The following is a 72,089-nucleotide window of genomic DNA, read 5'->3' as shown; positions in this document are numbered from 1 at the left end:
AGTCATTATCATATGCATATTGCTCAATGTAACTTTCATGCAAAACAGAATTATGCTCGAGTATAATAGATGAATTTACAATAGGCCTTGAAAGCATATCCACTACCTTATTGTAGATTCCATTTTTTTACTTGATAACCAAATGAAATTGTTGTAGAAAACCCATCCATCTAAAGTGTTGTGACTGCTGCAACTTTGACTATGAATGTAAGTACTGCAATGGTTGATGGTTGGTATGTATAATGGTATCCTTTCCCATCAAATAGTGTTTCCATCTTTTGACACTTTGTACAAATGTGTAAAGTTCTTTGTCATAAGTGGGATAATTAGTTACAACTCCATTAAAAATTTCAGAATGAAATGAAATGGGCTTACCATGCTGCATAAGAATCGCTCCCATGGCGTAATCACTAGCATCCGTTTGAATCTCAAATGGTTGTCTAAGATCCGGAAGAGCCAATACCAGTGCTGAACTAATCTTTTGCTTCAAAGCATCAAATGCTTTCTGCTGTACATCTCCCCAATGGAAGACTTTCTTGACACTAGTCAATGCATGTAATGGTGTTGTAATAGAAGAAAAATTAGCAATAAATTTCCTCCAATAATGTGCTGCCCCTAAAAAGATTCTTACCTCTGTAACTATATTGGGCTTGGGCCAGTTAAGAATGACCTCAAATTTAGAGGGGTCTATCTTTAGCTCACCTCCTCCAACAATGTGCCCCAATTACACTAAATAAGTCTTGCCAAATTCACACTTTGACATGTTTAAAAACAATTGTTCTTTTCTCAAGACATCAAGTACTTTGTTTACATGCATGACATGTTCATCTCTGGATTTGCTAAATATGAGAATATTGTTGAAAATAGCAACAAGAAATGCTAAATATAGAAGTGCTAAAAATAGCATTTCGGGATACATTCCAATTTTAGTTAGTCCCTGAACTAAAATTGAGAATTAAAATTCGAATTTGATCTTAGCAGCTGTTTGAAAAATAATTAATTAATTCATCTTGAGTTAATTAGTTGGAGAAAATCAAACATGAAGTCTATGTGAAGACATGCAACAATTTTCCCTTTGATTGAGGAAATTATCCCTTTATCTTAGTTAACTGAGTTAAGTCTAGTTAGATTAGTTCCAACAGTTTGTGGAACTGATTGTGAGTTCAGTTAGCTAATGCATGCATGCATGTAACTACTGTACTTTAGATAACTGAATATTCTCTCATAAATAACTCATGCATGTTAGTTCAGTCAAAGACCCAGTTGAGATCAGATGATGGGACAGTGTACTATCAGTTGCAGGAATATTCCATTGAGGATATCTCTTGCATGCAGAAGGAATTCATTCCTTGGAGATTGCGCAGTGTTTGGTGAGTTGTGTGAGAGGTGAATTCACACAGGTGGCAGCCAAAGGACCCAGGAGAAACTATGCAAGGAAATAGGAGGCTTGGAGGATTGGAGGAAGGCACATGTTGTGTCTATTCAATCTATGAGAAGCATTGAGGGATTGCACTGAGAGCTGGATAGCTTGTGAGCTAAAGCTTTATGCAATCCGGAGATATTTCCACTTGTATGATAATACAAATAGCGGGGTTTTTATCTGAGGCTTTCCCTAGAGTATTCTTCTGTGTTCATGTGTGATTGGTTTCTCATTCTTGTTATATGTGTTCTATTTGATCTTGCTCAAAATCAATTAAGCTTCCGCAAGTTTGTTTGTAGAAGTAGATCAAGTATTTTGCTTTAGTATATTACATTATCAGGTGATCTACAGTGGGAATTTCTACATGGTATCAGAGCAAAGGTGATCAAAGTGGAGAACAATATACAAAGAAGAAATAAGTTCAAAGTTTGAAGTTCTTAATTATAGAAATCGAATTCTTATTACATATGAAATTTCACCAATGGCGTTCAACGGTTTGAGACTCGAGTATGCCCTGGATGGAAGCTCGAATTATATAGCCTGGAAGGATCGCATGGAAGCGGTATTAGAGGACAACGGTTTGAAAGACTTCATTGATCAATAAGTCCCCAAGCCAACAGCTGCTAATGCCCAAGAATTGGCGGAATGGAAGAAATGTGTGGCTAGAGCGAGGAGGATCCTTCTGGAGGGAGTTCAAGACCACATTGTTTTGAGTCTCCATGGGAAGGAGACACCATTTTCAATGTGGAAAACATTGAAGGATCTATTTTAGAACAACAGCGATTAGAGGAAGTTGGCGCTGAAAGACAAGCTTCAGAAAATCAAGTGTGAAAAGGGCGACATGATCTCTACATATCTGAACAAGCTCACCACCTGCAGGGATGAGCTTGGAAGTGTAGGAATCACAACAGCCGATGATGACATGGTGAGTCTTGCTCTCCTCGGTCTTCCTAAGAGCTGGCATAGCTACCAAGACTTGGTAAATGGAAGAGAGAAATTTCCAGATTGGGAACAACTGTGGTTGGATCTGATGCAGGAGGAGATAAGCAGAAGAACCAGGGATGGATCTTCATCAAAGCATGATGATGAAGAAAGTATAGCCTTAGTGTGTAAGGCGAGGAAAGGGAAAGGGAAGGCTTCCCATTCCAAATCGAGTTCTTCCCATGGTGGGAAGAATATTGACAAATCAAAAGTGCGATGCTTTCATTGTCATGAGGTGGGCCATTATGATACGAAATGTCCACAGAAGAAATCCAAGAAGGGATCCTTGAAAGGATTTGATGGTGAGGCACTGGCCTCACAATTCGAATTGGATTTCACCCTCATCGCATGCATGGTTTCATCGATGGTGGGTTGTGTTTAGTACCTGGACAGTGGAGCCTCATTCCACATGACCAGCGACAAGAGTCTATTCAGTACCTTGGAGGAGAAGGACCTCCAGATGCACATAGAAATGGGTGATGATGGAAAGTATCATGTTTCAGGTGAAGGCACGGTTGTGTTTCAGAGGGAGCATGGAGCTCCTCTCACCCTGACTGATGTAAAGTATGTGCCTGGTTTGAAGAAGAACTTGGTGTCCGTTGCAATGTTGGAAGACAAAGGCTATGATGTAGTCTTTAACAAAGGAAAGGCATTCCTAAGGCACATTGGCACTGGATAGACCAAGAGGATTGGGATTCGAGTAAAGAATCTCTACAAGCTGGAGGTAGATGACTATGTTGCATTGAGTTCCAAAGCAGAGTTGGTGCAAAGCCAAGATATTGGCGAGCTATGGCATAGAAGATTGGGCCACTTGCACCATGGGGCCTTGAAGATCATGCAACAGATTTCTATCGGACTTCCCAAGGGTAAACTAGAGCAAGTGGATACATGCAAAGGTTGTACCTTGGGTAAGTATGCAAAATCTTCCTTTCAGGATCGAGACAGTCGAGCTGGAGCAATCCTGGAGCGAGTTCATACAGATGTGTGTGGACCATTCTCGACAGCCTCCACTGCTAAACAAAGGTACTATGTTATTTTTATTGATGATTTTTCTCGTAGATGTTGGATCTACTTCATGCAGAAGAAGGATCAAACCTTCTCAAGGTTTTGTGAGTTCAAAGCCTTGGTTGAGAAAGAATCTGGAAAGAAAATAAGGGCCTTGCGAAGCGACAATGGTGGAGAGTATGTCTCCCAACAGTTTAAGGACTTCTGTGCAGCAGAAGGAATTAAATGGGAGTTGACGACACCCCATAACCCACAACAAAATGGGGTGGCCGAAAGGAAGAATAGAACGATTGTTGGAGCAACTCGAGCGATGTTGCATGAACAAGGCCTACCACTTCATTTGTGGGTTGAGGCATACAATACAATAGTATACTTGTAGAATAGAAGCCCGCATCGCATACTAGGAATGAAGACACTAGTGGAGGCCTTCTCCGGGAAGAGATCATATGTGAGTCACTTCAGGATCTTTGGATCATCGGTTTATTGCCATGTGACCAAAGATGCTCGGAAGAAGCTAGAGCCAACAACTGAGTTGGGGATACTTGTGGGGTACACTGATACACCCCACAACTATCGGGTGTTCTTGCCTACCAGTCAGAGGATAGTGGTATGCAGAGATCTGAAGTTCGATGAGCAGAAGGCCATGCGAGTTTCCCTTGAGAGGGAGCTCAAGTTGCATGTAGAGAAGGAACTTTTGGTTCCTAAGGAGGAGGAGCCTCAGACTAATGCGGAGTAGCCGCATGCAGATGATTTAGGAGTGGAGGCATCCACTCATGCAGAGTCTTCCAGAGATGGATGGAAACACTCAAGGGAAGTTGATAGATTAGTGATGGATGCGAGAGAGAAGTGGGACAACCATCTTCTCAATGCAGACAGAGGAGATCACCCGAGCGGTACACTGGTTACATGGCCCTGGTTGGGGAATGTATAGAGACCAAACCTTCTTCCTTTGAGGAAGCAGTGTAGCAGCCAGTCTAGGATGATGCTATGGTGGAGGAGTACGACTCCATAGTTCGGAACAGTGTTTGGGATGTTGTTCCAAGGCCAGAGAACAAGTCAGTGGTAAGTTCCTGATGGCTTTACAAGGTAAAGCAAGCAACTGATGGGAGTGTGGAGAAACATAAGGCAAGGTTCGTTGCCCGTGGTTTCTCACAGGTTGAGGGGATCGACTACGATGAGACTTTTGCTCTTGTAGCAAGGTTCTCATCTATCATATCGATGTTGGCACTATCAACACAGATGGGTTGGAAGATCCATCAGATGGATGTGAAGACTATGTTCCTCAATGGCAAGATTGAGGAAGAGGTGCACATAGAGCAGCTGGAAGGATTTGAAACCTTAGATCATGAGTCGCATTTGTGTCGACTCAAGAGAGCCTTGTACAGGCTGAAGCAAGCACCTCGTGCTTGGTACACCAAGATCGACATCTATTTCACTGGGTTGGTCTTCACAAAGAGTGAAGCGGATGCGAACCTTTACCACATCATGGTAGAAGGTAAGTCATTGATCATTGTTCTTTATGTTGATGATCTGATATTGATAGGTGATGAGCATTTGATCAAGTCTTGCAAGGAGGGCCTTGCAAGAGAGTTCGAGATGAAATACATGGGTCTTATGCACTACTTTCTAGGCATGGAAGTGTGGCAGAAGGATGGGGAAGTGTTTGTGTCTCAAGGCAAGTATGCCAATGAGATACTCAGGAGATTCCACATGGAGAAGTGTAAGCCCATGCAGACTCCTCTAGCAGGTAATTGGAGGAAGGAGGATGCTACTTCAGGTGAGGTAGTAGCTGCTACTGTTTATTGGTAGCTTGTGGGTTCATTGATGTATTTAGTGAACACATGCCCGGATTTGTGCTTTGCGGTGAACTAGCTGAGTCAAGCTATGGTTCAGCCTACCACGTTGTTTTGGAAGGCAACGAAGCATGTGCTAAGATACCTCAGAGGCACATCTCAGTATGGATTATGGTACAGACGGATAGAGGGAGTGAAGCTTCAAGGCTTCACAGATGCAGATTGGGCAGGGAGTCCATCATATTGGAAGAGCGCTTCAGGAGGAATTTTCAACCTTGGTTCAACTGCAGTTTCTTGGTACAACAGGAAACAGAGCTCAATTGCACTTAGCTTAGTAGAGGCTGAATACATGGCTACCAGTTAGGCAGCATGTGAGGCCATTTGGATGCAGACAATTCTAGTTGGATTGTTTGGTCAGAGGATGGACCCAACCGTGATCTATTGCGATAATCAAAGTTGTATCAAACTCTCTAAGAATCCAGTATTTCATGACAAGCACAAGCACATCGATATCCAGTATCATCATCTTCGAGACTGTGTGGTGAAGAGGATCATGTTGTTGCTGTATGTTTCGACTGAGGAGCAGGATGCAGATATTTTTGCTAAGGCATTGTCAAAATGCAAATTCGAGTTCCACAGAGACAGGATTGGGGCAATAGATAATCCCTTTCTTGTTGAGAGGGAGTGTTGAAAATAGCAACAAGAAATGCTAAATATAGAAGTGCTAAAAATAACATTGCTATAAATAGCATTTCGGGATACATTCCAATTTTAGTTAGTCCCTGAACTAAAATTGAGAATTAAAATTTGAATTTGACCTTAGCAGTTGTTTGAAAAATAATTAATTAATTCATCTTGAGTTAATTAGTTGGAGAAAATCAAACATGAAGTCTATGTGAAGACATGCAACAATTTTCCCTTTGATTGAGGAAGTTATCCCTTAATTAAGGAGATCAAGATGAGTTGTACTTTGAGTTGTAATTAGTTAGCTCAGTTAACTGAGTTAAGTCCAGTTAGATTAGTTCCAACAATTTGTGGAACTAATTGTGAGTTCAGTTAGTTAATGCATGCATGCATGTAACTACTGTACTTTAGATAACTAAATATTCTCTCATAAATAACTCATGCATGTCAGTTCAGTCAGAGACCCAGTTGAGATCAGATGATGGGACAATGTACTATCAGTTGCAGGAATATTCCATTGAGGATATCTCTTGCATGCAGAAGGAATTCATTCCTTGGAGATTACATAGTTACTTCTAAGTTTGGTGAGTTGTGTGAGAGGTGAATTCACACAGGTGGTAGCCAGAGGACCCAGGAGAAACTGCACAAGGAAATAGGAGGCTTGGAGGACTGAAGGAAGGCATATGTTGTGTCTATTCAATCTATGAGCAGCATTGAGGGATTGTACTGAGAGCTGGATAGCTTGTGAGCTAAAGCTTTGTGTAATCCAGAGATATTTCCACTTGTATGATAATACAGATAGTGGGGTTTTTAGCTGAGGCTTTCCCCAGAGTATTATTCTGTGTTCATGTGTGATTGATTTCTCATTCTCTGTTATATGTGTTCTATTTGATCTTGCTCAAAATCAATTAAGCTTCCGCAAGTTTGTTTGTAGAAGTAGATCAAGTATTTTGCTTTAGTATATTGCATTATCAGGTGATCTACAGTGGGAATTTCTACAAATATAATCTAAGTATACAATGACAAAGTCATCTAGAAATGGTCTCAATACATCATTCATAACTCTCATGAAAGTAGCTGGAGAATTTATAAGACCAAAAGGCATAACAAGCCACTCAAACAATCCTTGTTTAGTATTAAATGTGGTTTTACAAATGTCCTCTTTAGCTATTCTAACTTGGTGATAACCACTTCATAAATCTAACTTAGTGAAATAATTTTCATACCTCAACTTATCAATAAAATCATCAATTCTTGGGAGTGGATAATGATTCTTTACCATGATTTTGTTCAATGCACAGAAATCCACACACATGCGCCAAGTCCCGTCCTTCTTTAGCACCAAAACAATGGGCGAACCACATGGCGAAGTAGATGGGCATATGATACCTTTGTTAAGAAATTCTTGAATTTGCTTCTTGATTTCCATGCTCTCCATAATCGACATGCGATACATGCCAATGTTTGGAAGTGGAACATCCTATTGCAACTGTATCTCATGCTGAATTCCCCTCTTGGGAGGTAACCCCTTTGGTTCCTGAAACATCTCACCATGCTTGTTTACCACATCAAACAAATCAGATTTCAATTTGTCATCAGAACCTTCAAAATATTCATAATCAACATCATTATTTTTCTTGATCATGAGAAGCACAAAATTTTTACTTGCATTTACTAGTCTCTTCCTCTACCCTGCATTAACCAAAAAAATGTTTAGCTTTTTGTGATGGGCTCTCACAATGTACTCCAACTCATTCTTGAGCAATAAGTATTTGTTTTCATGGCGATAAAACACTGCTTTCCTATCATACAAATAAGAACTACACAAAATGATTTCTGAGATATCAAATGGAACTACATCTAACTCAACTTTATCAATGAACTTTTCAGTAATGGCGAACTTGAATAAACACTTCCTTGTAACCTGTAAATTTGGATTATTGACTATCCAACCAAATGGATATGGCTTATGATGAGGTACAGTTTTAAGGTTGACGTTTTTGACCAAGTCTTTGTTAGGTTGTGTTATATTCTTTCCATGACTAGCCAACCTAGTTAACTGGGGGGTTAGAGGGCAGGGGTGGGTAGCCCCCCTCTATGGAGTCTGGGGCAGCGCCCCAGGGAAATTTTTTTTGGACCCTATATTAGGTTTGGCGGACCTACCTATGGTTTTGTGCATGGTTTTCGCACATGGTTTTGGACATGATGGTTTTCAGTCCATGGTATTGGATGCTTTGACATGTATAAATATGTATTGTAACATTGAAAGGAACATAATGAAAAATCAATCTGGTAGTCTCGATTTTGGGATCTCGGGGAAAATCTCTGTGTATATGTGTTTTATGTGTTATGCTCTCGCATTGTTTATTTTCTATGTTTTAGAATTCATATGCAGGTAATTTCTGTATGGGGTTAAAACCTAGATTTGGTATCAGAGTTGTTTTGGCTTCAAGGGGACGCCTTTGTTGCTGAGGGGTTTCGCTCAGGCCTGTGGTAGACCCTCTTCAGTGGGAGATATGCAGGATCGATTGTGGTGGTGAAAGAAGATGGCAAGCAGTGGAAAGATAGAGATTGAGAAATTTAATGGTCATAGTTTTGAGTTATAGAAACTCAAGATGGATGATATGTTGGTAGATAAATATCGGTGGATAGTGGTAGATCCAAGTACTAAACCAACGGGAGTGTCCGATGAAGAATGGAAGAAGTTGGATCAGAAGGCAAAGAGCACAATACAATTGTGTGTCTCATATTCAGTATTTCTGAATGTATCAGGGGAAGCTACAGCTAAGGCTTTGTGGGTCAAATTAGGGACTTTGTACCAATCCAAGTCTCTGGTGAATAAACTATTCCTATGGAAAAAGTTGTATAACCTGAGGATGAAAGATGGAGACTCGATGATAGAGCATCTGAACGCATTTAATACTGTGGTAAGTCAGTTATTATATGTTCATATTAAAATTTCAAATGAAGATAAGTGCATCAGTTTGTTGTGTTCTCTACTAGATTCGTGGGATAGTCTAGTTATTGCAATAGGTAGTAATGCAACTGCCTTGCAGTTTGATGAAATAGTCTCATCCTTGCTGATGGAGGAGATGAGATGGAAAAATATGGAGAGATAGAATGGAGATGCCTTGTCTGTACGAGGACGGTCCCAGAATAGAAAAAAAATAAAAATAAGTCATCAAGTGGGAGATCTAAATCTAGAGGGAGATCTAAATCTCCAGGAAAACCTGTAAAGGTGGTGCGCTAGAAATGCAGAAAGGAAGGGAACTACAAAAGGGACTGTAAATCTAAAGCTCCTGACAAAGGACTGATGATGTTCCTTCTGCAGAGGCGAAAACCACCTCATATGAAGGTGGGGATGTGTACTTGGCTTCTGCAAGCACACATGTAGATCATGAGGCATGGTTGATTGACTCAGGTGCATCCTTTCACTTCACTCCCCATAGAGAGTGGTTCTGCGAGTATGAGAAATACGATGGTGGTGATGTCTTCTTAAGGGATGATAGGAAGGCTAGAATCGTTGGTCGCAGAAAATTAAAGTTTAAGTTGCAAGGTGGAAGGGTTAGAACACTTCTGGGTGTTTTGCATATTCCTACATTAGCCAGAAATCTAATTTCCGTAAGCAAGTTGGATGATGCAGGGGTAAAAACAGTGTTCGAGAAGGATACCTGTAAGATGGTTCAGGGAGCATTGGTATTGATGTGGGGATCTCGGATTGGAACTCTGTACAAGCTACAAGGTAGCACTGCTATTGATGGGTGGAACAGTTCTGTGGTTCTTGAAAGTGGAGTAGAAAATCTAGTGGTCTCTGGAGAAAATACCATGCTATGGCATCAAAGGCTTGGATATATTAGAGAGAAGGGCCTTCGAATACTTCATGGTAAAGGTATGGTGGAAAGTATGACTAATAGCTCTCTGGATTTTGATTTCTGTGAAAATTGTGTATATGGGAAGCAGAATTGGGTGAGTTTCCCCTCTGGTGGTAAGAGGGAAAAACAGATATTAGAGCTTGTGCACAATGATGTGTTTGGACCTGTGAAGGTTCCATCACTGGGTAAGTCTATGTCCTATGTATCATATATAGATGACTTCTCAAGGAATACATGGATATATTTCCTTAAGAAGAAATCTGAAGTCTTTGACAGGTTTAAAGAATTTAAGGCTCTGGTGGAAAACCAGACAAAGAAGAAGATAAAGGTGTTGAGGACAAATAACGGTGAACAGTTTTGCAGCAAGGAATTTGAAGAATTCTATCAGAATTGTGGTATAGCATGATAGAAGACTACTCCATACACACCTAAGAAAAATGGAGTTGCAGAAAGAATGAACAAGATGTTGATGGAAAGGGAAAGAATCATGCTCAGTGGTGCTGGGTTAGGACAGGAATTCTGGGCAGAGGCAGTGGAGACAACATGTTACCTGGTAGATCACCTTCATCAGCATTGGAGGATAAAACTCCAAAAGAGGTATGGACTAGTAAGAAACCCTCTCTTTCACATCTGAGGGTATTTGGATGTGATGCATATGTACATGTTCCAAAGGAGAAAAGAACAAAGTTGGATAGTAAATCTGAAAAGTGCATCTTTATTGGGTATAAGGATGGTTTAAAGGGTTATAATATTTGGAACCCAGTAACAAGGAAGGTTGTGTACAACTAAGATGTGGTGTTCAGAGAGGTGAATTTTTTTATTAAACATGAAGTCCCATCAAAGGAACCTAAGAAGATAGAGTTTGAGCTAAAGGAGGAAGCATCAGACTCTACAATAGAAGAGGAATTAGAAGATGAAGAGCCACAAACTTCGGTTGTGAGAAGATTAGTTCGAGAAAGAAGGCAACTAGAAAGGTATAGTCCATCTACTTTCTTTTCAAATTTTTCTTTATCTATTATTGATGATGATCCCATAATTGTGAAGGAAGTAGTAGATTCAGAGGATGGAAAACTTTGGAAAGAGGCCATGGTTGATGAAATGACATCTTTGCACAAAAAGGAGGCTTGGGATCTGGTGGAGTTGCCAGATCGAAGGACACCCATTAGTAGCAAATGGGTGTTCAAGAAGAAGACAAATGCAAAAGGAAAGGTGGAGAAATACAAAGCTTGATTGATAGCAAAAGGTTATTCCCAAGTGCCGAGAATTGATTTTGGTGATATTTTTTCTCCTATTTCCAAGATAGCTTCTATTAGATTACTTTTATCTGTTGCTGTTTCTTTTGGTTTTGAGGTAGAACAGATGGATGTGAAGACAACATTTTTCCATGGGGATCTGGAAGAGGAGATCTACATGAATTAACTTGAAGGATTTGCGGTGAAGGGTAAGAAAGAACTGGTATGCAAGTTAAATAAGTCTCTGTATGGGCTAAAACAGTCACCAAGGATGTGGTATCAAAAATTTGATACATTTATACAGGGACTTGGCTTCACCAGAAACAAAGCAGATCACTGTGTGTATTTTAAATTAATTGGTGATCGTGTTATTTATCTGGTCTTGTATGTGGATGACATGTTGCTGGTTCGAAATGATAAAGAAATTATCTAGGATTTGAGGACCCAATTGTCCTGCAAATTCGACATGAAAGATCTTGGTGCTGCAAACTATATTTTGGGCATGGAAATTAAAAGAGATCGGGCAAATAGGAAGCTTTAGTTAAACCAGAGGAAGTATGTCAAGATTTTAGAGGTTTAATATGCAGGATAGTAAAGCGGTGAAGGTTCCTATTCCTATAGGTGTAAATTTATCTACTGAACAATGTCCCAAGACACAAGAAGAGGAAGAGGAAATGTCCCGTGTTCCATATGAAAGTGCAGTTGGTAGCGTGATGTATGCGATGGTATGTACTAGACCAAACATTGCACATGCAGTGGGAGTATTGAGCAGGTTTATGTCAAAACCAGGGAAGGAGCATTGGACAAGAGTGAAGCAGGTTTTCAGGTATTTGCGTGGCACTAGTGATTATGGTTTGTGCTACCAAGGAAGACCATCATTGGACAGATTTTTGGATATTCGTGGCTTTGTTGATGTAGACTGGGCAGGATATCTGGATCAGAGAAGATCTACAAGTGGGTATGTGTTTAACCTATTTGGAGTTTCAGTTAGTTGGATGAGTAAGAAACAATCTATAGTGGCACTATCAACTATAGAGGCAGAATACATGGCAACCACTCATGCAAGCAAGGAAGCAGTTTGGTTGCAGAGATTGTGTTCAAGTATGGGTTAGTACAGGGAGCTATAAGGATAGACTGCGACAGCCAAAGTGCAATTTTATTCACAAAGAACCCTGCTTACCATTCAAAGACAAAGCACATTGATGTTAAGTATCACTTTGTGAGGGATATGATAGAAGACAAAAAGGTGTTGCTGGTAAAGGTGGACACTTTGAAGAATACTGCAGATGCATTGACAAAATATGTGAGGTATGAGAAGTTCTGTTGGTGTAGAGAAACAATGGGCATTGCAGGGTTGGATAAATGACTAAGCTCTCCTGTGGTCCCTTGTGGAAAGAAAACAACAAGTGGGAGAATGTTGGGTTGTGTTGTATTATTTCCACGAATAGACAACCTAGTTAACTGGGGATTAGAAGGGGGGGGGGGGGGGGGTGTGGGGGGCAAAGCCGCCCCTGTCCAGGGGTTTGAGGGGGGTAGACCCCCTCTATGGGCTCCAGGGCAGCTCTGCGGGGAATTTTTTTTAGACCCTATATTAGGTTGGGCAGACCTACCTATGGTTTTGTGCATGGTTTTCACACATGGTTTTGGACACGATGGTTTTCAGTCCATGTTATTGGATGCTTCGACATGTATAAATATGTATTGTAACATTGAAAGGAACATAATGAAAAATCAATCTGGTAGTCCCGGTTTTGGGATCCAGGGGAAAATCTCTGTGTATATGTGTTTTATGTGTTATGCTCTCACATTGTTTATTTTCTGTGTTTTAGAATTCATATGCAGGTAATTTCTGTATGGGTTTAAAACCTACAGTCTTCTGAAATTAAGTTTGATTGTGACCCACTATCAAATAATGCGTCAATATTTGTATGATTTGAAATTACCCTTACATGGAACAATTCTATTAATGATTCTTCATTTGGAGTGTTGTTCTAACTGTGTGAGGAACAAGTGTTTGCAACCGTTTCTTTTCCTTTTGTGAGCATGGATGAAATCTTGACCTCATCACCAGAATCTAATCCAAGGTCATGTTGTGTGGTAGCGGTCGTCTTTTGTTTTACCTTGTTGTTTTATTTCTTAGGCCTTAGTTCAGGATGTAATTTCCAACAATGGGCCTCATCATGCCCAGCTTTGGAATAGTGTTGGCATATGGTTTTCTCCCCTTCTTTCTTCACCCTTGCATTCTTCTTTTCCTTCCATTTTCGTCCCTTCTCTTTCTCCTTACCATTGAATGGCTTCTTCTTACTACCCTCTTCCTGAATGTTCTTTCCCCTTGCTTCAAGGTGCATGGCTTGCACACATACCTCATCCAAATTGCTTGGATTGAACATAAGGATAGTATGTTTCAAATAGGAATGTAAACCCCCAATATATTTCAACAGTGTATCTTGGGAATTTAAATTTACTCCTAACAAAAAATCCCTCTTTCTAAACTCCTGGGTATAGTCTTGGACTGTTTGGCCTTTGAGCCGCTTAAAATTCCGCCAACTCATAATGGATTTTTGCAAATAGGCTAAATGGTAAAACTATCATTTAATTGCAGAAACAAATTCAACCCAAGAAATGGATATCTTACCATGAATTCACATTTCCTCTTAAGTCTTTTCTTCCCACCAGACTAATGTTGCTCCTTCTAGCCTCAATGAATCCAACTGGATCTTTATGTCATCTTCTTGAAGGTTCTGAATTCTGCAGTATACCTCCAATTGTCGAATCCAATTGTCTAACTTTTCTGCATTCACCTCTCCATTGTACATGGGAAGTTCAAACTTAATGTCCAATTTGAGTAAGGGAGTTTTTCCTTTTGGGGTTTGGGAATGAGTATGGACAGTTTTTGTGGTGGAAGTGGAAGATGTTGCTATTTGAGATGTTGAGGATGATGAAGATGATGAGGAAGATGAAGATGGTGGAGATGGAGGGGGATTTCCTCCATTACCCTTTGATTCCTTCTTATCATCCTTTTTACCCCCTGAACTTCCTTCTCCATGTGGAGGCTTAAAACTCTCTCCAGCCATTCTAGTGCTCCTCTTTTCATAGAGGATTCTAACCATATCAATCAAGTCATAAAAAAAATTCTTGAATGCTTCCTCTTCTAAAAGACCTTCAGGCTCTCTTGCTCCTGACATGATGGCTATGGATTCAGGCTCTATTTTTGGTACGGCTTGTACCTCTTCAATCTCAATTGAAGGCAAAACTTGAGGTGTTTCAAGTGCAGCTGGAATTGGAACTTTGGGTGGAGATTGTGGCCTTGTGGCTCTCCTTCTTCTGGGAATTACCTTAGGAGTTGCAACCAACAATTTCCCTTCTCCTCTCTGCAACTTTAACCTTGTAAGCATCACAATTTTACAACCATTAAAACCCTACTTGCACAAAACTCAAGCAATCAAGCAAATAAACCTTTGCTTTGATACCAACTTGATCTATTATTGAATGTTAGTTTTGTTGTGCTAATTTCAATTATAGATTTATAAGCAAATGCTTGTCCATTGCTTCATGTGCATGGTTTTCTAATGGTGTTTGTGATTGGAAACAAGTAAATTTATCAAGTTTTTAAGTGAAAGACATGGACAAATAGCATCAAAAACAAGTGTTGAACAACAACAATTCAAAGTACAACAAACCATCAATTTGAACACTTAACATAGTGTTTTGATTAAGGAGTTCACCCATCTTGGGCTACATCTCCTTGGCCTAGCTTCCATGGCTTGGGCCTCTATATTAGCTCAATATGGCAAAAATCTTGTTTACAAAGCTCTACTACTCCTGATACCTATTTCAATGTGTTCAAAATGTCAAAATTATCTAGGAACACCTTTTCCTAAGCTCAATTTGGTCGAAATTTGCTCCAGTTATGACTCAAACTATTTTTCCCTAGAAAAGCTCCTCCAAAACTGGAGGAACTCCAGTTAAGCCCGCTATTTTTGGAGTTAAGGCCGAATTTGGTGGTACCGCCAAAAGTGTTACCAAATTAAACTGAATTTTAATTAGTGTTAACCACAGATTTGTTGGAGGTTAATGGTGGATTAGCGCTAATTGCGCGGTTAGTCTAACCGTTACCTTGATGGTCTTGGAGGAGGTGGACACATGGCAGATTAACCGTTAACAGTCATGGTTATGGAGCATCATTATTGTTTTCCATTGTTTGGATAAACCATGACCGCTACATTTTATGGTTTGTTCACATATATGCGGTGAATGTTAGCGGTTGTGGGTATTGCACTGTCCGCCAGATATAACATTAACCATTGGTTGACCGTCGTGGTTTGGTGTGTTCACATGGAGGGTTGTCCTGCAGGCTGGCCCTCCTAACTGCCAACCTGTACCATTATCAAATTCAAAAAGATGTGGAGCACTATGAGTGTTAAGTAACATAGTATGGTGTAGTGGTATGGCACGAAGTTTGTGCAGTGGAGGTCATGGGGTTGAACCTCGACGCCTCCATAAAATTTTGGTCCACTACTCCCCAAGCCCGGTCCTTTGGGGAGGGACACATGGCAGCCTCCGGGCTTGCCACTTGTCCCCTTCTCATTGGTCCTCCTTCAACCACTAAAACCTGCCACATCACCACCTCTGACAACCAACCAAATCTTGACACTTGGCGAGCTCTGATTGGATGTTGACCAAACGTTGATCTTGCACAATTACCTGTCGCGTCAACAGTACAAACTGCTGACTGTGCATTTTTTTTTAAAATTTCTCCTGTTTGGCAAAACGGACATAACTCAATAACTTTCTCATACAAACTCGATTTTCGATGAAACAAGTTGCGTTAGGATCGTTTTGCCGAGATAGACACGGTCGTTCAGGTTTTGAGCCATTATGAGAACTTTGATTTTTGAGCTAAATACTGAATGCTTGATCAAGTGTGCAGTTCCAAAAGAATATTTTGTTTGAGTTGGGAATTCTTAGATAGATATAAGCAATCTTTGTACCATAATGAATCATTTTTCCAAATAAAGGTATTAGATGTACTAGGATCTTGCTGCAACTTTTGAATGATTCTCCACACCTCCATGTCATTCTTCCATTCATCTCTTGCTTTAGTTATCCAATTAGGTTGGATAATATAAATGACACAAATCAATGCTTCCACATCCTCATCCTTTCTTGAGAGTACATATGCAACAACATTTTGCTTCCCTTTTTTGTAGATGATTTCAAAGTCATAACCCAACAAATTTGTGACCCATTTTTGCTGCTCTTCCAGAGATGATCTTTGTTTCAAAAAGTATTTAAGACTATCATGATCTATTTTTACCTTGAAGTGTCTTCCCATTAGGTAAGGTAACCATTTCTTTAATGCCTATAGTATTTCCAACATTTCCTTCTCATAAATAGGTTTGTGTAAATACTTTCCCTTGATTGGATTACTTTCAAAAGTAATGGGTCTTCCTTATTGCATTAGAACATCACCAATTCCATTTCCTGAGGCATAACATTCCATAATAAATGTTTTTGTGAAGTCTGGTGTAGCTAAGATTGATGCTTGGCACATTGACTCTTTAATATATTCAAATGCCTTAGCTTCTTTTGGAGTCCAAGAAAATGCATCTGCCTTCAGTAATGTTGTTAGAGGCGCTACCACATTCCCATAATTATTAACAAACTTGCAATAATACCCTGTCAACTTGAGAAATCCTTGAAGATGCTTTAGGATTGTGAGGATTTTCCATTCCTTAATGGATTTAATTTTGTTAGGGTCTACATTAACACCCTCATGAGATACAATATGACCAAAATATTCCACCTCTTGTACTCCAAATAAACATTTGTAGGTTTTTACATATAATTGTTTCTCCTCCAATAGTATGAGCACCATGTCAACATGTTGAACATGACCCTTCCAAGACTTGTTGTAGATTAGTATATCATCAAAAAATACTAACACAAATTTTCTAAGGGTGGATTTGAAAATGGAATTCATCAAACCTTGAAATGTGGAAGGTGCATTAGTAAGGCCAAAAGGCATGACCAAAAATTCATAATGACTTTCATGAGTTCTGAATGTTGTTTTCAAAATATCTCCAGTACTTATTCCAATTTGATGATATCCTAAATGAATATCTAACTTGGTGAAGTAAATTTCTCCATGTAATTCATCAATGACATGAATAGGAAATTTATCTTTAATAGTGAGCTTGTTGAGCTTGCTATAATCTGGACACATATGCCATGACCCAACATTATTTTGCATGAATATTACTGGAGAAAAAAAAGAACTTTGGCTAGGTTGAATTATACTAGCCTCTAGCATTTCTGCAACCATACCTTCAATTTCACGCTTTTGGGCATAAGGATATCTATAAGACTTGATGTTTGGAGGAATATTTCCTAGAATCAAGTGAATAGCATGATCATACTCACAAATATGTGGGAGGCCTTTGGGAGTCCTAAATACCTTAGAATGATTGTCCAAGACTTTTTGGAGATCTAGAGAAATGCATGATTTCGATTTTTGAACCTCTAATGAGCATAATTATGCAATTATGCCTCTTTGTTCTTTCTTCAAAATATTTTTCATGCTAATAGAGCTTATTATCTTCCTTGGTTTCCCTGTGATACCTCTTAATTCAATTTCCTTTCCTTCCTAGAAAAATTTCAAAAAAAATTCTTGAAAATTAAATGTTTTCGTCCCCAAAGACTGTAACCATTGAAGTCCTAGTGCAACATCAACACCACCCATTGGAATGGAAAGCATTAGACTATTCAATACATATTCCTCCATCTTTAGCTTGTGGCACTTTTCAGAACAATTTATAGTTCCTCAATTTGCAACCATCACTTGATACTTTGTTGTTGGATATAGAAAGCAATTCAATTCCTTGGCTATCTTACAATGAATAAAATTGTGGGTACTACTCGAATCAATCAACACTATTACATTTTTCTTCTTGATATATCCTTCTATCTTGAGATTTTGAGGAGTGGTGATTCATGCCAATGCATTACAATATATGATCAGATTCATTTCTTCTTTCTCTAGGGTTTGTTCCTAGTGTATATCTTATTCTTTTGATGTTTCTTGTTCCTTTTCTTCCTCCTCTTCACAATCAGTGTAAAATAATTTATTCTCAACACATTTATGACATTTAGTGTATTTTCTATCACAACTATAACAAAGCCCTTTTGCTCTTTTTTCCTCCAGTTGTTGTGGTGTCAATCTTGTAGGTTATGGGAGGCTAGGAGAAATAATACTTCCATATTTATAGTTGTGAGTGGTAGACTTCCTTGTTGCCATAATTTTGCTTTCAACTTTTCTTCCCACCTTGAATGCCTTCTCTAATGAATCAAGTTCCCAAAGGCGAACCTCATGTTGGATGTTATCCTTTAAAGTCCCTATGATGAAATCAATCCTATGTTCCTCTGGGATATTAGTTACCGTGATATTCAATTTTTGGAAGTCCTCAATGTGCTCAGTCATTGAACCCTTTTGTTTGAGATTTATTAATTGGATAAAGACGTGTTGCTCTTTGTATCCTCATAATGTGCTATCATTACCTTTGAAAAAATTGACCAAGTGACAAGTGATTTGTGAGAACAAAGCCATTGATACCATACAAACTGATTGCGTTCTAAAAATAAAGATACAATGTGTACCTTTTGTGCGTGTTTCACATCATGTAGATTAAAATATTGCTCCATTTGTAGTATCCATGTTACCGGATCCTTGCTATCAAACTTCCTTATATCGATATTTGGAATGTGGTTGGTCTTCAACCCAAAGTTAGAGTCGCTAACTTTCATTTTATTCTCATCACGAATTTCATGGAATACCTTGTTTCCATTAGGAAGCATTTGTAGCAACTTTGTCAAACCTTCCTTCAAACCTTCCATGTCTACCTTCAAACCTTCCATCTTAACAATCATGCCATCCTTCAAATCTTTCATGTCTTATTTTAAACCATTCTTTAAGCCATCCATCTTAGCTTCCATTTCATTTTTGCTTACTCTTTGTGAGAGTGAAATTTGTTGCACTTGGTCTCATAATTTTGATATATCATGTTTCATTTCTTCCTTTTCTTCATGCGTCATAGTAGAGCTTTCTAGTTGCTTACTAGGTGTGTCTGCTTTTTTTTCTTCAAGGAATTTTGGAATAAAAAATTATATATATGCTTCACTATTCCCTTTGAATCACTTCAAACTGATTTTTCAAATAAAAGTTATGCAAAAAAAAAAATACACACATTTTTCTTACTTTTTTGGAGCTAGATATTGAAACTGTTGTATCTCTTTTTTTTTTTACCTCCTTTACATCACATAAATGAACAATTCTTGGATGATACAAATTGATGATCCTCATCATTGGGTAATTATACGGGCCTTAATTCACATCCTAGCTTAGTCAAATTAACTATTCTCATAACTTATTGCATACTTTTGATTATATTTTGTTTATGAGATGAGTTAGAGTTGGATATTTTGCTTTGTGGTCTAATGTGCATTTAATGCAGGATTAAAGGAGAAAAGCAAGGAATTTTGGCAAAGACCAAGGTCAAAACTCGAATGGGACAAGGGAGAGCTATTATAGGAGGTAAATCCTCCTCATTTACTAACCCTCCATTCGAATATTCCTCCATCAGTTCGGAGTGCAAATAGCCAAATCATGAGGACTAGAAGGTAGCCGAGCAAGTGAAAGACAAAGCACCAGTTTATCTCAAGTTTGGGAGCTGAGCCTCCCTAATTTTAAGGAAGTTGGAGACTTCAGATGTATAAGTAGAGAGGCCTAGGACCTCAGTAGGATTCGTATTTTTATTGTAAAACTCTACTCTATTTTTGAGTTGCAAGACTTGTGACATTTCTTTTGATGTAATCTATTGTCTTGGTAATAAGAATGAGTTTTGTTTTGAGCTAGCACTGAGTTAACTCAGAGGGTTGAATCTCTTGGGTTAGGTCCCAACCCTAGCAGCCAAGGATCCTCTTTATTGCACATGTATGCTTAGTGTAGATTCATAGCTTAGTTGTTAGTTTGCTTATTAGATGCTTCTCCATTACAAGTAGTGTAGATTAGATTGGTTGTGTGATAGTTTGCTTCCATTTGTGCCTTCTTTCGATAGCATGTTAGCAAGGAAAAAAAGGATCACCATAAGGTTTTCAGAAGGTGTCTTGGCCTCACTTCCTCCCTCTAGGACCATGACTTGAGGAAGAGACCCTTCAGTGGCCCCCAAAGCACAAATTTCTAGTTCTTTTATGAGCTTTGGAGTTTGTTGTCCGTAATTCAGTATTTGGTTAATGTTGCAAGGAAAATTTCATTATAATCTTTTTCCATCTCCATTTCTACAATAAGATCTCACTCGTGCTTTCATTCCCTTTAGCAACTTTCTTTATGCATAATATAGGCAATTGATTCATGCTTTTCTAGTTTATGAAAATGTATCTTGTTGCATAGTTTTTGGAAGACACACATGTTTTAAGAAGAGTAGGTGCTTCAGGAGGAGACCAAGACTTCATAACTAGAAGCCACCTTCCGCTTGATCCACCTTATCCATCCCTTGTTTCACCATCACCCTCACTAGTTTTTGATCATTTTTCATTGAAATCCTCCTAAACACATTGAGCGAATCTAGCCATCTCTTATCTTGGATATTGACTCCTGAGTGTTCCTAGACCTTCTAACACTCCATTCCACCCATCACACACCTTTCCTAAGCTTCCCAACACCTCCAACACCTCACAATTAGCTCTCAGTTGTATCCTATAGGTTTCCTATAATTCCTACAGGATCATCCTATAGGTTTCTAGTACATCCTGTAGGTTTTCTTGAAACGACCTGTTTTGAGGCTGAATTGATGGGAAACCTCTAGGAAGTCACAAAAAGCCTCCTAGGACCCCTCCACACCATCCAACCACTCCATAAACCTTCTATCCATCCTCAAACACCTTCAATCCACTTGCCACATCCACAAGAACAATTAGTTTGCATGCTTGATTTTGCCTAAAAAGACCAAAAAGGTGAAAACAAAGTTAGTTTAGTTTTTTTACTTGCACATTAGTATTGTTTGATGCTTTTTACTTCTGAAGCTTAGCTAGTAGCATTTTTTTATTGTTGATTTAACATCTCTGCTTAGCATAGCTTCTTAAATGGTTAATTAGGGTATGGTGTGGTTTAGCATTACATGTTGGATTTTTCCGTTACTACAGTAGAGTAACTCTTTCAGAGTAGATTTGCCTTTCTTCCATCAAAAAATCAATCTTCTTCTAACTCTATAGAAGTCTAGCTTGGAACCCCAGTGGTCTCTCACCAGTTGAATAGTGAAAAAAGGCGGAACCATCACTTTTACTTGTGCATACATCACTGTCACCTCCAAGTTCGTACGAACCCCGGGTTGATAAGTAAAGTTGGTAGCCCAGGAGTTGCAACATCCTTGTTGCAATACTGGTTCTCATCACTTTTTTTGGCGCTGTTGTAGGTGGGCGAGAAGGACAGTTAAGGAGCAAAAGAGGATCCCAAGGAGACCCCTGTCACTCACATATTGATATTTTCACTCCTTACCATGCATCCATCCATCATTTTTGTCATTTTTCCACTCCATTGCTTCAATTTATACAAAGACTGTGTTTTCTATAGGATCCCCTGTATTCCTACAGGATCCCCTGAAAACCTACAGGATGATCCTATAGGAATTACAGTGACCCAGAAATCCTACAGGAAGCAATCCGAAGGCAAATGATGGACTTTTTAGGTCCCTAAAATTCACCCTCTTCATGATCTAGCACCTCACCTCGTCCACCATCATCATCCCTGCACTCACCATTCAAAAAAAATATCAGTTTCAACAGTTTTTTTCTAGTCTTCAAAGAAAAAAAAGAGGAAACAAAGAGGAGTAAAGAGCATCACTTGAGTATCCTTTTCTCTCCACACTCCCACTCCTTCTTTCCATCCATGTCACCATCCTCACAGCCCCAGCAAGAAAAATGATTAAAGAATTCTGAGGGAGAAGCAGCTACAAGACATCCTGTAGGAAATCCTGTAGCAGCCTATCCCACAGAATACCAATCACACCAGCAAAGTCTTCACCATGATGATCTATGAGATCCAAAGAAGCAGCATCAGATCTTCAACCACAAATACTTGCAAAAACAGAGAAGCCATTAGCAGACAACAAGAGAAGGAAGAAGAATGGCATGTAGCAAATATACACAACAACACCTCTGGTCTTCGACAACTGCAGCATAACATTGAAACCATAGGTAAGTATCCTGCTTGCTCTCTCATCTACGTCATGTAGTTAAAAATTGTAAGGGTTACGAGATAGTTGGTTTATAAGTGGAAAGGTGGCCAGTTAACTTGGCCACCTTCATTTAGTCAGCACATGCACAACTGGGTGTCCTCTCACACGTGGTTGCAGTTAACTCAAAGACAGAGAAGGAGTAGGACAAAAAGCGGTTAAACTACAGATCTACAAGGTGGGAGCTGATTACGAGGAGTGGGAAATGATGAGGTGGTAGTGGGGACCAACGGTCCAAAAATGGCAATGTACCTTTGTTGTCAGCACACCACCTCACCCTAAATCACCATAAGAGGAAATAAAACATCTTTGCCATGCATTCATGAATTTCACCTCCTCGAAACTTTTTCACTCAAGTCGCTCTCATAACTCAGGAAACCCACCGGAAGCAAAGATCCATCGTTCACTGCACAGGAATTCCTATAGGAGCATGCACAGGAATTCCTACAGGATACACAGAACTGTCTACAGGATACACAGAGATTGTCTACAGGATTGGCAGAGAAGAGTTCAGAAGGGATATCACGGGAGTTAGCCACTACAACCAGTCTAAAGAGGTAGGCTCTAAAATTACATTCCCCTTTGCAAGTAAATGAACCAAGGATACTCTAAATTTGAGTGAATTTAGCAACTGTGTGAAGGGAATTAAATACACAGTCAACTCTGTTTTGCTCCTGCATTTGAAAAATTGTTTCAACCTTCTCATTTTCTCCTCAAGCTTCACCAGCAAGATGACAGGAGGGTTTAATAGGAGAGAGCCCACAAACACCATGAGAATCAAACAACACCCCCAAGTGCTTGAAATCTTCACAAGACATAATTGGATGGGGTTTTTCAAAAAATTCAGAGGGTATGACGATGAGGTGGCTCAAGAATTTTCTCTCTCCCTCACTCCACACACCAGAATCCATTCCACTGTTGTAATAAGGGGCCTCACTATAGATCTCACCCATGAGCTCATCAGCAGAGTCACCACACTTCCCCTAGGAATACCATGGAGAAAAGAAGACAAAGGAGATAGCCAGGTTGCCAAAAGAAAATTCTTTTAGAAGGCAAGGAACCCACTGAGGAAAAAAATGGAGTAAGGAGGGAAAGTTTGCAACATCCATGGAGTGAGGTAGGCTGCCAACTAATCAAATACATCTCATGTGAGGGTAGATATGGTGTTGTCTATGGCTATCATTTCAGGATCCTTGAAGAATTAAGATTTGGAGCAGAAACACCCCCGCACCAAAGGCTCAGCATACCATATTTCTTGCTTCAATCACTCATAGATTTAAGCATCAAAATGAGGGAGGGTAATTCCTAACGATTATCTCACCATGGGTTGATTAGGATCCTCATTGAAGATTCCCTCCAAAACCTCAAAACCCATATAACATGGTCAATGTTCAGAGGCATGCCAGTAGAGGATGACATCAAATCTCTCACTTCTGATGTTAGTCCTATTGTCAGTGAAGAGGAAGTAAAACAGGAAGAGGAAGATACAAAAGGAGATGAGGATGAGATGGATGAAGAAGGAGCTGACACAGAGGAACATGATGAAGATGAAGAAGAAGAGGGAGAAGAGAAGGAGGATGATGAAGAAACGGAGGAGGAAATTAAAGAGGAAACTGATAGAGATAATGAAGATCTACCAGAAAAAGAGGATAGGAAAGATAGAGAGGAAGAAGGCAATAGGACAGAGGGGAAAAAACACAAGGAGGAGTCACCTAGGGTTTCTCCAGAGGCCACTAAGAGAGAGGCAACAACTACCCTCACTGCTCTCAGCACCCTAATCAAACAAAAAGGAAAAAGGCAAAGGCAGACCCCACTATATTTCAGGACAAGAAAGAGCACAAGAATAAGATAGGGGAAGCCACAAACATCAACCAAAATTCCTATTGAGATTGAAGATTCCCCTACAAAAAAAGACAAAATTCCTTCCCCTAAGTCCCCTATCACCTATGTAAGGAGGCCTACTACTAGATCAACTTCCTCAAAGGGTAAGGCAATCCTACAGGATCCACAACAAAATATACAGGAAGTAAAAACTGTCCTACAGGATGCTCTGTTGAATCTACAGGAGGCAAAAAAATTGGAAAGAAAGGTAGGAGAACAGTAAGAAGCTAAGGAGGAGGACCCAAAGAGCAAACTGAACCTCTTTTGATCAGAGCTGAACAATCAAATCCCATGGCCTTCATCAGTACCCATAATTTGATTGCAAATGATCCTTAGCTAGCACCTAGATATCTTGCTACCCAAGAGCAAGAAATTTCACATTTTGAGGACATGTTTAGGCTACTAGGAGATGATAGTATACATGCTTGCCTAAGGAGATGGAACACACTTACATACAACTTAAAGATAAGAGAATATCACTCCACTCAAAGGTTGAGAGAGGCACTCAACAAGACACCTATGTATAAGCAATCTATGCAAAGGTTGAAGGCAATTGGATAGGCCTAAAACTCAGTTCACCACTACTCTTAGGGGTGCTAGAAGGGAGAAAAGAAGAAGAAGAAAAGAGGCAGTGGGAAGAGGTAGAAAAGAAATTAGGCTTCTATGAACAAGAAGAGGAGACCAAAGCAGAGGCATGGGATGTCAAGAAAGCTACCAGAGTCATGAATGATATGGATATTGACTAAGTTGCTCAGAGGATGAGCAACACTTTCAGTACGGGGGTGATGATGAGCCTCATCATTGGGCAATTATACAGGCCTTAATTCACCTCCTAGCTTAGTCAAACCAACTATTCTCATAACTTATTGCATACTTTTGATTATATTTTGTTTATGAGATGAGTTAGAGTTGGATATTTTGCTTTGTGGTCTAATGTGCATTTAATATAGGATTAAAGGAGAAAAGCAAGGAATTTTGGCAAAGACCAAGCTCAAAACTTGAATGGAACAAGGGAGAGGGATTATAGGAGATAAATCCTCCTCATTTACTTCCCGTCCATTCAAAGATTCCTCCATTAGATCGGAGTGTAAACAACCAAATCATGAGGACTAGAAGGCAGCCGAGCAAGTGAAAGACAAAGCACCAGTTTATCTTGAGTTTAGGAGCCAAGCCTCCCTAATTTTAAGGAAGTCGTTGGAGACTTCAGATGTATAAGTAGAGAGGCCTAGGACCTTAGTAGGATTCAGATTTTTATTGTAAAACTCTACTCTATTTTCAAGTTGCAAGACTTGTGACAGTTCTTTTGATGTAATCTATTGTTTTGGTAATAAGAATGAGTTTTGTTTTGAGCTAGCACTGAGTTAAATCAGAGGGTTGAAGCTCTTGGGTTAGGGCCCAACCCTAGCAGCAAAGGCTCCTCTTTATTGTACATGTATGCTTAGTGTAGATTCATAGCTTAGTTGTTAGTTTTCTTATTAGATTCTTCTCCATTACAAATAGTGTAGATTAGATTGGTTGTGTGATAGTTTGCTTCCATTTGTGCCTTCTTTCGGTAGCAGGTTAGCAAGGAGAAAAAGGATCACCACAAGGTTGTCAATAGGTTTCTCGGCCTCACTTCCTCCCTCTGGGACCATGACTTGAGGAACGGACCCTTCAGCAACCTCAAAAACACAGATTTCTAGTTCTTTTATGAGCTTTGGAGTTTGTTGTCTGTAATTCAGTATTTGGTTAATGTTGCAAGGCAGATTTCATTGTCATATTTTTCCATCTCCATTTCTGCAATAAGATCTCACTCATGCTTTCATTCCCTTCAGAAACTTTCTTCATGCATAATATAGGCAATTGATTCATGCTTTTCTAGTTTATGAAAATGTATCTTGTTGCATAGTTTTTGGAAGACACACATGTTTTAAGTAGAGCAGGTGCTTCAGGAGGAGACCAAGACTTCATAACCAGCAGCCACCTTCTACTTCATCCACATTAGCCATCCCTTGTTTCACCATCGCCCTCACTAGTTTTTCATCATTTTTCATTGAAATCCTCCTAAACACATTGAGCGAACCTAGCCATCCCTTATCTTGGATATTGACTCCTCAGTGCTCCTAGACCTTCTAACACTCCATTCCACCCATGACACACCTTTCTTAATCTTACCAACACCTCCAACACCTCATAATTAGCTCTCGGTTGTATCCTGTAGGTTTCCTGTAATTCCTATAGGATCATCCTGTATATTTCTAGTACATCCTGTAGGTTTTCCTGAAACGGCCTGTTTTGAGGCCGAATTGATGGGAAACCTCTAGGAAGTCACAAAAAGCCTCCTAGGACCCCTCCACACCATCCAACCACTCCATAAACCTTCTAGCCATCCTCAAACACCTTCAATCCACCTGTCACATCCACAAGAACAATTAGTTTGCATGCTTGATTTTGCCTAAAAAGACAAAAAAAGTGAAGACAGAGTTAGTTTAGTTTCGTTACTTGCACATTAGTATTGTTTTATGCTTTTTACTTCTGTAGCTTAGATAGTAGCATTTGTTTATTGTTGATTTAACATCTCTACTTAACATAGCTTCTTAAATGGTTAATTAGGGTATGGTGTGGTTTAGCATTACATGTTGGCTTTTTCCATTACTACAATAGAGTAACTCTTTTAGAGTAGATTTGCCTTTCTTCCATCAAAGAATCAAGCTTCTTCTAACTCTATAGAATTCTGGCTTGGAACCCCAGTGGTCTCTCACCAGCTGAACAGTGACAATAGGCAGAACCATCACTTTTACTTGTGCATACAACACTGTCACCTCCAAGTTTGTACGAACCCCGGGTTGATAAGTAAAGCTGGTAGCCCAAGAGTTGCAGCATCCTTGCTGCAATACTGACACTCATCACAAATGACAAGACCTACTTGGTATATATGGGAGTCTAAGGGGTCACAATATAATCAGAGCCTACATAACAATAATAATGCGAGGGCACAACAATAACAATAGTGGGCTTCTATGAGGCACAACAACAAAAATAGGGGATTGCATGGGCACAACAATAATAATAAGGGGGATAATCTAATAATAACAATAAGGGGGCTACATTATTATTATAGCGACCTAACAACCTTCTTATATTGAATACATGACCACTATAAAGTTTACAGAAAGACCCAAGAATATAGCAAAATTTAAATAATATCATAATGGAATAAGGAAATGAGAAACATCAAACATCACCCAGGAAAACACCACCCAATAACTCAAACAATGAACCTCAACAATGACCTTGACCAATAGCTTCAGACCCTCTCGATTGATGGTTTCTCTTCCTTTCCATAACGACACTAGAAATAAGCCCTCCCAAATCCTACCACATAATGTCATTCCTAGAGACCTCCAATGCAAGCACGTGAGAACAAAGGGAATGGACCTCATCCCACAATATTTTAAGAGAATTCTCCATATTTGTATGATGTATTAACAATTTTACCTCCAAAAAGAGCTGAAAGGAGCACCTCTTCCTTTCTACCATATCCTCCAATTTTTGTAAAGAAACAAACAATGCTTGAGTTGCATCCAAAATATTGTCAAGCACTATGTTGACATAGACATTCTCTGGGAAGCCGAATTATGTACCATCTTAAAACAAGGACCCAACACCCAACTATTTAACACCTCGTTGACAACTTTTCTCACTTATGGACCTGTATGGAAAGGGGACATTTGAATAAATTGATAGGATGATAGATTCAATATATAGACAGGGTCGAGACCTTGCCACAAACCAAATTGCAACAAAAAATACAGAGCCATCTCCAAAACCTCATTAGGATAGAGAATCGACTTCGAAGGGATATCATAGGACAACTGAATTAAATCCATTGCGCTGCACAATAAACTACAATTAGTGGATGAGGATATCCACAACAAATCCCATTGAGAGAAACCAAAATAAACAATATGCCTAGCCAAGAAGACAATTAATATCACATGCCACTTGTAAATTGCTTTAGGACACCATGGAGGAGTCTTGTGGATCTGTGGTTAGAAAAGGAAGGGCTTCCAAATCTCGATGCCCTTCCACTTCTAAAGATGAGCTGAGAAAAGGAAAATGCTAAAGGGGGCCAACTACATCCCATATTGATAGAAATTATCTTTGATGAACAATTTAATTAAGAAATGATTACTCCTAGGGATTACAAACATGTTTAAAGAGTGGTGAGAAATGATAGGATCCACTCCCCATCTGACTTGATTTCATCATAGAATACCCAACATAGCTAAGGGATTGGGAACTTGCTAATTTTATGGTCCAATTCTATTCTGCCTTGGCCCAAGGTGGCACCTTTTTTAACCAACACATAGGAAATTGAGTTCAATTTCCTGTACACATGGAAGAAGTCCAATTGTTAAAATTAGGAGGTGGAGATTAGTAAATTTTTATTTAGGGGAGAGGACTCAAAACAAATTTCCTTCTTCGCCTTGGTCAATTGACATATGACTAGCATTGAATCTCCAATGACTAGTAGTTTGGAAATTTCCTTATCAATAGCTATTTCCAATCCTTTCCATAAATCTAGATACTTAACTTGATTACTAGTCCTGGGTCAAGTCCCCAAGAAAATTGAGATGCAATTTTTCCATTGGGGATAAATAAAAGCCCTCCCATTTCTACCTCCCCCATAAAGGAAAATAGTTTTGGGGGAAAGAAAGAAAAGTATTTTCCCATACTTTTGACTTATCTCCTTATATGTTTTACTCAAATTTCAAGTGTAGAGATTCATTGGATGTATAGTTAAATTTTGCATCCAACAAGTATCCACTCTACCTACTTTTGATAGACTCATAGTGAGATATACTAAAAATACATGAAAACATGTGTATTGTAGTATATCTCAATGTAGGTTTATCAAAAGTAGATAATTGGGTAATCTTTGGATGTGAAATTTAAATATGCATCCAATGAGCCCTTAGACATGAAATTTGAGTAAACCTATAAGAAGATAAGTAAAAAATACAAGACAAAGAAAGTAGCTTTCTTTCTTTCCCTTGAAAAATTCATGTCTCTTATTTTATTGTTTTAACTACTATTTTATTATTTTCCTTAGGAGACCCATTTTCAACTTCAAGGCTCCCCTAATGAGTGTTTCATGTTAAAATTTCAAAAGTATATTAAAAAATTTAATATGTCACATGTCGAACAAGTCCACTCTTTGTAAAGGACCCAAAATGAACATGTTTTGGGAAATTTAATATAAATTTCACTTGACACATCAAAATTTGGTCAAATATATGACTTTGTAGAGAAAAGATATTAACATACTATAGAATAAACTTAATGATTTGGAGGTGTTTAAATTCCAAAGATACATCATGAGAAGGGTTGAGAAATTGGTGTGCCTCAAAATAATCCAAGGTTTTCTCCTTCATGCATAGGGATTTAGATATGGTTTTTTCCTATAGAAATTTACACTCTGTAGCAATATGGTTTAGATTCTTACAATAATGGCATCAATGTGTGCGACAAGAAGAGAGGGGGGTCTAGATTGTTGGGGTCAATAGGATACATTGTTTAAGGGAATGAGGATTTGGAGAAGGTGTAGAGTTAGGATTAGGATTACTAAATAGAATGAAGTGAGGGTTCTTATCTAATTTTCATTTCATAACAAGGGAGAAGATAAAGGCTTGGTCTATGGAGACATTCTCAAACAATGCTACTTCATTACAAAATTTTACCCTTAAACCAAAATTAAATTTAAGGATAAGTACCTCTTTGGAGTCCTTATTTTGTAGTTGATATCTACACTTAGTGAAGAGCTTGATCTTCTATTGTATACTCTAACCTAGAACTTAGCACAACTACAACACATGCGCATTAAATTTGACAAAATAACCTAGATGATAAAAATTCCTTCTTAAGGTTTAGTGTACATCATCTCTATCGGTGATGCATCCTGAAGTGCCATTGGTGGCTTGTTCCTTCTGAGTTCAATGCCATATTTTTGAAGAAGGAGATTGAGATTTCCACTATGCTTAGGTAAGTCCTTTTGAGTTGTTGTTAGCAATAAGTAAGTTGTTATGTAGTCATGTCAAATCTAGTTTGACAATATCTAGTTAGAGTGTGGATCCAATAGTCCAAGATATCACCATGCATTAGGGGAATTTTGAGGTCTAAAATGGGCCTCCTAAGAAAATTGTTAAACCAAAATAAACTTTATAAGAACCAATAGGATTCAAGATGATGATGTCATCCATGGGGGATGATTCACCATTTTTGGAGTAAAAAAGTGAAAAGATTAAAAAATAATAAAACGATAAAACAATTTTTCAACTCATCTCCCTAATGTTTTACTCAAATTTCAAGCGGGAGTACTCATTGGATGCAAAATTTAATTCCTCATCCAAAGATTACCCATGTTGCATACTTTTAATGGACTTTGCTACATGGAAAATGAGAAAGACATGAAAAAATGTAATTGCAATCACATTTTTCATGTATTTCTAATTTTCGTATAGTAGGGTCCATTGAAAATATGAAACATGGATACTCCTTGGATGAGGAATCAAATTCTGCATCCAACGAGTGTTCCTGCTCGAAATTTGAGTAAACACATTAGGAGATAAGTTGGAAATACGAGTTGAAAAAGTAGTTTTTTTTATTTTTTCCTCTCTAAATTTTGATGATGTAATCTAATCTTATTTTATTATTTCCTTAGAAGGCCCATTTTAGACCTCAGAATTCCCCTAATGCAAAATTTTAATGTATTTGTGGCAAAAAAATTATAGTACCCCATTGGATGACAAGTGGGGGATCCCTAGGTTGTCAACACAATGCTTCTATGACAACATTAGCCAATTTCTAGGCCATGGTAAATAGAGAGGGATCTCTACCAAGGGCCATTATGTGAGAGAGATGTTGGTGTGTCAATTTGTTGTAGTGAAGAAATGAATTTTAAAAAATAAGGAAAACACTAGGCTAAGGAGACAACTAGGGAGAATGCTAAAGACATTGTCTGTCAAGAAAGTGTTTAGGGTGGGAGGTTGTCCCAAAAAAAAACCTAACATTTTGTTGTAGATGAGTATTAGAAGATAACCTAAAAGTAAATCTGCAAGGGACAATTGCTAGGGTGAGGGAATGGCTACCAAAAATAACCTAGTCGTATATAAAGATGAGAAAATAGGGATGATTTACAGCTAAAAGAGTTCAATTTGCAAGTTTTTGTATGTGGGTTGGGATGATAGCCTCCAAGAAAACCCAAACATTGCTTAATTGAGTAGGTTGAGTGGGCATTGGGCCAAGAGAACCAAAACTACTAAATGCTACTAAAAAGAATAATGTTTTGTTGGAATTGAGCCACAATAAGAAGATTAATGCAAGAATTGTTGGATGGGGGAATGAACCTTAATGAAGCCAAATCTTGTGTAAAGGGAGAAAGCCCAAGTTCCAACTCTAATACCAAATGATAAGGTGGATTGTGCTTGAGATCTGAATAAGAGAGAAAGAGAGAGAAGTTCCCTAATTAATCTAATAATAAACCTAGAAATAAATAGTAAATACCCATAAATAGAAGAGATCAAAACAAATTGCCTAACTTTATTCATGTGGCCAAATATGTTATTTATAACAAAGGGTCCACTAAAACTTAAATTCTCTAAAAGAAATAATAAACTAAGTGCACATAACTTAAATGATGGAAGAATTTACAAATAATGTAAATACATGTAGCTCAAAGGATGAAAGAAAAGATAAATAATGCAACACACTTAGTTTAAGGGCTAAAAGGTGCAACCATTGTAACAAACTTTAATAGATTTTTGGGGATTACACTATCATAAGGTGGTGCACTTTCTTTGAGGGGCATGCTTAGTGAGAGTGTGCCCATGTTCCCTACCGAATGATTATAATGAATTCCGCATATTTTCAATTATAGGTCATTATAATTCAACACACCTGGCTAGACTTTGGACACATGATTCACCTCATTATAAATAATGCATTATTAGTACATGATAATTTAGTGGTCAAAACAAGGATATTATACCTATTCTATTTACTCTTGCAAATTTAGAGTTGAAGTGGTAGATAACATCTTCTTAAAATGGCCAACATCCTCCATAAAAATATTATCTACTATCGATATGTCAATCTCCATCGTCATGAATTTTATTTTCTGTACATTATTATTGCCAACTTTACATAATATTTAAGGCATGTTAAACCACTCGTTATTTGCCTTGGCTTAGCATCAAAGTTCTCTTTCAACAAAAGAACATTACAATTAATTTTCTCTTTGAAAGGGTTTCTAGCACCAAATGAGCTTGGTCCATGTGAAATAAATGTATCATGAAAAACAAAGAGCACAATTCCTTGAAATTCTTCTTAAAATTAAGTATAGTTTTTTTTAAATTATTTACAAAAAATTAATCAGTGATAAAATAAATAGTGTTCATATTAATATTGATATAACCCAATGTTATCAACCTTTTTCCATTGTTCTAAGTATGTTAAAATGTTGACATAGAGAACTAGGTTAGCCTTATACTTCTAAAAACTTATCAAGATTATTTTTAACTTTAATCAATGGATCAAATAAAAGTACCTACAATGACAATTATGGAATTAGGCATGCACACTATCCATGATCATATTAAATGGCATCTAACACCAAGATACATACTAATCTTAAGCTGTGAAAAATATATAAAAATGATTTTTAGCAAATGTACTTTATGATGCCTTATACTTCTAAAAACTTATCTAGATTGTTTTTAACTTTAATCAATGCCAAATCAAATAAAAGTACCTACAATGACAATTATGGAATTAGGCATGTACACTATCTATGATCATATTAAATGGCATCTAACACCAAGATACACACTAACCTTAAGCTGTAGAAAATATATAAAAATGATTTTTAGCAAATATACTTTATAATGCAATGAAGCAAAGCACCAAAATGGTTATAATAGATAAATGTGACTAGATACCTGCTAACTTTTCACTATGAAAAATATGTAAACATGATTTTTAGCTAGTGTACCTTCTGGTGCAATGAAGCAAACCATAAAGTGATCATAATGGATCAATGTGATTAACAAATTATTATAATTAAAACATTGTAATAGTGAATAGAGCTGAGCACCAAAATGACCCTAATGCATCAATGTGATTAAAAGATTATTATACCTAAAAGCATTGTAATAGTGAATGAAAGTAAAATCAATCGATAAAATGTGAAAACTTCCAAAACTTTAGTACAAATATAATGAAGTAGAATGAAGTGTAGACAAAATTAACACATAAAATGCAAAATGTATTATGTATCCTGTGATTAATCATAACAATTTGAAAATTACAACGTAAGATGCAAATCCATCAGAAACACAGAACCATTGGTTAACTATGGAATCTATTGCTGATATAAAGCTCTTGCAAAATTATCATGTTTGTGAGAAGCAAGTACGCATCATATTTCTCGAGCAGTGTGAAGGAAGCCATTCTGAAACTAGATTTCTCAGAGAATAAAAACAAACTTTCACTTACTGACAGACGATATCTTTGCTGGTCATGAATGGCGGCTCTCCATGGGCCGCCTAGTGCAGGTACCCACAGGTCTTGGTGGTCTTGCTGGACGCCCATAGTTACTGGTGGGCATGGTACCTTTCTTTATGTTATCATTGGTAGCAGACGAATCTGATCCTCTCCTGAGTGGCCTGACTCATATGTAGAATGTATCCTGTGATTAATCATAACAATTTGAAAATTACAACGTAAGATGCAAATCCATCAGAAACACAGAACCATTGGTTAACTATGGAATCTATGGCTGATATAAAGCTCTTGCAAAATTATCATGTTGTGAGAAGCAAGTACGCATCATATTTCTCGAGCAGTGTGAAGGAAGCCATTATGAAACTAGATTTCTCAGAGAATAAAAACAAACTTTCACTTACTGACAGACGATATCTTTGCAGGTCATGAATGGCGGCTCTCCATGGGCCGCCTAGTGCAGGTACCCACAGGTCTTGATGGTCTTGCTGGACGCCCATAGTTACTGGTGGGCATGGTACCTTTCTTTATGTTATCATTGGTAGCAGACGAATCTGATCCTCTCCTCAGTGGCCTGACTCATGGGCAGCTTTGCTCCCTTCTTCAGATTCAGATTTTCACTATTCATAACAACCCACTTTGGGTCACTTTACACAAGTTGCCTTTTGTTTCTCTCTCATTATCTTGGAATCCAGCCACTTGATTGTGATGGTTCAGCGTTAAAATCTCTAAAATCCTGATCATATGTCAATGATTTCCCAAAATTCTCAGTATTTATCTAGACATGACAAACCCACTTGCCAATTGGAGCAACGTCCGATATATTTACTTTCTCTGCATATATATACACTCTATATGTGTTCTCTCAAACTCGTACTTTAGTTCTGCAAATCAAGAATGGGATCGTCGGCCTCCCCTTTTATGGTGTTGTTACTCCTTTCCGCTCTGATTCTTGAAATATTGCCAATGTATGTTGCAACAAATAGAAGCGAAGCTGATCTCCAAGGTCTCATAGCATTCAAGGCATCAATCACCAGTGACCACTTGAATGCTTTAGCAGATTGGACTGCTTCTGCTCATCACTGTAATTGGTCCGGTGTGGCCTGCGATGCCCTCCACAACGTTATCTCCATTAGCTTACCAGAGACACAAATCCAAGGCGTCATCTCTCCGTTTCTTGCAAATATATCTTATTTGGCTTCACTAGACCTCAGGTCCAACTTCTTCCATGGCGCTATTCCTCCGCAGCTCGCTCTGTGCTCCCAACTTATCGATCTGGAGCTCTTTAACAATTCTTTGACGGGTACCATTCCTCACACTCTGGGTGGACTTCCCCTCCAGTCTCTGGATCTCGCCAACAATTTCTTGGTGGGAAGCATTCCCGACAGCATCTGCAACTGCACCAGTCTGACAGCTGTAAGTTTTTCATTCAACAATCTTACAGGTAGAATCCCTGTGAATATTGGGAATTTGGTAAAATTACAGCTTTTTGTTGCTTATGTTAATGAGCTCACGGGAGGCATACCTCCTTCCTTTGGAAAATGTACCGACTTAGAAGCCTTGGATCTGTCTGTAAATCGCCTTGAAGGCTCCATCCCTCCCGAGCTAGGAAATGTCACAAGTCTACAGTATCTGGATTTATTTGACAATGCCTTAACGGGCACCATTCCTTCCACTCTCAGCTCATGCAGAAACCTTGTACAGATTGCTTTGCATAAAAACAAGATGACCGGTACCATTCCGGAAGACATTGGGGCTCTTTCTAAACTAGAAGTCTTGTTGCTTTATACAAATGGTTTATCTGGGGGTATTCCCCCTGCTTTATCACACTGTAAATCTCTGGTTAGACTCGATCTTTCAGACAACCAACTAACTGGTTACATACCAGCTGAGCTTGGATCTCTCCCATCCTTGAAAATTCTACACTTGCACGTTAACAAATTAACGGGAAGGATTCCTCCCAGTTTAGGCCGCTGTTCTAATGTTACGACTCTGGCTCTCTACAATAATCAGCTGGCGGGACCTATTCCCCAGAGTCTAGGGTTGCTCTCTAGATTAGAAAAGCTTACCATTTTTTCCAATCAACTTTCTGGTTCCATTCCTCCTAGCCTTTTCAATTGTTCCAGCCTTGTTAACATTTCAGTAACTAACAATCAATTGACAGGACAAATTCCCACAGAAATTGGCAAGTTGAGCATGCTTAATTTTCTGTCACTCGGTAATAATCTCTTGTCTGGAGAGGTTCCAGCTACGTTGTATAACTGTTCACTCCTTCGAAAGCTTGACATTTCCAGAAATAACTTCAGCGGCTCCATGAAAGGAATCAGCGAGCTCAAAAAATTGGAGCTGCTTTCACTATATCATAATTCTTATACAGGGACAGTTCCAATCGAGCTTGGCAGTCTTAGAAATTTGTATTCTCTGGACCTCGGAAGCAATCGTTTCAGTGGCCCCTTTCCTCCTTCACTGGGTGTCCTCACTCACCTTCAACGACTGTTCTTGGACAGAAATTACTTGACTGGAAGAATTCCAAACGAGATAACTGGATGCAGAGAGCTTGCAGAGCTCAAACTTGACTGGAATCAATTCTCAGGTACCATTCCAGAGGCAATATCAAATCTTGAATGGCTGAATTTGCTCAGCTTGTCTGGCAATTTGTTCAGTGGTCCTATCCCGGAGAGCCTCAGAAAGTGCATTAGACTCCAGAATCTGGACATTTCTTATAACAAGCTTACAGGTTCCATACCCAGATCTGTGGCTAGTTTAAGGGGATTGCAGATAAATTTCAATTTATCTAATAATCTATTAAGTGGTTCAATACCATCTGAGCTGGGAGGAATGCAAATGGTGCAGTTCGTGGATTTGTCTAACAATAATCTCTCGGGAGCAATCCCCTCTTCTATTGCCGGATGCGTTGGTCTTCAGGGACTCGATCTGTCGGGAAATACTCTGCAAGGTCAGATCCCTGTGGCTCTGTCGCGTCTGCAGAACTTGGAGCAATTTCTAAATCTGTCAAATAATCACTTACAAGGAGAGATACCCGCGGAATTAGGCGAACTTAAGTTATTAAGAAGTCTGGATTTATCTTCAAATATGCTCTCTGGAAAAATACCGGTGGAGTTGGGGAATTTAACAAGCCTCATAACCCTCAATCTTTCTGGCAATGAACTCGAAGGCCCTGTTCCTCCAGTTGGCATCTTGAAAAGTTTCAATTCCTCCAGTTTCGGAGTGCTGCATTCCCAGCATCGTCGACGGCATACCATCACAGTTGTGGTTATTTCAGTTATTGTCAGTGCAATAATCTCTTTACTGTTTTGCATTGCATTTATTCTTTGTTACAGGGGCAGAAGAAAAAATAATATCAATTCTGAGGGACTGTCGATCAGCATGCCTGGAGAGCCATTGATCCAGAGATTTACAAAAAGGGATTTGGAGATGGCCACCGAGTCATTCAGTGCTGGTAATATAATCGGAAGCAGCACTATCAGCACTGTGTACCGAGGTGTACTGAGAAATGGCAAAGTGGTGGCTGTGAAAACATTGAAAATGGAAAATTCCAAGGAACTGGATCAGTGTTTTAAGAGAGAGCTGTATACCATGGCTCGTATCAGGCATCGAAATCTGGTAAAAGTGGTCGGGTATGCGTGGGATAACAGGTTAAAGGCTTTAGTAATGGAGTTAATGCCAAATGGAAATCTAGATGCAGTTCTGCATAGCGTGGATGCAGGGGAGGGGCATTCAGCTCAGTTGGATTTATCAAAGCGTCTAAGTATCAGCATATCAATAGCTCAGGCATTGGTTTACTTACACGAGAATTACGATTTCCCCATCGTCCACTGTGATCTGAAGCCTGCAAACATTCTCCTGGACGAAGATTTTGAAGCTCACGTGAGCGACTTTGGTACTGCTAGAATGCTTGGGATCCATCTCCAGCAGGAAGCAAGCCAAGGGACGTTGTCTGCTTTTCAACTTGGGACCATCGGCTACGTCGCACCTGGCAAGATTAACCTATCATTTAACTTTAGCATCATATGTTTTTCGTTTACTCTGAACTTATGTGGATTTTTGAAATATTCTGGAATGGATCTCGGTTTCGAAATATTTCTACAATTCACAATCCAGTTAAATGCCCAAATAGAACTTACTTATTTCTATTTTGAAATATTCCAAAAATCCACCATCAAATTAAAAATACTCATTGGTTTATATCATAAACATGTAAATATTTAAATTACGCAACAATCAATGTGAACAAGATGCATTGTGTGCAATTGCAGAGTTTGCATATATGGCGAGAGTGACTCCCAGCGCAGATGTGTTCAGCTTTGGCATAATCCTCATGGAATTATTGACGAGGAAAAGGCCCACCAGTTTTCCTAGCTCGTATTCTGCTTCTGACCAAAAAGGCAACAGTTTGCCAGAATGGATAGAAAATGTTTTCAAGGACTGCAAGAGCTTAATTAGTGTAATTGATCCTCTCCTGTTACAGAATGTGTCTGAAGAGCAAGAGGAGAAGATGACAAGTTTATTGAAGATATCGTTGCTGTGTACCAAATCAACACCAGAGAATCGTCCAAGCATGAACCAAGTGCTGCCCTGGCTGTTGAAGATCAAAGAAAATCGCATTCATGACGAAGATATTTATTAAGATTTCTGGATGTGAGTTGTTCTTAATCTTGCTTTGAATTTAGAAATAATGGATGGACCAGTTGTAATATTATTTTTTCCTTTCGAGGATAGATGTCAACTCTTGATCACTGTTGCTAAAATGTCAAAGAATTACGGCGTGCTTGGCAATGTAATGTCAACTCTTGATAACTCTGGTTCAAATGTCAAAGAATTACAGCCTGCTTGGCAATGTAAGGTGATTGACTCGTCTGACAGATGAAATGAAAGTACATGGACTGGACTGTAGTTTATAATAATGACAATACACTTTTATGGATTAAAATCTTGCATTGGAAGGATTGTACTCGAAGCTTGATTGAGGTATGTCATTTTTAAATATGGAAGTGATGGTTTCTATTTTCAGAACCCTAAAAATGTGTGAAGTTTTTTATTCCGTAACTTTGTAAAGGTGTAAAGTTGTGAGAAAGAACCCTATCACTTCAAAGATAGAATGTTGACTAGATCATGAGGGCGAGAGGTAAACATATGGGCTGAGTAGATCATTAGGGCGACAACCTTGTAGATTTTTAGCTGAGTGACTACACATTGATGATGGTGCATTTGAGCTGTTTACAGGTTTATGGGTTATTGTTCATATGCATTGGTACCAGTTAGGGATTTGATTTTCTATTAATTAAAAAATATATATTAAAATATTATAACACCATTATGAAAATGAACTTGAAACCATATTTTATGGATTAAAAAATGAATATTCATTTAATAAAGTCAAATTGGGATATATTGATATTGTCATTTTTTGAATGTAATGTTTAAAAATTTATTAAAATTAAATCAAGATATATATAATGTAATGTGTTAAGGTTTTTGGATTTAACAATTTTAAAATAACTATTTATCTTTTCAATACATTAAAATAAGTGAAAGTAATGATTATTTATATTTTTGATATTACAAATGATATGGCAGTGTTTGTAGTAATTTATTAAAAAATCTAAGTTCCATTCCAATAGTTTTACCACTTCTTTTTATTATGTTAACTCAATTTCCTTCGTTTTTTTTTTTCAATTTAACAATTTGCTTAAATAATCGTTTGAGCATTTGCATTATTGTGAATCCTTTGTAAAAGATTAATCAAAATATGTATTACATATATTGAAAAATTTGTTGGCATTTAAAAAGTTACTATAAATGTTTTTTAATTATTTTTAAAGTATATTATTTTATATTTAATCCAAAATCATTATTTTAAAGTATATTATTTTATATTTAATCCAAAATTATTAAATATTAAATTGTAAACTATTTCAAACATAAAAATATATTATTTTTATTTTTTATAATTATAATATATTTATATTTTTTTTAAGCTTGGTAGGATCTTTTCATTAATTTTCTTCAAAAAAAGATAGGTTATAACCAGAAATCAAGTGGTTAGATGGCCTCAACCTACCCAATGGGAAATTAGATTTGTTGGCCACCTAACTACATTATAAGTCATCCAAAAACAGAGAAGTTTAAGACTGTCTAAAGAAGCTATATATGTTTCAGTATCTTTAAACCTTTTACATTCTAAATAACTAAAATCGGATAGCATAATATGCAAATACTTCATATGACAAAATTAAAAAGCCAAAATTGATCCAAACAAGCTACTAGTCATCAGATGAATCCACTAGAGTTAGATCCTTCGCACTAGAACCAGGTAATTTTGTTTGAGGGAGACACATAGTATGTTTCTCAATGTGACTGAGGTGGGCATTCTGTTGCCAGATCCGGAATTGAATCAAAAGGAGTCCATGATCAATCTTGGAAGAATCAAAAGGAGGGTTAGCCAAAGCTTTGGCTACTATATTCTTCATTAACCAATAAAGATAGATTATCTGTTTATATTGGGAGGACCTTCCTCTAGAGTGACTCGGGTCTAGCACCAAGTCCTGTCATTCTTCCAAATCAATTTTTGTGTCTGCTGCCTGATGGTTTAACTCTGCTTCCCACCTCGAAATTAAATAATGAACATGCATTGGAGTACCCGTCTGAAATGCTTGAGCTACATCTCGGATGAGTCGCGAAGTGGCTTTGCAGCCCCTACCCCTTGCTTGGCAAGGCAGGGGTTGGCTACCTCCGCAGCTCGGCCCCGATTTTCTACCACACCCACAACCTTGACCAACCGGGGAGCCTTTGACAAAGGAGGGGTGAGCCATATTACTACTTAAACTGGCACCGCGAAGATAACGGACCTTGGAACAGGACGCTAAAACTTCGATCTCGTGGCATGTTACAAACTTAAGGTCCCGATACTCACACTGTATAAATAAACTTGTAAGGATACCATGACATAAATTCAAATAACAGTGAGTACAAGGGATATATACCCAACATTTTCCTTGGTAAATGATTTGGTTTTGTCCCAGGAGTCTGGAGACAACAACCCAAGGCTCCCCAAGTCATCTCAGGGAAGGATATAGAAACAAATTAGGAGGAAACATACCCAGGAAATCCTGATTCTTATCAACTAGCAAAAACATTGAACAGTCAAGGCAATAAACAAAGTCATCCATGCATGAGATATATATTGAATTTCATACTAGAAAACTCAAATACATCCCCATGCGAGATAGAAATATTCCAAAATAAACAGAAACAATAGTGTAGTATTTAGAAAATCCATCATGAAAACCAACTTTTTCCTTCTAGTATTCGAGGATGAGTTTCCACTTGACTCTAGGCATCGAATTATAAGCACTCTCCTGATGATAAAACAAAGAAATTGAGCGTGCATGGGAAGGGATATAAGGGATACCTAGAAAAGTAACATACCCACTGATGTAAACCATTGAAGGAAGGGAGTCGTCTACACCAGGGTGGCAGACCACTTGGAGCTCCTTCACATTCAGTCATCAGTTTTCCGAGAACCCTGTAACCATATCCTCTCTCAGAACAAGAAAACTGTGGTTTGATACTGGAGAATTACCTTCATAAAACCGAATGCAGAGGTGACCCTTCCACCTTCCCCTATGCCATAAATGAGTTGCATGTGCAATGCCACCTTGCTATACAAATCGAGTGTGTGAGGGTTGGAATGAGGCCAACCTCCATCCTTTCCTTTCATCGCATTAATCATGGCATCGATCCCAATGAGGTCACCTCGCACCCCGATCAAGGGAATTATGATATAATTCTATTGAGATTAAGTGAATAATTTTATATTTCTATTAATCCATTAACAATTTTGAAATATTATAAAAAATTATGTAATTGTTAAAAGATTAATCATTTTCTATATGAAAGTCTTACATCTTGGAATTTTATAAATTATGTGTGTTTGTTTTTTTTCCTTTTCTTTTTTATTTTATTTAATTTTATTTAGAAATTATTCAAATGAATGTTAATGTGTATTGGTGTTTATTTGTTTTATTATTCATTTGTAATATAGTTGCATGTTAAAAATAATTTATAACATTTAGATTTTGTAGATAAATGATATGAATGTGGTTATATTAATGTTTATATATTTCTTTTTTTCAATAGTAATATAGTTACACAATTTTAAATTTAATTTTGTTTTTTTTATGTTTTTTTTAAGCTAGTTATTTGTAATTTACAAGACTGGTTTTTAATCTAAAAAAAAGTTATGATTGAAAAACATCTAAATCATCAAACCCTCAGAATCATCCAATCCATAATAAAAGTAGATTTTTATTAATGTCTACTACAATTATCATAAATTTTGAACTTTAAATGACCTTACAAAATGAAACCATCTAAACAACATTGTTATACAATTAATTGTAACATTACTATATATTTCATAACATTGTAGTTTTGTTATTAAAGATTTTTGAAGTTTGAAATATAATAAATCATGGTAGGTGATTTTCCAATAAATACGATAACAATTTAATATTTTTTAAGTTGATTATATATATATATATATATATATATATATATATATATATATATATATTTTTTTTTTGTAAAAAATCAATTTAATAAATTTTCATAATTACAAATTTATTTTAAAAAACAAGTTAACTTTAAAATATTTTAATCCCAAGTTATCTATCTAATTTATCTTTGTTGAGAACTTGGTAAGGCTAGGTACGAACTGGTTTATCCATGTAACACAATGACATGAAAATATTACACAAACACGAGAGTGAAATTTTAGTTCTTAGTGTAAATTTTAAGCTCTGCAACTCCTCTAGGGCTCGTATCAGGTAACAGTGGCGGTGATTAACCTATTCCGCGCGGCGCTGGTTGGCAGTGGCCTGCGGATCTGCTGAAAGCTGCAGCGCCCTCGCATGGGGGCTCCGTTTACGGCCTAACACGGGCTGTTTTCCTCCTTGAGGGCGACCTCATTCGACATGGAACATGGCGATGGCTCCGAAGACTCCCCACCACCACCTCCTGAACTGGAAGCATTCAGGTCTCTTGTTGCAGCCTCAGGAAAACGTCAGCCTTCCGGACCTCAGCTCAAGTTCGTCAAAAAACTGGGAAGTATTCCAACGGTGTCTTTGCCGGTGGAAGACACTTGCAGATCAACACTGAATCTCGCCGAAAGAGGACTAATTGGTCAGTTTACAGGGTTATGGCCCTCCCCGAAAGCTGTTGAAGATTGGGTAAAGCGCAACTGGATCCCCCTGGTCAAAGAAGGAATAAAAAGTTATTTCGTGGGCAAGGGTTTTTTTGTGTTCGTGTTCGAAAATGCAGAAGATAGAAGCCTGATTTTCAGAAATGGGCCATATTTTATGGGCCCTCAAGGACTGTATTTGAATAAATGGTCCCCCGACTTTGACCCAACTCAAGATGTGCCCACGGCAGTGCCAGTCTGGGTGCGCCTTCCTCACCTCCCCCTCCACTGCTGGAGCCAGAACTCGCTGCAATCCATCGGAAATGCTCTCAGCAAATATATTGTTGGGTCCCTATAATACTAGTGATTACCCCATTACTATTGTAGTTATACCCCTTATTTATATTGTTGTGCCCCTATTACCCCCATGTTGTTATTTCTGTGCCCCATAGAATCCCTCTATTGTTATTTTTGTGGCTTTATATTATTATTGTTAGGTCGGCTGGATTATATTGTGACTCCTTAGACTCCTATATATAGAAAGGAGGTTTTGTCATTTGAATCATCCAAGAATTGTTCATTTATGTAATGTAAAGGAGGTTGCCCCCTCGAAGAGGCTGAATTCTAAGGCGTTGATCTATCTTTTCTATCTTTTCTTGAGCTGGTTTCATAACATTTGGTATCAGAGCTTTGGATTCTAGGGTTTCGCTGCTCCAAACAGGTCATCGTGGCATTTTCGCTATAACTTTTTTCTGTGACGTTTCAGAAGTCGCAAAAAAAACCCATTTGAGAAGAAATCGCGCTGAACCTTGGGTGCGAATTTCAGAGCTTTTTGCGCGATATTTGCGGAGATATGATCTGAGGAAGTTGGTCTTTTTGCAGACTCCTGAATTACATTCAAAACAGGTGACCTGGGGAAAATCGTCATAACTTTTTCTCTGGGGATCGGATTGAAATTTCGTAAGAAGGTACAGAAAGAGGACGGACTGTAGTTTCTTGTATGCATGTTTCAGATCCAAAGGTCAAAACAGTGACTCGTGGCACGTCGTACAAGTTCGCTCTACTGAACTAGTCTATAAGCAAGTCACTGTGGGAGATTTCACATAACTCTTCCTTGGAGAATCCAATTTGGGTCAGACTTGTGGCATTGGAAAGAGGACATAGAGGGCTACTACAGCTCACAAATTCAGAACTAGATGATTGGAAAGTACAGAGATACATCAGAGGCAATATCGAGCTCCTACAAAGTGAAAAAAGGTGTGTAGATTTTCTTAAATTTTTGCTTAAGCTTGGTTTGAAAATTTATTTTGAAGGAATTCAAAGGGCATAGTAGAGCATTATTATCGGTAACTGATGCCCCGAGGAAAGAAAATGCAAACACCTAGTAAGGAACCTGAAAGCTCTAGCATGACTCATGAAGAAGAGGAAGAAATGCAACATGATATATCAAAATTACAAGACCAAGTGCAACAACTGTCCCTTGCACAAAAAGGAACATAATCTAAGATGGATGGTTTAAAGAAAGATGTAGAAGCTAAGATGGATGGTTTAAAGAAAGGTATAGAAGCTAATATGGACTGTTTAAAGAAAGGCGTAGAAGCTAAGATGATTGACGTGGAAGCTAAGATGGATGATTTGAAGATAGATTTGAAGACAGACATGGACGAATTGAAGATAAATATGAATAAGTGTCTACAAGAAATGGTCCCTAAGGGTGAAAGGGTACTAAAGGAAAGTCATGATGAGAACAAAAGAAATGCATAATCTTAAAGAACACGAATCTTTCGATTCAGTGCTCAGAAAGGAACGTATACGACCAAGTTCCAAAGTTAATCATGATTTCATAGACGCTAATGTTGGATTGAAGACTCACCATATTCCAAAAATCGATATGAGGAAGTTTGATGGCAAGGATCCCGCCACATGGATATTACAGATGGAGCAATTCTTCGATCTCAATAATGTGCAAAACACACAAAAGGTACGTATGGCAACTGTATATTTGGAACCAAATCAGTTTGTATGGTATCAATGGCTTTGCTCTCGTAAACAATTTATCACTTGGGCAATTTTTACGGAAGAATTGATAGCACATTATGAAGATACAAAAAGCAACACTTTTTTTAGCCAATTGATAAGTCTCAAACAAAAGGGTTCAATAATGGAGCACATTGAGGAGTTCCAAAAATTGAACATAAGGGTAAAAGATATTCCAGAGGAGCATAGGATTGATGTGTTCATAGGGTCTTTAAAGGATAATATCCAACATGATGTTCGCCTTTGGGAACCTGATTCATTAGAGAAGGCATTCAGGTTAGCAAGAAAAATGGAAAGCAAAATTATGGCAACCAGGAAGCATACCACTCACAACTATAAAGACGGAAGTGTTGTTGCCCCTAGTCTTCCACAACCTATAAGGTTGACACCACAACAATTGGAAGAAAAAAGAGCAAAAGGGCTTTGTTACAGTTGTGATAGCAAATACACTAAAGGTCATAAGTGTGCTGAGAAGAAATTATTCTACATAGATTGTGAAGAGGAAGAAGAAAAGGAGCAAGAAAGGTCAAAAGAAGAAGATATACTCCAGGAACAAAGCCTAGATGAAGAACAAATAAATCCGACCATATCTTGTAATGCATTGGCGGGAATTACCACTCCTCAAACCATCAAGATAGAAGGACAAATCAAGAAGAAAAAGGTAATAGTGTTGATTGATTCAGGAAGCACCCACAATTTTATTCATTGTAGGGTAGCAAAAGAATTGAATTGCTTCCTATATCCAGCACCAGAGTGTCAAGTGATGATTGCAAATGGAGGAACAATAAATTGCTCTGGAAAGTGCCATAATATCAAGCTATCCATGGGAGAATATGTATTGACTAGCCCAATGCTTTCCATTCCAATGGGAGGTGCTGATGTTGTACTAGGAGTCCAATGGCTACAATCCTTGGGTACAATAGCTTTTAATTTTCAAGAACTTTTCATCAAATTTTCTACGGAAGGAAAGGAAGTTGAATTAAGGGGTATTGCAGGGAAACCAGGAAAGATAATCAGCTCTAATGGTATGACAAAGCTTCTAAAAAAGGAGCAAAGAGGTGTAATTGCACAATTATGTTCGCTAGATGTTTCCACATTGGAATCATCTATTTCTCCAGATCTCCAAAAAGTCCTGGACAATCATTCCAAGGTATTTGAGACTCCCAAAGGTCTCCCACCTATGCGTGATCATGATCATGCTATTCATCTGATTCCAGGAAGTGTTCCTCCAAACATCAGGCCGTACAGATATCCCTATGTCCAAAAAAGTGAAATTGAACGTATGGTTGCAGAAATGCTAGAGGCTGGTATAATTCAACCGAGTCAAAGTTCTTTCTCTGCTCCAGTAGTATTGGTGCACAAGAAGGATGGATCATGGCGCATGTGTCCGGATTATAGGGAGCTCAACAAGCTCACTATTAAAGATAAGTTCCCCATTCCTGTCATTGATGAATTACTGGATGAATTGCATGGATCAATTTACTTCACCAAGTTGGATCTTCGTTCGGGATATCATCAAATCAGAATGAAGATTGAAGACATTCCGAAAACGACATTTAGAACTCATGAGGGTCATTATGAATTTTTGGTCATGCCTTTTGGCCTTACCAATGCACCTTCAACATTTCAAGGTTTGATGAATTCAATTTTCAAACCATTCCTTAGAAAATTTGTGTTAGTATTTTTTGATGATATACTAATCTACAGCAAGTCTTGGAAGGATCATGTTGAACATGTTGACAAGGTGCTACAACTATTGGAGGAGAAACAATTATATGCAAAAAGATCCAAATGTTTCTTTGGAGTCCAGGAGGTGGAATATTTGGGTCATATTGTATCTCATGAAGGAGTTAAGGTAGACCCTAGCAAAATTAAAGCCATTAAGGAATGGAAAATCCCCACATCCATAAAGCATCTGCGAGGATTTCTTGGGTTGACAGGGTATTATCGCAAGTTTGTTAAGAATTATGGGAGAATAGCAGCACCTCTAACAACATTATTGAAGAAAGATGCATTTTCATGGACTCCGGAAGCAACAAAGGCCTTTGAACATCTTAAAGAGGCAATGTGCCAAGCACCGGTCTTAGCTACACCGGACTTCACAAAAACCTTTATTGTGGAATGTGATGCTTCAGGAAATGGAATTGGTGTTGTTCTAATGCAAGATGAAAGACCCATTGCTTTTGAAAGTCGTCCAATCAAGGGAAAGTTTTTAAGCAAAGCTATTTATGAGAAGGAAATGTTGGCAATACTCCATGCACTTAAGAAATGGCGACCCTACCTAATGGGAAGACACTTCAAGGTAAAAACGGATCATGATAGCCTTAAATACTTTTTAGAACAAAGATTATCCTCTGAAGAGCAACAAAAGTGGGTCACAAAGATGTTGGGTTATGACTTTGAAATCATCTACAAAAAAGGGAAGCAAAATGTGGTGGCAGATGCACTCTCAAGAAAGGATGAGGATGTGGAAGCATTGTTGTGCGCCATTTCTATTATCCAACCAGATTGGATAAACGAAGCAAGGGAGGAATGGAAGAATGACGAAGAAGTGTGGGCACTTATTCGAAAGCTACAACAAGATTCCAGTACGTCTGATACATTTAGCTGGAAAAATGATTCGTTATGGTACAAAGATCGCTTATACCTCTGTAAGAATTCCCAGCTAAAACAAAAGATTCTTATGGAATTGCACACTTCTCCCTTAGGAGGGCACTCAGGATTTTTAAAAACTTACCACAGGGTTAAGAAGGAATTTTTTTGGGATGGCCTTAAATCAGATATTCAAAAGTTTGTGGCGGAATGTTTGGTTTGCCAACAAAATAAAGTTGAAACAATTAAGACACCGGGTCTATTACAACCTTTATCCATTCCAAGCCAACGTTGGGAGGAGGTTTCAATGGATTTTATCACAGGTTTACCCAAGTCTGAGGGAAAGAGTGTCATCATGGTGGTAGTTGACAGACTTACCAAGTATGCACACTTTTGTGCATTATCACATCCATTTAAAGCCAGTACAGTTTCTACTGCATTTATGGAAACAATTCAAAAGCTACATGGAAACCCAAAGATTATTGTAAGTGACAGAGATCCCATTTTCACTGGAAATTTTTGGACAGAATTATTTTCTTGTCTTGGTACTCAGTTAGCTCATAGCTCATCTTATCATCCTCAATCTGATGGGCAAACTGAGATAGTAAACAAATGTTTGGAAGGATATCTTCGTTGCTTTGTATCTGATAAACAGACACAATGGGTCAAATGGTTGCCTCTGGCTGAATGGTGGTATAACACTTCCTTCCATACAGCAACAAAAATGACCCCATTTATGGCACTTTATGGGTATCAACCACCATCCATCACATCATATTTAAGAGAAAATTCTAAGGTTCAGGCAGTGGAACATCACATCGAACATCAACAACAAGTCCTCCAACTCTTAAAGGATAACCTCGTGTTGGCACAAAATAGAATGAAACAACAGGCAGATCAACATCGCAGTGAAAGAAGTTTTGATGTAGGTGATTGGGTATTCCTACGGCTACAACCATATAAGCAAATGTCCCTAAAGCAAGCTAAGAAGGATAATAAATTATCACCAAAGTATTATGGTCCGTACAAGGTGTTGCAAAAGATTGGTACTATGGCATACAAATTGGAGCTTCCTGCAGCTTCTCGATTGCACCCAGTTTTCCATGTTTCATGTTTAAAGAAGGTTATAGGCGACAAGCTCCCAGTTCAAACAATATTGCCAGAACTTGACGAGGAAGGAAAAATTATATTGGAACCGGAAGCAGTCACAGAAACAAGAACTCGACAGCTACGAAATCGATCAATTTCAGAGTATCTTATCAAGTGGAAGAACTTATCCGCTGAAGATTCCACATGGGAGGATGAGAATTTTATGCAGAAGTATCCAGAACTACTCAAGCGTTGAGGACAACACTTTTTTGAAGGAGAGGGGCATGTTGGGTCCCTATAATACTAGTGATTACCCCATTACTATTGTAGTTATACCCCTTATTTATATTGTTGTGCCCCTATTACCCCCATATTGTTATTTCTGTGCCCCATAGAATCCCTCTATTGTTATTTTTGTGGCTTTATATTATTATTGTTAGGTCGGCTGGATTATATTGTGACTCCTTAGACTCCTATATATAGAAAGGAGGTTTTGTCATTTGAATCATCCAAGAATTGTTCATTTATGTAATGTAAAGGAAGTTTCCCCCTCGAAGAGGCTAAATTTTAAGGCGTTGATCTATCTTTTCTATCTTTTTTTGAGCTGGTTTCATAACATATATAGACCAGGCGCCAAGGAAGGATCAATACTCCTGTGCGAGAATCTGCGTAGAGGTCGATCTAGAAATCGGGCTTCCTGAAGCCATTAAGCTCTCGGTGGCGGACTGGACGCATATCCAAGAACTAGACTACGAGCAGCTTCCATTCAAATGCCGATATTGCCACGAATACGGACACTTTGCAAGATATTGTAAGAAGAAAAACGAGGAAACTACAGAGAGAGAAAAAGGAGAGCAATGGAAGCAAGTAAAGAAAGCAACAAACAACAGGCAGAACAACAAAAACAAAGGCAAGGAGACAGGGAATAAATCAGGACAAGAAACTGAAAGTCATCAAAATGCCGGGAACAAGGAAGTCACCAGTGCAGTGGAGGACAAAAACCCCTTCGAATCTCTCACACCACCCTCAGAGCCTCTGGAGAAAGAACAAGAAGATCCACCCCAGCTCAACGACAGCGACTTCCAAGCTCCAGGTAACACATCAAATCCGAACCCAAGTAATAACTCTTCTCCTTCATATGCAGATATAATTAAACAGAAGAAGAAGAAGACAGAAAATGCTGGCTCCTCGGATGATGAGACCTTTGAAAGGCCATCCAAGCGAGCCGGAAGGAGATCAAACAAGGAAGCTAGGGAAGAAGAATCAGAAAGGAAAAAAACCCTCGGAAGTCAAGCTACTATTGAAATGACACTGGGAAGGAATACCAGGCCAAGGGTCCCCAAGGGAGGAGGTCCCACACCAACAAGCTGTAAATGATGAATCTGGTCTCTTGGAACTGCAGGGGTTTGGGAAATCCCACTAAGGCAGAGGCCATCAAAGATTTAATGAAAATGGAACCCATAGACATACTCATGCTCCAAGAGACCAAAATAGAAGGGGAGATCCTTCTTAACACCAGCAATACCAAATGGAAATTTGATTCGGGGAAGGTAATCAGTGCAAGAGGCTCGGCTGGAGGAATAGGCACATTCTGGTCTAGGAACTTATTCACTCTAGGCAGATTCCACGAGTCCCAACATTGGATATATACAAAACTATGGCACACAACAAGTAAAGTTAAACTAGATTTGTTTAACATGTATGTCCCGGTGCATTATGAGGAAAAAAAAGAGTGCTGGAAGACCCTATCAGATTACTTAGAGCAATGCAGCCCTACGAATATAGTCATAGGAGGAGATCTGAATATAATCCTAGATCCTAAAGAAAAGCGAGGCGGATCCTCTACAAGAGATCCCTTCCTCCCCACTGTGGAAAATCTCATCCAGTTATGGGACTTAGTAGACTTTAAGCCGGTGAAAGGAGCATACACCTGGACAAATAATAGAACAGGGGAACACCATATTTCTGCAAGGTTAGACAGATTCCTCGCCAGCATCGCAATTATGATGGACAACAGAATAGTCTTCTCCAAGATCCTACCTAAACTAACATCGGATCACAAGCCAATTCTCCTGCGCATAAAGGAGGAAGAAGATCTTGGTCCTCTCCCATTCAGATTCAGTCCTCTCTGGGTCGAAAGAGAGGGGTTTCTTGAAACTGTACAAACAACATGGGAAAAAGATGTCTTAGGCTCCCCAAGCTATGTATGGAAGCAAAAATTTAAGAACACCAAAAAGGCACTCAAAGAATGGATAAAGAAAGTTGCCAACTCCCCCACCAGCCAGAGGAAAGAAGCAACAAAACAGTTGGAAGAACTTCAATTTGGGCTGGAAGAGAAAGCCATTTCAACCATGGATCTAGAAAAAGAAAAATATGCCCAAAGGAAAGCATACAACTCCTTTAGAAATGAGGAGGAATATTGGCGATTAAAATCCCGCAGCCTGTGGCTCAAGGCAGGGGACAGAAATACTACATATTTCCATAGAAAATACAGGGCCCGGATCTCGCAAAATCACATTGCAGAAATTACTACATCCAGTGGACAGGTATGTAGAGGATTTGAACAAATCAAGGAGGCAGCCGTTAAGCATTTCCAAAACCTTCTCAGCGCTGGAAAAGATGGGAGCGAGGAGGACATAGAAGAATTCCTCACAAACATTCCCCAGCTAGTAAGTTCAGATGACAATGAAACACTTCTAAGGCCAGTCTCAGAAGAAGAAATATCAAACATAGTCTGGTCCATGGAGCCAGACAAAGCCCCCAGGCCCGATGGATTTTCAATTCAATTTTACAGAATATGCTGGGAGATAATCAAATATGATCTCATGAGAATGGTTCAAGGTTTCATGAGGAAGGCTGATGAGCCCCAATTTTTGGTATAATTTGGGCTCATTTGGCCTACTTGCTTTGCTCAGACCATTCACTTTTTATTGCTTATGCATGCATTTCTTAGTTTATTCGTGTTGTTTGTAGGAAGAAGGGTAGGCACTTTATCTACGTGACTAATGCACTATGATTTCAGGTTTTGGCATTAAAAGGGAGAAAAAGACAACGAAAAAGGAGACAAGGAGACAATGAGGTGGCACTGCTGGTTTTTAGAGAGGATGTCCACGGTCTTGGGGACCTTCCTCGTGATTCCCACCAAGAACTCCGAGCTCCAATCCATCTCCCCACCGAGCTTAGAAGCACCCAGCTATTCTACAGGAACAGCAGTTATAACTGTTCTACAAGAACAGTAGTTATGACTGTCCTACAGGATCAGCAGTTAAACTTTAGTTGGACAGCCGAGCTCCTAAAATCAAGGACACCTGTTGGATGATCGTTTTTGCATAAGTATGGAGGCCGTAGCCTTTGATAGGGTGTTGAAACTTTCGCATTACTATTGTAATTTTTGAGCACAGCTCGGTCTTTGTTCCTTTTTGTAAGCCAATTTGGCATGACATCAGATTATGAATAAAGAAGGCAGATTTTGATCTAGTTCTGAGTTTTCTCAAGGAGCTATAGCTCTCAGGTTAGGGCCCAACCTGAGAGCAATAGATCTCCTCAGTGTTGTAATGTGTTTGCATTTCGTTCCAGCACTTTGAGTTTGTTTATTTTCACATGCAATTCGAATTCACAGTTTGGTAATTTAGTCGTTTTCATGAGCATAGATAGGACTAGTTTATGGTGATTTGCTTTCAGTTGCTTAAGTTCGATAGGAGGATAGATATAATCTCTTGGAGCTCCAGTAAAAAGGTTGAGGAAGTCTCCACTGCCATCTCTGTTTGGAGATTGGAGTGCAGCCTATACCAGCCACAAAAATATGCAGTTCTTCACTTTATACATGCTGCAACATAGTCTCGTTTATGATAGATCTTTCCATGCACTTCACTCTTGCACCATACACCTTCATCACCGCTTCATGCACATTCCTCTACACGCTTTATATTGTTGTTCATTGAGTTCAGGTAGCTCGGTTAATGAATTTTCATCTTGGTGACAGTCATAAGCCATTTGTTTCATTTACATTGCTTTTCACCATTCTATTACCTTCTTCTTCGTCTTGATCACGCATACAACCACATCCTTGACCTCTGCTCCGCTCTGTTATCTCCCAAACTCCTCCACTCCTCACGTAACTTCATTCTTTAGACATTTCGTTGTTATAACCTTCCATCCATCAACCCACTTCATACACTCATTCTCCATCCTACTTCTCCACTCCTGAGCCATCACCAGCTTTATTCCTACCTTGCACATCTCCCCCTACCATTCCATCACTCCACCATCACTTCAAACACCCACGGTAGGTCATCCTGTAGCAATTTGTAGACTTCCTGTAGAAACCCCTGCGGTTCCTGTAGAATCCCCTGCAGACATCCTGTAGGAGGCCACTCACTCGGTTGCTGAGCCTCTGAACGTGAGGAACCTCTGTGGACTGATGCTAAGGATCTCTGGGGACCTCTCCTAGCCTCCCCAACCTTTCCCAAGCTTTCCTTCCTTCCGCATCACATCTGCACAACCAAACCCTAATAAGCACAAAATCACAATCACTCCATCCACTTAAAGAAAAAATACAAAAACATGTCTTTTAAGATGCAAGTAGATTAGATTCATGCATTTTCACTTATTAGAAGTAATGGCACCATTGGTAGAAGTTTCCTTCACATTCTTTGCATCATAGAGGTTAGACTAGTTAAATTAGGGTTTCCTAGGGTTTCCATGTTTTGATTTGCTTTCAGTTCGTTTTCGCCAAGTAGATTAGTCTTCTTTGAGCTAGCTTTCGTCCATCATTTAACAAGCTTCTTCTGAGAGCCTATAGAAGTTGGCTTGAGCCCTAGCAGACTTGTGCCAGCTGAACAAGTGACAGCTGCGACAAGAGCTAGTACTTGTGCATACAGCACCATCGCTTCCAAGTTTGTACGAACTACCGGGTTAATAAAATTAAGAGATAGGAAGCCCCAGGAGTTGTAGCATTATTGCTACAATACTGGAGCTCACCATCTTTTTTGGCGCCGTTGCCGGGGAAGCGTCAGAGTATTAGTAATTGTTGCTTTTCTTCTACTTTCTTACTCTTGCCTTCTGCTAGTAGTTTACTTCATTTCCATTCTGCAAAAGTAGCATAGACATTTCCTGCTTTCATAGCTTAGCATTTCCTGCTTTCATAGACTAGCATTTCCTTTCTGCAATTTCATTTGAGCAAAGTAGATTAGTTCTTTCCTGCTTTCAGTTAATTTTGCATCTTTCATAGTTAGTTGTAGATCAATCTGTCTCAGTTTTGCAGGTACCAAAAGAAAAGAAAAGCAAAAGCAAGCAAAAAGAAAAAAGAAAGTCTTTTCCATTTCATGCCTCGTAGGAACCGAGATAGATCAGGCAAATTCCTACCAAACACCCCCACCACATCACTGAGTCACCCTTCTCTCTTCTTTGGTGACAGTGACCCAGAGGAACCTATAGGTGAACAACCTGAGATATCCAAAGACCCTATAGTAGAAGAAGAGTTAGAGACCAATCCATCTGAAGCTATGGCTGACAATAGAAGAGAAGATGAGAGAATAGAAGGTGCCTTCCCCATCCGAGAGACCAATGGAGAGATGAAAATGAAAAACATTAGCCCCTCCGCCTTACCTCACTTCCATGGGTTGACCACTGAAGATCCAGATACCTTCTTGTTTGAGTTTGCTGTCCTTTGTAGAACCTATGACTATACTGAAGATGAGCAAAAGTTGAAAATTTTCCCTTCCACTCTCAAGGATGCAGCACTACGCTGGTTCATGGGTTTACCTGGGAATAGTATCACTACTTGGGCTCAGATGCAGCAAGATTTCAACACCAAGTACCGGGATTACTGTAGGTCCAAGGAAACAAAGGGGGAAATCTTTCGGATGTCCATGGGAAATGATGAGTCCTTAGAGGATTATGAGGAGAGGTTCCAACTAAGCTATAAGCGGGCCAGGTGCACACTTGACCCTGAATCCCTCAAGTTGGTCTTACTCCGAGGAGTCCTTGAAGACCTCTTAGATACCCTTCACATGTTAGCTTGGGGGGACATTTACCAACTGCCTTATGAGGACATCAAGACTGTATTTAGAAACCACTCCAGGGCAGCTCGGAAACGAGGTAGAGGAAACCACCTCTCAACTAGTGTCCCTTTCTCCAAACATGAGCTTGCAAACCAATTAGAAGATCTTAAGAGTGAGGTGAGACAAACCATTGCCATGCAGCTTGATACATTCAGGATTCAGCAAAAGAAAGAAGAGGCTAAGAGAGCCTTGGCTGTCTTCTGTCCTAGGTGCACAAGGAGGCACCCTAAGAACGAATGTCCATTGCATTCGGTTGAAGTGTGTTTCGTTTGTGAGGAGGACCATCCCACAAATCAGTGTCCAACCTTACCTGGGTTTAAAGCCATGTACCAAGGGACCGAAGCTCCCACAGAGCCTCTCTATTACCTCAACCAAAGGAGGCCACAAGGATCTAGACCTTATCAGCAGGGGATGCAAGGGGCGTCTCAAGCTTATTACAACCCCAACCAGTCAACTCCTATGCCTTCCTGGGGTCCCCCTGCTCATCCTTCATGGTCCATGCCTCCTCCATGGTCTTATCCACCTCAGTACCCCACTCAACCTACTACTCATCCATATCACTCACATACCCAGCCACAGCCTCAATGGAATGCACCTCAGTCGGGGTGGAGGCCCCAATACCACACTCCTCCTGCCATTTTGCCTCCACCACCAGTTCAACCTCAACCATTACCTCCTGCTCCTCCAAGGCAACCTCAAATGCCTGCTCAACCGAACCCGAACCCCAACAATAGATAGGCCCAGCAGGTATACACTGGGGAAACCTCATGCCCTACCTATGCTGTGGAGATCCAGGAGATCAACCTTCGATCTGGAAAGAATCTACCAGATCGCCAACCTCCTCCCCCAGAGGATGAGGAAGATAAACAGGAAAGTGGACCAAAGGCTATTCCACCCTTTCCTGAGAGACTAACAGCCACCACACAACCTAACCCAGAAGAAGATGAGCTTTTGGGTGAGCTCAAGCAGTTGTGTGTAAAAATCCCACTTCTCCAAGCCATCAAGGATGTGCCAATATATAACAAGCTGGTTAAGGAGAAGTGTTTCAAACACCCAGGCAGACGGAAGAAAGATGCTTCAACTATCAATGTCATAGGACAACTGTCTGACCTTATGCTAGGACAAGTCATCTGCCCAAAGTACCTAGATCCTGGAAGTCCTGTAGTAGATGTTCACATCAATGGCACCATCATACCTCACACCTTGATTGATCTGGGGGCTGCCATTAATGTGATGACCAGGGACACCATGCTCAAACTCAATCTCCAAGGTTCCTTGAGGAAGACCTTGACAGTACTGCAATTAGCAGATCGCTCCACCGTGACTCCCGAAGGGATTGTGGAGGATGTCTTGGTCTCCATTGATTCTTGGGAGTACCCTGCAGACTTCCTGGTTCTGCAACCAAAGGCCAAGCTTATTGGATATCCTCTCATTCTGGGAAGGCCTTGGTTAGCTACTGCAGATGCTTACATAAGTTGTCGGGCAGGAAACATGACCATCAAAAATGGTCCCATGTCCAAGCAGCTAGTCCTATACCCTCCTTCCCAACCTTCTTTAGAGCATGATTTACCACTCTGGTTGGAGGAAGGAGAAGAAGACGAGGTGTATTCAACACCTCTGTGTACCCTAGATACCACTAGAAGAAACCCCCCAACCGAGGATGACTTGATCGAGAACTTGATCCAAAACCCACCTACCAGTGCACTACCCTTAGAAAAATTGGTGGAGGATGCCCAAGCTAGCACCTTAGTGGATCTTTGTACAACCAACCCTGTCACTCCCAGAGTTAAGAATGTGGAGTTCGGCCCTGAGAGAGCATTGAAAATCAGCTCCTCCCTATCTCCTTCTCAGGAAAAGGAGCTGTGTAGCCTGTTGGCCAGCCACCTAGATGCTTTTGCTTGGAGCTATAAGGAGATGAAAGGAGTCCATCCTTCGGTCTGTACCCATCATATATACATCAAAGAGGATTGTAAACCGGTTAGGAAACCTCAGAGGAGAATGAATCCAACCCTTAAAGACATTGTCAAGGAAGAATTGCAAAAACTGTTGGATGCCGGATTCATCTACCCCATCTCAGATAGTGAATGGGTGTCCCCTCTAGTGTTGGTTCCCAAGAAGAATGGGAAGTGGAGAATCTGCGTGGATTACCCTGAGCTGAACAAAGCTACCAAGAAAGACCATTTCCCTCTACCTTTCATAGATCAAGTGTTGGATGGACTGGCAGGAAAGAAGTTCTTCTCTTTCCTGGATGGGTTTAGCGGGTACAATCAAATCCAAATCAGCCCGGAAGACCAAGATAAGACCACCTTCACTTGTCCTTGGGGTACCTTTGCCTACCGAGTCCTTCCCTTTGGGCTATGCAATGCTCCTGCTACTTTCCAAAGAGCTTTCTTAAGCATCTTCTCGGAGCTGGTCCATGATGCAGTGGAAATCTATATGGATGACTTTACTCCTTATGGGGCCAACTTCCAGGAAGCATTGTCCAATCTGGGAAAAGTCCTAGCCAAATGCATTGAGATGAACCTGTCCCTCAGTCCTGAAAAATGTGAATTCCTGATGACTGAAGGGACCGTGCTAGGCCATACCATTTCTTCCCAAGGATTGCAGGTGGATCCTAACAAAATTGCTCCCATCAAGAGGGTTCCACCTCCTCAAAAGGTAAAGGATGTCCGGAGTTTCTTGGGATTAGCAGGATACTACCGGAGATTCATTAAAGATTTCAGCAAGCTAGCCTCGCCATTGTTTGGTCTGTTGGCAAAAGATGTGGAGTTTAAGTGGAATGACGATTGTCAGAAGAGTTTGAATGAGTTAAAGGACAAGTTGGTGTCAGCACCAATCTTGAGAGGTCCAAACTGGGCCCTACCTTTCCACATCCACACTGATGCCTCGAACAAAGCCATAGGTGCAGCTTTAGGACAAGTTGAGCAGAAACTTCCATATGCCATTTACTTTGTTAGCAAAAACTTGTCCAAAGCTGAGTTGAATTACACTGTAACCGAGAAGGAATTCTTGGCTGTGGTCCATGCATTGAACAAGTTCCGACATTATATTACTGGTTACCAGACCTTTGTACATACTGACCATGCTGCTATTAGATATTTGATGAATAAACCAGATGTGAATGCTCGTATTATTAGATGGTTACTTTTATTGCAGCAGTTTGATCTAACCATTGTTGATAAACCAGGTAGAGAAAATGTTGTTGCTGACTTTTTATCTAGATTGGATTTGTCTGCAGATGAGGATGGAACAGTGGACGATCAGATGCCTGACGAACATCTATTTGCTATTTCAGTACTCTCTCCATGGTTTGCTGATATAGCAAACTATCTTGTTTCAGCACAGTTCCCTCCACACCTATCTTCCAGAGAGAAGAGCAGAATCATCAGAAAAAGTGCCTCATTCACTTGGATCAGGGGCAATTTGTTCAAGCTTGGCCCCGATCAGATCTTAAGGCGTTGTGTAAGGGAGGAGGAAGTCTTTGATATCCTCCTCACTTGTCATGATGGGCCTTGTGGAGGGCATTTTGCAACAAAGAGAACTGCCTTCAAGATCCTGCAGGTAGGCTACTATTGGCCCACACTTCATCAAGATGTCAGAAGATATGTCAGTCAGTGTGACCAATGCCAAAGAATGGGGAAACCGACCCAAAGGGATGAGATGCCTCTCCAACCTCAAGTGACTCTTGAGCCATTTGAGAAGTGGGGCATGGACTTTGTGGGCCCAATCAACCCCTCTTCGAGGCAAAGGACTTACATCATTGTGTGTACTGACTATTTGACAAAGTGGGCAGAGACCAAAGCAATCAAAGCAGCAACAGAAGAGAAGGTGGCCGAGTTCCTAAGAGAGAACATCTTCTATAAGTTTGGCTATCCAAGAGAGCTGGTCACCGATCAAGGGAGCCAGTTCACCTCCAACCTGGTTGAAGATCTCCTAGCTCATCACAAGATCAAGCACAGGACTTCCACCCCTTATCATCCTCAAGCAAATGGGCAGGTGGAAGTCACCAATAGAGCATTAGAAGGGATCTTGACCAAAGTGGTGAGCAGTAGCAGAAAAGATTGGGCAGATCGCCTGGTAGAAGCCACATGGGCCTACAACACCACTTGGAAGACCACCACCGGTTTCACACCATATGAGCTGGTCTATGGGAAGGAAGCTTTGTTGTCCATTGAGTTTGAATACAACACCTTGAGGATGGCAGCTCAGCTGGACCTAGATCTCAGCCATGCACAACAAGAAAGGCTGCTGCAGCTGAATGGCCTGGACGAGCACCGCATGCAGGCCCTCCTTCACTCAGAAGTGGTTCAACTTCAGAGGAAGGTGTGGCATGACCAACACCTCCATGACAAGCAATTTCAGCCGGGAGATTGGGCTTTGTTGTATGATTCCAGATACAAAGATTTCAAGGGGAAGTTGAGAACCAGATGGCTAGGACCATATACAGTGGAGAAATGCCATGACAATGGATCTGTCCTCATTCGAACCATTAATGAGGAAGCCATTCCCATGCTTGTCAATGGGCATCGATTGAAGATCTACAGGAGACCTCTCTCAAGACAAGAGTTTATCAAAACTATGGAGAAATCTGTATTGGTCATAGAGAAGGGTTCTGCCTCTGCCTCTGGCACACCCTGAAAGAAGATCTGAAAAAAAAAAAAAAAAAAAAAAAGATCCTTGGGTGAAAACCTATATGAGGCGCCCAAGGCAGGTAGTAGGGGTGAAAACCTCATTGAGGCGCTCCTATTGCTTTTTCAAAAAAAAAAGAGAAAAGGTTGAAAAAGATCCTTGAGTGAAAACCTCTCTGAGGCGCTCAGGGCAGATGGCACGGGTGAAAACCTCCTTGAGGCGCCCCTGTTATCTTTCAAAAAAAAAAAAAAAGAAGAAAAAAAAAAGAGAAAAAAGAAAACACAATAAGCAAAATATGGTAAAAATTGCAGGTTGCAGATGCTCTATGGAGAAGAGGAAGCCCTTCAACTCACAGCCAAGGGTCCTTATCATGCTGTCAAGGAACCTCATCAGCACCTCCACCAAGAGCACCCATGTTTTTCAAGGTATGTGCAATTTTATCATGGTTTGAATCTTGTACAGGAAGCTGATGTCTTTCTACAGGAAGGTGCAGTCTTTCTACAGGAAGGCGCAGTCTTTCTACAGGAAGGCGCGGATTTTCTACAGGAAAGTGCAAACTTTCTACAGGAAGGCCGAACTTTCTACAGGAAACTTCCTGTAGAAGTTTGGGACGGCCAAAAATTTGTTTCAAACGGAGATCTAGCGACTAAGGAATGGGTTGGATGCATGCATGTCACTGTTGGCACCCCTGAACATTGCTGTTACCTTGATCCACCATCCTCGTCGCCATGCAACCAAGATCCCTGCACCAGTAAACCAGATCAATGAGTTCTCGTGGTAAAGCCATTTGTCAAATAAAAACAAGCACCGAGAGCTCATACCACATCCATGTCGAGCATCAGAAGCTCCGGGAGCGTGATCAGAGGATTCTATCCATTGTCGTGCAGCATGCACCCAAGGAGGCGAGACTGTTACAAGGCACCCCGCGGGAATCCTGTAACAGTCAAACCTGCATGAGTGGATACCATTCACAGCACCGCCCTCTGCAAGCAACACACGGGCGCAGGCAACCAGAGCATCCACTCCATCGCCAGCATCCTGTAACCATGAGCCTCCAGGACTGTGTAAGCCGCATGCAGCAGGTAGATCCGCTCCCCGTCGTCCAAAAACCGAAAAATCGTGTGCAGCCGCGCGCAGGTAAGTGTCTCAACCCTTCCTTCCACCAAATCGCATGAGTATTACTTTGATTTGTTTGCATGGCGTAGAAATGAATGGTTGAGCGGCCGTATGGCCAGTTGACTGGCCACGTCGGCTAGTTATGGTAGAGTCGGACGCTTGGGTGGCAGCCACGACAAAGAAAATACGCAGCACGCACGTGAGGATAGTCCCGTCAACCGAGAAACGAGTTTAACCGAAAAGGGCGGCGGCAGATCTGTGGGAATGAATGCGGCAGCGAGTGAATATGCAGGCGAATGATGGGTGACGTCGCCCAACGGTCCGGCGGGGACAGCTCACCCCCCGCGCCATGAGCTGCGCCGATTCAAAATCTAATCGGCTAGATTATGCGCATGTATTCATCAACCTCCACTTCAAAACTCGAGTGGCTCTTCTGATTTCCTCTGCACGTTGATACGCCGAGCTTTCGGCTACCAGAACGCCGGTGAAGCACATCTCGACCACTGGCCAACTACAGTCCTCCCCGAAGTTTGCACACTGCTCCTACAGGAACAGTTTCTACAGGAACGCAGTCCTATAGGAAGCAGTCTCTACAGGAACGCAGTTCTACAGGAAGGTGAATTCCTCACGTGAGAAAAGGTGGCAGAAAAAAGGTAACCCTGAAACTCCTTCCGCAATTGGCTTTCAAAGGTGGCAAGATCATTATTCACAGTCTGGTCATAAAAATATCGGATTGCTGTGCCTATACTATCGCTTCTACAGGATAGCAGTATAATTAGACTGTGTTTTGTGAATTGTATGCATGCTCTGCCCAAAATAGACCGAATCTCCTTTGCATTTGTCACCTTTAGTCAAAACCCCCGTGTTCATCATGCCGGGTGGGTTTATAAGACGAGAGCCCACTGATTCAATTAACTTAAGGAGAAACCCAGCAGTGGTAGAGCTCTTTACCAGAGCACAATGGATGCCTTTTTGTGATAAGCTGCAGGGCTACGATGATGAAGTAGCCGAGGAATTCTTGCAGGCTTTGAAGCCTAAATCCCAGACACTGGCTACAGTAAACTTCAGAGGTCTAAGCCTCAAACTCACCCCAGAACATATCAGTCGGATCACAGAACTTCCTATGGGTCTGCCGTGGGATAAAGAAGAGAGAAAGCTGAGTCAGCAGGCAAAGAAGGAATTCTTTCCACCTGAGGAAGAATTCTCGGAGGATAAAAACGGGGTGAGAAGAACGAGTTTATCACCACCTTGGAATGAAGTCAGTTTGCAAATCATGAAATATATTACTTGTGAAGGCCGGTTCAGCATCGTGTATGCATATCACTTTCGGCTACTCACTGAGCTGAGGCACCGAATTGACCTTCCTGTAGAGCAAAAACTGAGCATCCCTTATTATCTCCTGCAATCCCTAATGGAGTGTGCTACAAAGCTAAGAGAGGGCATACCTGATCAGATAGCCCACCATGGGTTAATAAAGCTGCTTGTGGAAGATGCATTGCACTCATATAAGGTCCCCCTCTCATGGGAATCCTTCTGAAATTTGACCAAAGATGGGGATATTAAAATGTTGATCGAAGAAACGAGTTCCTCTAGCAGTGAGGAACACGAAGCAGTGGCTGAAGAACAAAGGAAGAAGCATGAGGAAAAGAAGGACCAAGAAAAAGGTGGCACACCTATCCTGTCAGCAAGGGAAAAGAGGATGAAAGGCAGAATGGACAAAGCAGAGGTGGCCCACGTCAGCCCAAGTACCTCAACAGCACCTGCAACCAAAGCAAAAAGCAAAATTCAGGCAGGTAAGCAAGCAAAGACGGAGACACTTGTACCTACAGGAAAACAGAAGCAGGCTTCTACAGGAAGCCCGAAAATCACTAAGGAACAGACTTCTACAGGAAGCCCAAAGACTCAAGAAAAGGCTCCTACAGGAAGCCCAAAGCTGCTAAAGGAAAAGGCTTCTACAGGAAGCCCGAAATTGCAGAAACAGGCTTCTACAGGAAGCCCCAAAAAGGTAAAAACCAAAGAAAAGGAGGTGGATATTCTGGCACGGGAGGTAGCAGCTGTATTAGCTGGCCTCAATACGCCACCTAGGCCAAACGATAAGAGGAAGAGGGAGACTCCTCTGTACTTTAAGGCTCGGAGAAGTGTTAGGATAAAGACGGGCAAGCCACAGGCCCAATCCAGCAGCCCGATCGTCATCGAAGATACACCTACTTCTCCCAAAGAAAAGTCACCCTCCAAGGTCACAGTCACCTACGAGAAGGGGAGTCCAAAGAAAAATACATGGCAGGAAAAGTTAGAAAGAACTCAGCTACAGGAAGCAGAAAACGTTCTACAGGATACTCTGGCCCGGCTACAGGAAACAGAAAAGAGGGAAGGAGAAGGACCCTCATCACCAAGGGAGGGTGAGGCAGAACTGCCTGAAGAGATATCAAGAGAACACATACCAGAACCTAGCCCTTCGCCCAATCTGAATTCATATTACACCTTCTTAGAGGCGGGCAAAATCATACCACAGAAATTTACTGTACCTCTATTTTTTGAACTAGAGAAAGAAAGAGTCCGTTCCCACACATGGATGCAAATCGCCAAATCAAAGGGGGTGGCGGACATAGGCCCTCTACAGGATCAACTCAGGGAGGTCAGGAGTGAATTCACCATGGCTAAACATGTGGCTAGTTGCCAGCAGGCGCTTCTACAGGAAGAAAATCAGAAGTTACGGTTGCAGCTACAAGAACTAAAGGCAGGGGCAGGAACATTCTCCAAGGACATCACAAATGAACAAGAAGGCAAAAAGGAGCTGACCACCAGTCTTGAAGAGCCAATGACACTTCTACAGGAAGCAGAACAGTAGACAAGAATTGAAGTGCAAGCCTTAAAGGAACAGCTGCAACAAAAGGAAGCACAATTAGCCTGCATGGCCAGTTGGGCCATGGAAGCAATTCAGTGCAGAACGCCCGCAAAATCCTATGGATTGTTTTTAAAAGATCAATGGCTTCAGTTCCAAATAAACACCTTGGACCAAAGAGGTATTGCACACATCGAAAACCCACAACAATTTTCTGAATTATGCACTACTAGTTCGGCAGAAGACAAAGCCAAATTGGCAGAGTTTTACCTCCACAACTTGGCTTTGCCTAATGAAGTCTCATGGGATCCCAACATTGCCTTGGGTGATATGCAATTGATGGCCCTTGCCTCATGGTTAAACCATGAAGATCAAAGAGCAGCTGAAGCAAAATCGGTCATGAACCGAGAAGTGATCGAACCACTGTTCATTAGGCCGGAACTAGAGGACTCGGTGGCACTCATCTCAACCCACCAACAGTTGGCTACGGATCCCACAGCTTCCTTGAGGTTTATGGACCAACAAGCCCAGGCCATAGCTCACTTTGAAGACATGGAAAGGTTGTTGGGAGAAAGTGTTGCCCAGGCTTGTGCACGCAGATGGAATACCATGGCCCACAGCTTGAAAATCCTAGAATACCATACCCCCATCCGGATGAGAGAAGCTTTGGCAAGGGTTGACCTTTACAAGAGGTCCATGCAAAGCCTCCAGGCCAGCTGGATTGGCCTTAAACTGAGCCCACCGCTATTGCTAGGATTGACTGAAGGAAATACAAAGGAAGATGACAGTCAACAATGGGAAGAGGTAAACACAAAAGCAGGGTTTCACATCTATAGAGAGGACCCTACCACAGAGCCTTGGGATGCAAGAGAAGCAGTGAAAGCAATGAAAGATGAGGACTTGGACTAAGTTGCTCAAGGATGAGCAAATAGTTTAGCTGGGGAGTGATGATGAGCCCCAATTTTTGGTATAATTTGGGCTCATTTGGCCTACTTGCTTTGCTCAAACCATTCACTTTTTATTGCTTATGCATGCATTTCTTAGTTTATTCGTGTTGTTTGTAGGAATAAGGGTAGGCACTTTATCTACGTGACTAATGCACTATGATTTCAGGTTTTGGCATTAAAAGGGAGAAAAAGACAACGAAAAAGGAGACAAGGAGACAATGAGGTGGCACTGCTAGTTTTTAGAGAGGATGTCCACGGTCTTGGGGACCTTCCTCGTGATTCCCACCAAGAACTCCGAGCTCCAATCCATCTCCCCACCGAGCTTAGAAGCACCCAGCTATTCTACAGGAACAACAGTTATAACTGTTCTACAGGAACAGTAGTTATGACTGTCCTACAGGATCAGCAGTTAAACTTCAGTTGGACAGCCGAGCTCCTAAAATCAAGGACACCTGTTGGATGATTGTTTTTGCATAAGTATGGAGGTCGTAGCCTTTGATAGGGTGTTGAAACTTTCGCATTACTATTGTAATTTTTGAGCACAGCTCGGTCTTTGTTCCTTTTTGTAAGCTAATTTGGCATGACATCAGATTATGAATAAAGAAGGCAGATTTTGATCTAGTTCTGAGTTTTCTCAAGGAGCTATAGCTCTCAGGTTAGGGCCCAACCTGAGAGCAATAGATCTCCTCAGTGTTGTAATGTGTTTGCATTTCGTTCCAGCACTTTGAGTTTGTTTATTTTCACATGCAATTCGAATTCACAGTTTGGTAATTTAGTTGTTTTCATGAGCATAGATAGGACTAGTTTATGGTGATTTGCTTTCAGTTGCTTAAGTTCGATAGGAGGATAGATATAATCTCTTGGAGCTCCAGCAAAAAGGTTGAGGAAGTCTCCACTGCCATCTCTGTTTGGAGATTGGAGTGCAACCTATACCAGCCACAAAAATACGCAGTTCTTCACTTTATACATGCTGCAACATAGTCTCGTTTATGATAGATCTTTCCATGCACTTCACTCTTGCACCATACACCTTCATCACCGCTTCATGCACATTCCTCTACACGCTTTATATTGCTGTTCATTGAGTTCAGGTAGCTAGGTTAATGAATTTTCATCTTGGTGACAGTCATAAGCCATTTGTTTCATTTACACTGCTTTTCACCGTTCTATTACCTTCTTCTTCGTCTTGATCACGCATACAACCACATCCTTGACCTCTGCTCCGCTCTGTTATCTCCCAAACTCCTCCACTCCTCACGTAACTTCATTCTTTAGACATTTCGTTGTTATAACCTTCCATCCATCAACCCACTTCATACACTCATTCTCCATCCTACTTCTCCACTCCTGAGCCATCACCAGCTTTATTCCTACCTTGCACATCTCCCCCTACCATTCCATCACTCCACCATCACTTCAAACACCCACGGTAGGTCATCCTGTAGCAATTTGTAGACTTCCTGTAGAAACCCCTGCGGTTCCTGTAGAATCCCCTACAGACATCCTGTAGGAGGCCACTCACTCGGTTGCTGAGCCTCTGAACGTGAGGAACCTTTGTGGACTGATTCTAAGGATCTCTGGGGACCTCTCCTAGCCTCCCCAACCTTTCCCAAGCTTTCCTTCCTTCCGCATCACATCTGCACAACCAAACCCTAATAAGCACAAAATCACAATCACTCCATCCACTTAAAGAAAAAATACAAAAACATGTCTTTTAAGATGCAAGTAGATTAGATTCATGCATTTTCACTTATTAGAAGTAATGGCACCATTGGTAGAAGTTTCCTTCACATTCTTTGCATCATAGAGGTTAGACTAGTTAAATTAGGGTTTCCTAGGGTTTCCATGTTTTGATTTGCTTTCAGTTCGTTTTCGCCAAGTAGATTAGTCTTCTTTGAGCTAGCTTTCGTCCATCATTTAACAAGCTTCTTCTGAGAGCCTATAGAAGTTGGCTTGAGCCCTAGCGGACTTGTGCCAGCTGACCAAGTGACAGCTGCGACAAGAGCTAGTACTTGTGCATATAGCACCGTCGCTTCCAAGTTTGTACGAACTACCGGGTTGATAAAATTAAGAGACAGGAAGCCCCAGGAGTTGTAGCATTATTGCTACAATGCTAGAGCTCACCAAAGGCAAAGGTCGGAGGTGGCACAAACTCAACTTTTCTCTCCCTAATTCCAAAGGAAGAAAATCCAGGCACATTCGATAGATACAGACCTATCTCATTATGCAACTCATCCTACAAGATACTGGCCAAGTTGATGGCAAATAGAATCAAACCATTACTTCAAAAATTAATTTCTCCAGCTCAAGGAGGTTTTTTGAAAGGGCGACACATTCTGGACAACGTTATCCAAGTTCAGGAAGCTCTACACTCCAGTCAGTTGCGAAAAGAACAAGGTATGTTAATCAAACTGGACATGTGCAATGCCTTTGATAGAGTTAATAGGTCTTTTTTGTACAGGGTTCTATTATCTTTTGGCTTCAACCAGGACTTCATCAATTTAATTAAAGCCTGCTTGGAGAAGATATGGATAGCACCAATGATAAATGGCAGACCTGCAAACTTCTTCCTAGCCACAAGGGGCCTGAGACAGGGCTGCCCCCTTTCACCCTTTCTCTACATCCTGATGGCAAATTCTTTAAGTAGAAAGTTAACTATGGAAAAACAAAAAGGCAGTATACCAGGGATCAGAATCCAGGCATTATTCGCTGATGACTCGCTCTTGCTGGGGGGGGCCTCTTCAAGAATAGCAACAGCCTTCAGAACCATACTACAGAAATTTTGCAGCATCACGGGCGCACTGGTAAGTGAAAAGAAAAGTGCAGTCTATGGTTGGAACATAGACCAACACTCAATTGGGAAAATCACAGAAGACTTGGGATACACAGGGCATGCAGAATGGGAAAGAATCAAATATTTGGGTCTTCCTATAACGCTGGGCTCAAATAGAAATCACCTGTGGGAGGAAGTAATCTCAAAATACAAGAAGAAGATAGCAGCGTGGGGAGGCTTCTGGTTATCCACAGGCGGAAAACTCACCTTAATTAAATCTGTCCTCTCGGCTCTGCCCACATTTCAAGCTGCTCTGATGATGGCACCCAAATTCATTTCAGATCAAATTTCCAGATATATACGCAACTTTCTGTGGAACGGTGGGCGAGGGAACAGCAACCGATTTCACCTAATCAGCTGGGACACAGTGAAAAGGCCGATAGCGGAAGGAGGTCTCCAAGTTCGCGATCCTGTGTATGCAAACGTGGCTCTGGGTTGCAAATTGCTATGGCAGTTATGTGCTGAGCCCAACCATCCAGTAAGCCAGATCTTTAAAAAGAAATACCTCAAGAATCGGACCATCACGAATTACAAGCCGGAGAAACATCCAAAAGGCACGCAGGCCTGGAAATTGTGCGTCAAAGGAATAGAGTTCTTCAGAAGTCACTTATATCGCATTCCTGGTAATGGGAAGAAAACCAATTTATGGAAAGACTGTATAATGGGACATCAGCCTCTAAACGAAAAAACGGAGATCGCTGAGATCAGAGACTGGCTCCGAGCAAAAGGTATCAGGAAAATAGAGGATTTATCAGAATGGGACAGCAATGGCAATTGGCAGAGATGGAAATTGCCCAGAATTCCAGAACAATTAAAAAATCAGTTGGCTGTCCTCATTGACGCAATCTCTGATTTTGCTCCAGTCCACATCGATGAGGAAGACATTTGGGGCTGGGGCAAGAACGGAGTGTACACAGCAAACCATGGATATTATCAATTGCAAAGCAAGCAAGATTCACCACATCAGGGGATTGTGTGGAAGCAGATTTGGGACAGCTTCAACATCCCTAAAATCAACTTCTTTTCTTGGACTCTATTTCATAACAAAATCCTTATGGGTGAAAACTTGTGCAAAAGGGGTATAGCAGGGCCACACAGATGCATCCTTTGCAAAAGAGATCTGGAAACAGCAAACCATATGTTCATAATGTGTGATTTCGCGAAGGAGGTATGGTCCATCTTCTTCTCCGGACTGAACGTGAGCCCCCCTTCTCAAAGCACGATAGTCTCCATGTTTACATCCTGGAATGCCAGCTACCCCCATCGAATTGTCAGCAAATCAATTTGGCACAAAGTATGGATAGCTGCGCCTAAATATGTTTGCTGGAAAATCTGGTTAGCCCGGAACAAGATCATCTTCAATAACATTGACCTGGCAGCAGTGAAAGTGGCGGAACAGGCAAAGAAGCTTCTCCTAGAAACTCTCAATCACCACACTGCAAAGGAAGACAACTCCCTAAGAAGAGAAGAAAGCGTGTGGTTGGAAGACTACACAGGAAAAGACAGACATCCAGCAATTAAGCGACCAATCCACAAGGAAAGATGGCAGATCCGTGAAACTGAAGACAACTTCCAAAAGTGGTGGAAATCCCAGGACAAATGCACCATTTTCTTTGATGGAGCCTCAAAAGGCAATCCAGGGAGGTCAGGAGCAGGAGGTGTGATCTTCTACCGGAATGGGAAAAAAGACGAATTCAGCTGGGGCCTGGGATTGAAAACAAACAATCAAGCTGAAATTCTCAGTCTCTGGAAAGCTTGCCAAATTGCAAGTAAAGAAAACCCAAATGAAATCTTAATAATAGGCGACTCAGAATTGCTGATAAAAACAATGGTAAAAAAGAAAAGACTCAAGGATCCGGCACTGAACAAGCAGCTAGCAAGAGTAAACAGAATGCTGAAAGACCTCCATCCGGCTCAAATATGTCACATTCTTAGAGGATTAAACAAAGACGCAGACAGATTGGCAAATATTGGATGCTCTCTTCAGGAAGGAATGATCAGCATAAATGCAGGAATTCCAACCAAGGCAAACATTCCTTAAGCGAAAAACGTGCTGTAACTATCAATGAAAATTGTAATGGTCGTTTAGGCTATGCCCGATCAGCTTTCTATCAATAAAAATTAACCGTTTCAGTTAATATATATATATATATATATATAATAATTATAAAAATAATGACAAAAAAATCAAGTTAAAAATTTAAAATTTCCCTCTACATATCATTACAAACAAATAAAATAAATACATTAGTTTGATATTTTATGATATTTTATATGTTAATTTACTTTGATTCTAATTATAATAATATTCACATAATATTAAAGTTATTATAGGAATTTCAACTTCTATGGAATTGGACTTATTTGGTTACTCTCTACATCTATTTAAATGTTGATAAATCTATTCTAATCCTAACCTGGAGGTATAAAGTGGCTAAAGGTCTTCAGAGAGCTAGTTATCAAGCTTTGAGGGAAAATTTTGAAGGTTATGAAATTTTGGATCACAAGAAAAAGTGACCAAATATTTCTTTAGAAGTATGAGGTTAACTCTTATCATAATTGGATAGGGTATAAAGTCAACATCATACATATTGGGTTGAGAAGGATTAGTGGGCAATGAAAAAACTCCTTCACTTTCCACTTTAGATGTTGACCCAATTTGTAGGTAAGCCTTCATTAAATGAAGTTTGGATTTCGATAGTTTGGTGGGTTTCAAGATGGAGGAGGTGTCAATTACTACTTGTGAGGAAGTTTCTAGAGGTAAAATGCCTTAGAAAGTTTTAACGAGGAAGGAGGAAATGTTACATCTTATTATTGGTGAGGACCTATGTGTGGATGAAATAAAGACTTTTGTTGGCAAGACAATTGTTAGAAAATTTATAAGTATATAGATTTCCATTGATTATCTTAACAAATTGATTCAGCAATAGTGGACTTTAGTTATTAGGTACAAGACGGCCTTTCTAATCATGACTCAAAGTTGGCTAGTATTTGTTTTTCAATTGGTTATGGATAATTTAGTCATTCTAAACGGTCAGTAATTTTTGGGCTCTGCTTGCTTATCTTTCAATACTTCGCACTCTTAATTTAACCCTTAGATAAAGATGAAAACTTAGATTCCCATTTGGGTAAAGCTTCTTGGAATTCCTCTTGAATTTTGGCTTGAAAAACATATAGGTAATATACAAAACCTTTTGGGAAAAAATAACTATTGATCCTGCATATGATACCAATCCTTTATGAATTGTGGCCAAAGTCCATATGGAAATATATATTAGGGAAGGTTTAGTAAAAAATGTGGATGCCATTGTTGCTAAAATAGTTCTTATGCAAACCCTAAACTATTCCAATGTGCCCTTTCATCATTTCTAATACCACCATTATGGACATGTAGCCCTTGATTGTCTGAAACTATAGTCTACACATCAAGTCTAGAAGAAAAATGAAGGCATGCAACCTAGTGAACCTCCACAGAGGCAGTAGAAAAAGGGTTTGTAAACCAAAGGTGGATTTATTCTCACTAATGGTGAAAATCCCTGCAATAGCCCTTTCTAAAGCTTAATTTACTTCTCTTGGTGTTGAGGTTGTCACAGGAGAGGACCCTATGAAAATCCTATGATTTCCACTTAAATTTTTCAAGAGATAAAGTGCCATTAGAAGCCTATTTCATGAGAAGTATTAGAGAATTTGATTGATATGTATGCCTGACCCCCTATACCAAAAAATGGATGTGATATTTTAGGTAAGATTTTCTCTAACTATCAAAATACTTTACATGTTGATATCATTACTCTAGTAGATTCTTGGTTGATTGCAACATAAGGCAGTAAGGTTGCTAATAGTTTTTCAGAAGGTGAGAAGAGGGCTATTTATTTAATTTTTGGGTCCACTTCAAGTAAAGGTGGTTTTTGGATTACCTTCCTCCCTCTTCATTAGCTCTAACACTAGTTCTAGTTCAAGCTTTATGTAGGGTGTGAAAATTGGTTCTAGATTCTTAGATGTTAGAGGGAAAGGGAGCTATCATTTGAGTTCTAAGAAGGGAAGAAGTATTAGAGGGGGCATTATTTAGTGAGCTAGGAAGTAATCTCTTGCATGACTCTAGTCTAAGGTCAGTGGGAGAGAAGAGTTTCCTTCAACATGCTTAGGAAAATGTGCTTAAGGAGATATAACAATGGAACCAACACTTGATCACATTGGCTCTTAGAATTGGAATGCCCCATGCCAACATCACATTGGCTCTTAGAATTGGTATGCCCCATGCCAACAATATATAATGAAAATTATCTCTTTAAACATCGGGGGCATTGGGAGCAATGGAAAAATATAAAGTCATGAGCATTTAATAGAAATAGGAAAACTTGATATTAGGTATATTCAAGCATCCATGGTTGGGGGGATCTATTAGTTGGGGAACTACATGATCCGGATTTAAACAGGAACGCAACAAATTACAGAGATAACCATATACACAAAGATGCGGTGGAAATAATACTTCATTTCATTAATGGAAAATACTGAAATATGCTTACAACCAGAAATGGACATAAACCAGCTAGGGCGATGGTAGCTTATCTCTGAGAAGAGATGTGATGGCTACATGCCTCTGAACTGTGTTACAATGAGGCTCGAAGGCCTATTTATTGTTGAGAAACAATGGAAAAACCCTTAACATTCCAAAACCTAACCCTAGGAGATGAAACGCCCAAACTGTGGGCCCCGTTTGGGGTAAATTGGTACACCAACTTCCCGGGGTCGTAACTTTGGCATATGATCTTCGTTTGATGCGTACAATAGCTCATTAGAAAGATCTATCTGAGCACTATCATTGTTGGAACGGGCAACATCGATCCAATTCATGGACCCATGTTGCCTCCGGATTCCCCAAAAAACGTCGTTTAGGGTCTCAAAATGGCTCCGGAAGTTCAGGACCCGAAAAACTGCTAAAAATAGTAAGTTGTGCTACAATTAAGGAAACTGAAAATGCTGAGAAAGACAATGGTGGGGGTCCAGGTGGACTTGGCAGGTGGCCACCAATATCCACCTGGAT

The 72,089-nt window shown here is 39.9% G+C and overlaps 2 protein-coding genes across 2 annotated transcripts; both read left to right on the top strand.

Annotated features, from left to right (window-relative positions):
• Positions 1 to 34,475: 34,475 nt before the first annotated feature.
• On the top strand, positions 34,476 to 38,642 carry LOC149144076 (uncharacterized). Its single transcript, XM_089448551.1, has 2 exons — positions 34,476 to 37,690; positions 37,971 to 38,642. Exons 1-2 carry the CDS (start codon positions 34,591 to 34,593, stop codon positions 38,339 to 38,341), a joined length of 3,471 nt encoding a protein of 1,156 aa, XP_089304677.1. The 5' UTR covers positions 34,476 to 34,590; the 3' UTR covers positions 38,342 to 38,642.
• An 11,668-nt stretch (positions 38,643 to 50,310) lies between these two features.
• LOC149144075 (uncharacterized) lies at positions 50,311 to 69,083 on the top strand. Its single transcript, XM_089452025.1, has 2 exons — positions 50,311 to 51,489; positions 66,699 to 69,083. Exons 1-2 carry the CDS (start codon positions 50,311 to 50,313, stop codon positions 69,081 to 69,083), a joined length of 3,564 nt encoding a protein of 1,187 aa, XP_089308151.1.
• The last annotated feature ends 3,006 nt before the right edge of the window (positions 69,084 to 72,089 follow it).

This window comes from Pinus tabuliformis, chromosome X (assembly GCF_031772625.1).
Source record: "Pinus tabuliformis cultivar Carrire ecotype Pingquan chromosome X, CPIR1, whole genome shotgun sequence".
Classification (NCBI taxonomy): domain Eukaryota; kingdom Viridiplantae; phylum Streptophyta; class Pinopsida; order Pinales; family Pinaceae; genus Pinus; species Pinus tabuliformis.
This window is presented reverse-complemented; position numbering and strand designations above follow the sequence as displayed.

What these genes read in the sequence shown, in the direction of transcription:
- LOC149144075 (XM_089452025.1), top strand. Translation starts at nt 50,311, where the DNA reads ATGTATGTCCCGGTGCATTATGAGGAAAAAAAAGAGTGCTGGAAGACC. An exon ending in CTGATGAGCCCCAATTTTTG is followed by an intron (nt 51,490 to 66,698) that starts GTATAATTTGGG and finishes GGCTTCAACCAG; the next exon opens with GACTTCATCAATTTAATTAA.
- LOC149144076 (XM_089448551.1), top strand. Translation starts at nt 34,591, where the DNA reads ATGGGATCGTCGGCCTCCCCTTTTATGGTGTTGTTACTCCTTTCCGCT. An exon ending in CATCGGCTACGTCGCACCTG is followed by an intron (nt 37,691 to 37,970) that starts GCAAGATTAACC and finishes GTGCAATTGCAG; the next exon opens with AGTTTGCATATATGGCGAGA.